The following is a 71,272-nucleotide window of genomic DNA, read 5'->3' as shown; positions in this document are numbered from 1 at the left end:
TCATATACATACATATATATATATATATATATATATATATATATATATATATATATATATATATATATATATATATATATATATATATATATATATATATATATATATATATATATATATATATATATATATATATATATATATATATATTTCATGTAACCACAATGAAAACGTGGATAAGATAAATCTTGATAAAATCACACGGAAAATGGAAACAACGGAGTACCTTAGCTGCCTTTTGGTTCAAGACATCTTCACAGTGAGTGTCCGAGACGCTTTTTTTTGATTTTGCCCCACCCGCCACCCTGCCTGACTGCCTGTTTTAGTTTTATAAAATTCATACAATTACCAGGCCAGAATATAATTTTCATTGCTGGAATTCTTATAATTTGCATCATTTTGGAATATAAACATCATATATTTGCTTTTAAACTTACAATTTTAGATAAAAATTTTTTCTAGGTAACTAGTGGTATCTTTTGGACAAAATATATGACATTATATTCAAATATTCCTGGTCTTACAAGGAATCAGCAATGTCAATTATATTATCTTAACTTTAGTTTGAGGTATTATTTATTAAAATTTAGGTGGTTATCTCACACATCTCCTTGGGACGGTTGGTGGGGGTGGGGGGAGGGGACCGACCTGACCATCTGTTACCCCTGTGAAGAATTATTTTTTTTTTTATTAACTGAAGATATTTGTTTTAGCTCATAAAATTCATACAAATTACTGTCAGAATATAATTTACATTGCTGGAATTTTATAATTTGGTGATCATTTTGGAATATAAACATCATATATTTTGCTTTAAACTTACAATTTTAGATAAAAATTTTCTCTAGGTAACTATGGCATTTTTGGGCAAAAAATATGACATTTATATTCAAATATTCCTGGTCTTACATGAATCCAGCAATGTCAATTATATTATCCTAATCCTTTAATCTGGGGTATTATTTATCACTAAATGTTAAAAACTCTGGAAGGGAGGATTGGTGGGGGGTGGGGGAGGGTTGGGACTGACCGCGGTTGGGAAGAGGGGAGGCAAGGTGGGGGTACTTTGATTGACAGATAGTGTCGGAAGAATTATTATTTTTTTTATTAACTGAAGATATTTGTTTTAGCTCATAAAATTCATACAAATTACCCGGTCAGAATATAATTTACATTGCTGGAATTCTTATAATTTGGTGATCATTTTGAATATAAACATCATATATTTTGCTTTAAACTTACAATTTTTAGATAAAAATTTTTCTCTAGGTAACTATGGTATCTTTTGTCCAAATTATATGACATTTATATTCAAAATATTCCTGGTCTTACAAGGAATCCAGCAATGTCAATTATATTTTCCTAACTTTAGTTTGAGGTTATCCCACACATCTCCTTGGGACGGTTGGTGGGGGGTGGGGGGGGGAGGGAGGGACCGACCGACCATCTGTTTGCCGGCTGTGCAGTGTGAGAGGGAGTTGAGTCCATTATTTGAATGGACATTAACTTGGCGACTGTATTTCTCTATTTCTCTTAAGTATTAATTGTGTGCATGTACCATCATAAAATTAAGATGTTATTTTTACTACAACATAGGTATGTGCCTTCAAAAAGTGGAGTTTGGGTGTCGGGCTGGGTTCTATTGGAATTAATCCCATATGTTCTGTTATTCACTTAACGCGGTTTTCACTTAACGCGGGACCCTCTGGGTTCAATTGACCGTGTTAAGTGGGGTACAACTGTATATATATATATATATATATATATATATATATATATATATATATATATATATATATATATATATATATATATATATATATATATATATATATATATATATATATATATATATATATATCTCAAGCAAATGGAAAAATTTTACTCGACACAGACATTAGTTCCAGTTACCGGTAAATAACAGACGCTTCAGTGACGTCACTAGTGTTTACACTACACCAGCGGGTAACATTTGATGACATTACTTGAAGTGAATTAGCCTTATTTTAAAAAACCAAGGATGGTTGGTAAAGGACTACTGAGTCAGTGGGTAAGTGTCACATTTGGGGTACTGGTCTTATACAGCGAATAGAGCTCAAAAGCTACTTTTTAAATGGAAATTTGGGGGGGGCGGTCTTATGCACCCCGACGCCTTATAGGCCGAGATATACGGTAAATGAGTTCGTGTGCCTTGACTTCTACTCACTCATCAGGGTACGTTCGTGTGCTTTGTCTCACTCAAATTATCAGGGCACGTTCGTGTGCCTTGTCTCACTCATCAGGGCATGTTCGTGTGCCTTGTCTCACTCATATTATCAGGGCATGTTCGTGTGCCTTAACTTGTACTCATTTATCAAGGCACGTTCGTGTGCCTTGTCTCACTCATTTATCAGGGCACGTTCGTGTGCCTTTTCTCACTCAAATTATCAGGGCATGTTCGTGTGCCTTGTCTCACTCATCAAGACACGTTCGTGTGCTTTGTCTCACTCAAATTATCAGGGCACCTTCGTGTGCCTTAACTTGTACTCATTTATCAAGGCACGTTCGTGTGCCTTGTCTCACTCATTTATCAGAGCACGTTCGTGTGCTTCGTTTTATTGCTTTCGTTACAGTTGACCTAGCACTCACTTAGCCAACTCTAACACCCGCACCTGATATCATTACAAATTTTACATTGATATTTGGGTTATTTACAAAGCAATATCACTTCAGTCAACTATGATTGCTAATTGTGTTCTGCACTTACGTCAGACAACAATAATGACATGTGTTTTCGCTCTCATATGCACTAGGCTGGGAGTGATGAAGATCACTCAGACAAGACTATTTTCTGGACTGACAAGGTTTAACTATTATCGATTCGAGAAGTATACTGACGTTGCACTGCACTTCTTGCCACTGGATACTCACACATACACACCCACACGCACACACTCGTCCCTTGAGTGACGCGTGTTGGTGTGCCAAGCTACACTGAGAGTGGCTGAGCTCACTCTGACAACATTATTTTCAATAACAAAAGATTCAAGTATTATCGCCACGATAAATCTACGGGCGTTGCACTGAACTCCGTGGCACTGGGAACACACACGCACACCCCTCCAGTGAGTTGAGTTGGGTTGACCTTGGTTCCCTCTGCTGCCCGCGCGTTGATTCAAGCTAACACCCTGCAATGCGGTAGACCATTCACGTTTGACTATAGCCGCCATCGGGCAGTTAAAGGATTTAATTAGACTCGTCACGTTAAACTCGAACATTATAATTCGGTCAAACCTGTTGAATACAATTCATTTTAGTATTTCAAATAAATCATACATAGGCAATCACATAAATGTTTAATCCAATATATATTTACATAACAATCATAGCTGTGAGTACTTAGTTTGCCATATTTTTATGTCATCACAATGATAAACGATGCAATGGACACAGTCTACCTGTGTACACAATAAGTTCAAGTTAAACTTACGTGTTGAAAGTCTTCAGGAGAAACAGGTTAGGTATTGGTGGTGTGATGGGGATAGCTACAGTGAGGCACTGGCGGTGCCCTGCCGGGCATCACGTGATCAGGCTGGCTATTCAAACTCGCTGCGTCAGGCGCATTATACGCAAACAAGCTCCCCTTACACCACCCAACACCTCAACCTACTCTGGGTCTCTCATCTGCCTCCATTTCAACACTATATACAGTGACCCCTCGTTTAACGAACACCTCGGTTAACGTAATTTCGATTAACGAATTGCCTTCCATAAGGATCTTCAATTCGGTTAACGAAAAAAAATTCGGTTAACGAAGTTCTTACGAACCGACCTCAACATGTTTTTGCTTGCACTGACCGGGCAACCAGCTTTAGTATCAGTCCGCCAATACATTAATCGGTTCTAGGGCTTAAATTCCTTACTATTTTTGTAAATATCAAGAAGTTTATACTATTCAATAATTTTAAAAGTTTAATATTCAATTTTTTAGTCATTTTAACAATTATTGAACATAATTGAAGGTAAAGTGACTAGTTTAATGGGCGGCATCCAGCCTCTTAACACAGCAAACAGGAGTTAGTCTCTCTCTGTTTTCACTGGAGGTAACATCTTGCTTGAGACTCTCTTCAACTAAACGCTTTTTTTCTGTGTTTCCAAGCAAATTATTGGTCATTTTGAAATATATTTTACATATTGACAATATATAATGCAGTGCAGTGTTGATTTAAAGAAAATAATCTTGAATTACACCAAGAGAGCTAAAATTTTATGGGTGAAATGGCGCTATGGGGTGACTTCTCTTCCACCCCAATGCCTTCTCTTCTTCCTTCTCCTCCACCCCCATTCTAAATCCCATCATCATCATCATCGTCCAGGAGCCTTCTACATACACACCTTAAAGTAAGTGAACTTTTCTACCATTTTTGTTGAATTTAGGAAATTTTCGGTGAGCTGGAACCAATTACCCAAAAACCCATTGAAACAATGGTTTCGGTTAACGAACAACCTTCTGGAACGGATTGAGTTCGTTAACGGAGGGGTCACTGTACTGTATACGGGCAGGCACACCCAATAAACATGACATGAGTTACAGCCAAACATAATGTTTGTTTATGTGTCATCATAATTCAGTACCGCTTGCGGTAACAGCCTCCTAACGAACAGTGAGGCAACATCTTTCTACGTAGGATATGTAATGGGATGAGTGCCTTGAGGTTGTTGACTTCTTCCAAGGTGTGAGGGGCCGTTCATTGACTATCACCTCAACCTCACAAGAGAGAGTGTGAAGCCGGTTTTTATCCATAACTTGTGAACTATTACTGCTTGAAAGACCTTTCTGACCATTCTGATTCGTCGATCCCAGACACCACCCATGTGTGAGGTGTAGGGCTGGTTGAAAACCCACTCAATCTCTTTCTTCAATAGTATATGTCAAACCTTGGCATCTGTTTTCCTGTTTCAAGCTACAGCATGGAGATCCTTGTCTGCTCCGACCATATTTGTCCCATTATCAAAGAGGATGCGTTCTGGTCCACCCTTACATACAGATAAACACGTTATCGCGTGAAGGAAAGTATTAGCATCAAGTGCTTTGAGGAGCTCCAGGTAGAGGGTTTTTGTGGTCAGACAAGTGAATAAGCAGTCCCACTGTTTCAGTTTTCTTCCCTGCTTGACAATGAAGGGACCAAAGCAGTCGACTCCAATGTAGGCAAATGGCCCTTTCATCGGGTCCATTCTATCAGTGGGGAGGTCAGCCTCCCTCTGAAATGATTCCCTCCAATTATTCTGTCGACAAACAAAACACTGCTTCAGCACCCTGTTTCCTGTTCTCTGCCTCCACTTTGTACAGTACTTCTGGATAGTGACTGTACTCCCCCTGGAGAGAGCCTCTTGTCTCCGACCCTTTCTGCGAACGTTGTACTGCTTCACTCTCACTACCACTCGGCACCCCCCTAGTGATGGGGCTGTCTCTCTGAAGTATGTTTGTGCTGCTAAGTACTGCCACTCTGAACTGATTCCCCCATTGACCTCTCATCTACCTCAGGCAACACTCGTATCGTGACGTCAATCATTCGTCCAACTTCTGCTGCTCCCTCCATTTCTGCCAAGCGCTCCTGAAGTGCCATGGTCTGGTCTTGAAGCATACTTATATCTTGTATAATACTTTGCCTATAGACGTTATGTCTTCTTTCTTCTCTGTCCCTGTCCGGTATCTGTGCCTCTAATCCTCCTCCTTATACAGTAGGCCTACTGGTGCCTTCCACATCCCTTGGTTCTATTTAAGTTATTGTCAATCCGTGACCAGCAACCATGGGCCAAACTGGGGCTGCTATTCCTCTTTCAGGCTTTGCCAAGGCTCATATTACCCCTCCATCTACCTCTTCCTGCCCGTCCCTGGGCTCAGGTGTCTCCTCTAAGGATGACCTGATCAGCTCCATGTTCTGATTGATATGTTCCGAACGGTATGTTCCAAATGGTATGTTCCGAACGGTATGTTCCAAATGGTATGTTCCGAATGGTATGTTCCTAATGGTATGTTCCAAATGGTATGTTCCGAATGGTATGTTCCTAATGGTATGCTCCAACTGGTATGTTCCGAATGATATGCTCCAACTGGTATGTTCCAACTGGTATGTCCCAAATGGTATGTTCCTAATGGTATGTTCCAAATGGTATGTTCCGAATGATATATTCCGGATGATATGTTCCAAATGGTATGTTCCGAATGATATGTACCGGATGGTATGTTCCGAATGATATGTTCCGGATGGTATGTTCCAAATGGTATGTTCCGAATGGTATGTTCCGAATGATATGTTCCGGATGATATGTTCCAAATGGTATGTTCCGAATGGTATGTTCCGGATGGTATGTTCCAAATGGTATGTTCCGAATGATATGTTCCGGATGATATGTTCCAAATGGTATGTTCCGAATGGTATGTTCCGAATGATATGTTCCAAATGGTATGTTCCAAATGGTATGTTCCAAATGGTATGTTCCGAATGATATGTTCTGGATGATATGTTCCAAATGGTATGTTCTGAATGATATGTTCCAAATGGTATGGTCCGAATGATATGTTCCGGATGGTATGTTCCAAGTGGTATGTTCCGAATGATATGTTCCGAATGATATGTTCCAAATGGGATGTTCCGAATGATATGTTCTGGATGGTATGCTCCAAATTATATGTTCCTAATGGTATGTTCCAACTGGTATGTTCCGAATGATATGTTCCAAATGATATGTACCGAATGATATGTTCCGAATGGTATGTTCCAACTGGTATGTTCCTAATGGTATATTCCAACTGATATGTTCCAAATGATATGTTCCGAATGGTATGTTGCAAATGGTATGATCCAAATGGTATGTTCCTAATGGTATGTTCCAACTAGTATGTTCCGAATGGTATGTTCCAACTGGTATGTTCCTAATGGTATGTTCCAACTGGTATGTTGGTATGTTCCGAATGATATGTTCCAAATGATATGTTCCAAATGATATGTTCAGGAATGGTATGTTCCGAATGGTATGTTCCAAATGGTATGTTCCTAATGGTATGTTCCAACTGGTATGTTCCGAATGATATGTTCCAAATGATATGTTCCAAATGGTATGTTCCGAATGATTTGTTCCGAATGGTATGTTCCTAATGGTATGTTCCAACTGGTATGTTCTGAATGATATGTTCCAAATGATATGTTCCAAATGGTATGTTCTGAATGATATGTTCCAAATGATATGTTCCAAATGGTATGTTCCGAATGATATGTTCCAACTGGTATGTTCATGAATGGTATGTTCCGAATGGTATGTTCCTAATGGTATGTTCCAACTGGTATGTTCCGAACGATATGTTCCAAATGATATGTTCCGAATGGTATGTTCCGAATTATATGTTCCAAATGATATGTTCCAAATGATATGTTCAGGAATGGTATGTTCCAAATGGTATGTTCCGAATGATATGTTCAGGAATGGTATGTTCCAAATGGTATGTTCCGAATGATATGTTCCAAATGATATGTTCCAAATGGTATGTTCCGAATGGTATGTTCCGAATGATATGTTCCAAATGATATGTTCCAAATGGTATGTTCCAAATGGTATGTTCCAAATGGTATGTTCCGATTGATATGTTCCAAATGATATGTTCCAAATGGTATGTTCCGAATGGTATGTTCCGAATGATATGTTTCAAATAATATGTTCAGGAATGGTATGTTCCAAATGGTATGTTCCAAATGGTATGTTCCGAATGATATGTTCCGAAAGATATGTTCAGGAATGGTATGTTCCAAATGATATGTTCCAAATGGTATGTTCCGAATGATATGTTCCGAATGATATGTTCCGAATGATATGTTCAGGAATGGTATGGTCCAAATGGTATGTTCCGAATGGTATGTTCCGAATGATATGTTCCGAATGATATGTTCCGAATGATATGTTGCAAATGATATGTTCCAAATGGTATGTTCCAAATGATATGTTCCGAATGGTATGTTCCGAATGATATGTTCCAAATGATATGTTCCAAATGGTATGTTCGAATGATATGTTCCAAATGGTATGTTCCGAATGATATCCGAATGATATGTTCCGGATGATATGTTCCAAATGGTATGTTCCGGATGGTATGTTCCGAATGATATGTTCCAATGATATGTTCCGGATGGTATGTTCCAATGGTATGTTCCGAATGATATGTTCAATGATATGTTCCGAATGTTCGGATGGTATGTTCCAAATGGTATGTTCCGAATGATATGTTCCAAATGGTATGTTCCGAATGATATCCGAATGATATGTTCCGGATGATATGTTCCAAATGGTATGTTCCGAATGATATGTTCGAATGATATGTTCGAATGATATGTTCCAAATGGTATGTTCCGAATGATATGTTCCAAATGGTATGTTCCAAATGATATCCGAATGATATGTTCCGGATGATATGTTCCAAATGGTATGTTCCGAATGATATGTTCCGAATGATATGTTCCGGATGGTATGTTCCAAATGGTATGTTCCGAATGATATGTTCCGAATGATATGTTCCGAATGATATGTTCCGGATGGTATGTTCCAAATGATATGTTCCGAATGGTATGTTCCGAATGATATGTTCAGAATGGTATGTTCCGAATGATATGTTCCGAATGATATGTTCCAAATGGTATGTTCTGAATGATATGTTCCGGATGATATGTTCCAAATGGTATGTTCTGAATGATATGTTCCGAATGGTATGTTCCGAATGATATGTTCCGGATGGTATGTTCCAAATGGTATGTTCCAAATTATATGTTCCTAATGGTATGTTCCAACTGGTATGTTCCGAATGATGGGTTCCAAATGATATTTTCCAAATGGTATGTTCCAAATGGTATGTTCCAAATGATATGTTCCGAATGATATGTTCCGAATGATATGTTCCGGATGGTATGTTCCAAATGATATGTTCCGAATGGCATGTTCCGAATGATATGTTCAGAATGATATGTTCAGAATGGTATGTTCCGAATGATATGTTCCAAATGGTATGTTCTGAATGGTATGTTCCAACTGGTATGTTCCGAATGATTTGTTCCGAATGGTATGTTGCAACTGGTATGTTCCTAATGGTATGTTCCAACTGGTATGTTCTGAATGATATGTTCCAAATGATATGTTCCAAATGATATATTCAGGAATGGTATGTTCCGAATGGTATGTTCCTAATGGTATGTTCCAACTGGTATGTTCCAAATGATATGTTCCAAATGATATGTTCCAAATGGTATATTCCGAATGGTATGTTCCTAATGGTATGTTCGAACTGGTATGTTCCGAATGATATGTTCCAAATCATATGTTCCAAATCATATGTTCCAAATAATATGTTCCAACTGGTATGTTCAGGAATGGTATGTTCCGAATGGTGTGTTCCTAATGGTATGTTCCAACTGGTATGTTCTGAATGATATATTTAAATGATATGTTCCAAATGGTATGTTCTGAATGATATGTTCCAAATGATATGTTCCAAATGGTATGTTCCGAATGATATGTTCCAACTGGTATGTTCAGGAATGGTATGTTCCTAATGGTATGTTCCAACTGGTATGTTCCGAATGATATGTTCCAAATGATATGTTCCAAATGGTATCTTCCGAATGGTATGTTCCGAATGATATGTTCCAAATGATATGTTCAGGAATGGTATGTTCCAAATGGTATGTTCCGAATAAGTTCAGGAATGGTATGTTCCAAATGGTATGTTCCGAGTGATATGTTCCAAATGATATGTTCCAAATGGTATGTTCCGAATGGTATGTTCCGAATGATATGTTCCAAATGATATGTTCCAAATGGTATGTTCCAAATGGTATGTTCCAAATGGTATGTTCCGATTGATATGTTCCAAATGATATGTTCCAAATGGTATGTTCCGAATGGTATGTTCCGAATGATATGTTCCAAATAATATGTTCAGGAATGGTATGTTCCAAATGGCATGTTCCAAATGGTATGTTCCAAATGGTATGTTCCGAATAATATGTTCCAAATGATATGTTCCGAATGATATGTTCCGAATGATATGTTCCGAATGATATGTTCAGGAATGATATGTTCCAAATGGGATGTTCCGAATGATATATTCCGAATGATATGTTCAGGAATGGTATGTTCTAAATGGTATGTTCCGAATGATATGTTCCGAATGATATGTTCCGAATGACATGTTCCAAATGATATGTTCCAAATGGTATGTTCCAAATGGTATGTTCCAAATGGTATGTTCTGAATGATATGTTCCAAATGATATGTTCCAAATGGTATGTTCCGAATGATATGTTCCAAATGGTATGTTCCGAATGATATGTTCCGAATGGTATATTCTGAATGATATGTTCCGAATGATATGTTCAGGAATGGTATGTTCCAAATGATATGTTCCAAATGGTATGTTCCAAATGGTATGTTCCATATGATATTTTCCAAATGGTATGTTCCGAATGGTATGTTCCGAATGATATGTTCCGAATATGTTCCAAATGATATGTTCAGGAATGGTATGTTCCGAATGATATGTTTCAAATGGTATGTTCCAAATGGTATGTTCCGAACGGTATGTTCCGAATGATATGTTCAGGAATGGTATGTTCCAAATGGTATGTTCCGAATGGTATGTTCCGAATAATATGTTCAGGAATGGTATGTTCCAAATGGTATGTTCCAAATGGTATGTTCCGAATGATATGTTCCAAATGATATGTTCAGGAATGGTATGTTCCAAATGGTGTGTTCTGAATGGTATGTTCCGAATCATTTGTTCCAAATGGTATGTTCCAAATGATATGTTCCGAATGATATGTTCCAAATGATATGTTCAGGAATGGTATGTTCCAAATGGTATGTTCCGAATGATATGTTCCAAATGATATGTTCCAAATGGTATGTTCCGAATGATATGTTCAGGAATGGTATGTTCCGAATGATATGTTCCGAATGATATGTTCCGAATGATATGTTCCAAATGGTATGTTCCGAATGATATGTTCCAAATGGTATGTTCCAAATGATATCCGAATGATATGTTCCGGATGATATGTTCCAAATGGTATGTTCCGAATGATATGTTCCGAATGATATGTTCCGGATGGTATGTTCCAAATGGTATGTTCCGAATGATATGTTCCGAATATGTTCCGGATGGTATGTTCCAAATGATATGTTCCGAATGGTATGTTCCGAATGATATGTTCAGAATGGTATGTTCCGAATGATATGTTCCGAATGATATGTTCCAAATGGTATGTTCTGAATGATATGTTCCGGATGATATGTTCCAAATGGTATGTTCTGTATGATATGTTCCGAATGGTATGTTCCGAATGATATGTTCCGGATGGTATGTTCCAAATGGTATGTTCCAAATTATATGTTCCTAATGGTATGTTCCAACTGGTATGTTCCGAATGATGGGTTCCAAATGATATGTTCCAAATGGTATGTTCCAAATGGTATGTTCCAAATGATATGTTCCGAATGATATGTTCCGAATGATATGTTCCGGATGGTATGTTCCAAATGATATGTTCCGAATGGCATGTTCAGAATGGTATGTTCCGAATGATATGTTCCGAATGATATGTTCCAAATGGTATGTTCTGAATGATATGTTCAGGAATGGTATGTTCCGAATGGTATGTTCCAAATGGTATGTTCCTAATGGTATGTTCCAAATGGTATGTTCCGAATGATATGTTCCAAATGGTATGTTCCGAATGATATGTTCCGAATGGTATATTCCGAATGATATGTTCCGAATGATATGTTCAGGAATGGTATGTTCCAAATGATATGTTCCAAATGGTATGTTCCAAATGGTATGTTCCATATGATATTTTCCAAATGGTATGTTCCGAATGGTATGTTCCGAATGATATGTTCCGAATATGTTCCAAATGATATGTTCAGGAATGGTATGTTCCAAATGATATGTTCCAAATGGTATGTTCCAAATGGTATGTTCCGAATGATATGTTCCAAATGATATGTTTCAAATGGTATGTTCCAAATGGTATGTTCCGAACGTTATGTTCCGAATGATATGTTCAGGAATGGTATGTTCCAAATGGTATGTTCCGAATGGTATGTTCCGAATAATATGTTCAGGAATGGTATGTTCCAAATGGTATGTTCCAAATGGTATGTTCCGAATGATATGTTCCAAATGATATGTTCAGGAATGGTATGTTCCAAATGGTATGTTCTGAATGGTATGTTCCGAATCATATGTTCCAAATGGTATGTTCCAAATGATATGTTCCGAATGATATGTTCCAAATGATATGTTCAGGAATGGTATGTTCCAAATGGTATGTTCCGAATGATATGTTCCAAATGATATGTTCCAAATGGTATGTTCCGAATTATATGTTCAGGAATGGTATGTTCCGAATGATATGTTCCGAATGATGTGTTCCGAATGATATGTTCCAAATGGTATGTTCCAAATGATATGTTCCAAATGGTATGTTCCAAATGGTCTGTTCCGAATGATATGTTCCAAATGATATGTTCCAAATGGTATGTTCCGTATGATATGTTCCAAGTGATATGTTCTAAAATGGTATGTTCCGAATGATATGTTCCAAATGATATGTTCCAAATGGTATGTTCCGAATGATATGTTCAGGAATGGTATGTTCCAAATGATATGTTCCAAATGATATGTTCCGAATGATATGTTCCAAATGGTATGTTCCGAATGGTATGTTCCGAATGATATGTTCCAAATGATATGTTCCAAATGGTATGTTCCGAATGATATGTTCCAAATGATATGTTCCAAATGGTATGTTCCGAATGATATGTTCCGAATGATATGTTCAGGAATGGTATGTTCTAAATGATATGTTCTGGAATGGTATGTTCCAAATGATATGTTCCAAATGATATGTTCCGAATGATGTTCCGAATGATATGTTCCAAATGATATGTTCAGGAATGGTATGTTCCGAATGATATGTTCCAAATGATATGTTCCATATGGTATGTTCCAAATGGTATGTTTTGAATGATATGTTCCGAATGGTATGTTCCGAATGATATGTTCCGAATGATATGTTCCAAATGATATGTTCCAAATGGTATGTTCCGAATGATATGTTCCGAATGATATGTTCCAAATGGTATGTTCCGAATGATATGTTCCGAATGATATGTTCGAAATGATATATTCCAAATGGTATGTTCCGAATGGTATGTTCCGAATGATATGTTCCAAATGATATGTTCAGGAATGGTATGTTCCAAATGGTATGTTCCGAATGATATGTTCCAAATGGTATGTTCCGAATGATGTGTTCCAAATGATATGTTCAGGAATGGTATGTTCCAAATGGTTTGTTCCGAATGGTATGTTCCAAATGATATGTTCCAAATGATATGTTCAGGAATGGTATGTTCCAAATGGTATGTTCCGAATGATATGTTCCAAATGGTATGTTCCGAATGATATGTTCCAAATGATATGTTCCAAATGGTATGTTCCGAATGGTATGTTCCGAATGATATGTTCAGGAATGGCATGTTCCAAATGGTATTTTCCGAATGATATGTTCCAAATGGTATGTTCCGAATGGTATGTTCCAAATGGTATGTTCCAAATGGTATGTTCCGAATGGTATGTTCCAAATGGTATGTTCCAAATGTTATGTTCTGAATGGTATTTTCCAAGTGGTATGTACCAAGTGGTATGTACCAAGTGGTATGTTCCATGTGGTATGTTCCAAGTGGTATGTTCTGACTGGTATAATTCTACTGGTATGTTCTGACTGGTATGTTCCTCCTGATATGTTCTGACAGGTATGTTCCTCCTGGTATGTTCCTACTAGTATGCTCCAAGTGGTATGTTCTGACTGGTATAATTCTACTGGTATGTTCTGACTGGTATGTTCCTCCTGATATGTTCTGACTGGTATGTTTCTACTAGTATGTTCCTACTGGTATGCTCCAAGTGGTATGTACTGACTGGTATGTTCCTACTGGTATTTTCTGACTGGTATGTTCCTACTGGTATGTTCCAAGTGCTATGTTCTGACTGGTATGTTCCTATGGGGTATGTTCGTACTGGTATGTTCCAAGTGGTATGTACTGACTGGTATGTTCCTACTGGTATTTTCCCAGTGGTATGTTCTGACTGGTATGTTCCTACTGGTATGTTTTTATGGGGTATGTTGCTACTAGTATGTTCTTACTGGTATGTTCTAACTGGTATGTTCCTACTGGTATGTTCCAAGTGCTATGTTCTGACTGGTATGTTCCTCTGGGGTATGTTCCTACTGGTATGTTCCAAGTGGTATGTTCTGACTGGTATGATCCTACTGGTATGTTCCAAGTGGTATGTTCCTACTGGTATGTTCCTACTGATATGATCCTACTGGTATGTTCCTACTGGTATGTTCCTACTGGTATGTTCCTACTGATATGTTCCTACTGGTATGTTCATACTGGTATGTTCCTACTGGTATGGTATGTTCTACTGGTATGTTCCTACTGGTATGTTCCTACTGATATGATCCTACTGGTATGTTCCTACTGGTATGTTCCTACTGGTATGTTCCTACTGATATGTTCCTACTGGTATGTTCATACTGGTATGTTCCTACTGGTATGTTGCTACTGGTATGTTCCTACTGGTATGTTCCTACTGATATGTTCCTACTGGTATGTTCATACTGGTATGTTCCTACTGGTATGTTGCTACTGGTATGTTCCGCAACCCTCAATTGTTCTGTGTTGCCTTCTCCTGACTTAATCTGAGTACAGCATCCTATTACTACTGTTAATAGAGGGTCATGCATTCAGCCATTACCTTTCATACCTTCAGCTACTGGTGCTGTTAAGTGTGGTGTACACTCCTTAGTTGCATAATTATCCTATATATCCTCACACACACACAAAACTAGGTGACCAGATGTATTTTTACTTAACATATTGGTTGTGCTGGTCAGCATACATCTGTACCTTTATTCCTGATTAACACTCGTAGACCTTGTTTGAATCTCTTCATCAATGGGTGCTATAAGAGAGGTGTCATGTACTCGGGTAGATTGATCGCGCAGATTTCACCGTGGGCGCCACACCCCCACCCAGTCGCTGTTCCCCTAACCTTAAGAGGCCATTCATAATGTAATACTGAATCAATTAATAAATAAACCTGACGATTGCAGCAACACCTGATCAGCCCCAGCCTGCTTACATACTCAAGTGTATTAGTTCTCAATAGGTTTATAGCAAATCTTATTAGACCACTGTACAGTGTGTGGTCCATTTCATAAGATTTTTTTATTAATCATTATTTTTACGGTATTTCTGGTGACCAGAGCATCTTAGAGTCCGAAAAAAGCGAATTCCGAATTATTAAAGTCCAATTTATCGAGGTTTTACTGTAATTATATAGGTACCTATGGTATACACATTACAAATACTTTTCGGTATGGGGCATGTTCATTAGTAACTGTCCAGTACAGGGATTGTTTACATCCTGCGCACCAGATTAGCTCATGTTTCAGAGGTATTGTCTTTGCATTGTTACTACCCCAACTATCACTGTGCGGACCTAATGTCCACACAGTGATATTTCATGTTTATTGATTTTAGTTATTTCATATTAATTATATTGTCTCATGCATGCATACTGTTGTTATAAATGTGCATAGAGCTATTTATATATGTGTGTTTTTCACACCCCATCGAGCTTTAAGGGATACTGTACATGAATTTATTAAGCCTAAAACATGCATACCGTATATCACATTTTTATTATTTTGCATCCCATTGGTTATAATATATAGATAAAAGATCAAAATTTGTTTTAACTAATTTCTTTATTGCATTAAATATATATCATTTTGCATCCTAATGTTCATATGTAGACTGACTGATATTAAAAGATAATAGAGGTCATAAAATTTGCTTAAAATATTTTATTTGCACAAACATAAAACATCTTTACTTTTCAGCAAGTATATTTGCAAATTTCATCTTCCTTGGATTTCTATGTGTAAATGTGTCAATTACTTGGTGTATGTCCACTGGTATATCTCGGTGCATGTGCAGTAGTGTCAGGCCTGTCAGTCTCTCATTCCCCATTGTTGATCTGAATGGTGTTTTTATTCTTTTTAGTCTACTGAAAGATCTTTCAGCAGAGTATGTTGTTACTGGCAGGGTGCACAGAATAATGAGCAGAGCCCTCACATTGGGGAACATGGGACCTGCTGTCTGGGAGAGGGTGGTGGTCAGTGTAGTTGGAAGGCTGGTGGGGCCTGTTCTTTGGCCTTTTTTTTTTTTCCCACCTGACATGCCAGATGTGTACCTCACTCTTGATACTGCCAGGAGATGGCACGTCCTCCCAGTAGAGGTCATCCAGCTCTTGTATTCTTTTGCTGCCCTCTGCTGGTGTCAGGGTTACCAAGATGGATGGGATGACACTTGAGTCCCTGGAAGGCCTTCTGGTGCAGGGGGGTGAACCTCATCTCCAGCTTTGCCATGAGATGGTCTAAGAGTGGAATGGCAGCCGTTCTCCTGTAGTATTGAGCTGGTCCATCAGCTGACGTGTTGTCTCGGTATCGTTGGCATTTGCAGTCTGGACATGAAAGGTGTGACACCTACAGCCTCACACAGTTGTTCTGCCTGACGAAACCATTTAGCGTAGTGATTATCCATGTTGTTTCGGACGTCTTGTAGTGCTGTGCTTGTAGGCTAGTGGTCACACCTTTCAGGTAGCCCAGTGCATTATTGGTGATCACCAGGGACACAATGAAGTCTGTGCTGGTGATGGCAAGCAGCAGGTCCTGGGCCTCAGTCAGTAAGTCTGTAGAACAGCTGCCAGGACCATCATCACTGGCAACATCCTTGGTATTGTTTCTGTGACCTCGCAGAGAAATGTTCTGATGGCCACAGAAGATAATAGTCTTGATGATGAGGGCTCAGGCATATAATCTTCATTTTCACAATTCAAAATAAAAATGAACAGAGCTGAAATATAGATGAGAAGACTGAAGATAGATTCATCTGCACCAACAGCTTATACTCAACTGGGATTCCGTGATTAAGTTAAGGTGGGAGGGCGTGGCTGCAGTGGTGGAAATTTCCTTGAGGTGAGGTCAGGTGACCCAACCTTCAGGAAGATAAAGGAGTGACTATGAGTGGAAATCCCAAAATGTGAAATTGGGGTTAGCCGAGTCAGGGGTGGGTGTAGGTGGGGAGTGGCTGGGTCCAGCATGGGTTTTCCAAAATGTGGAATAATAACTGGGGGGGGGGGGTTCCGGGCAACCAGGAATCCCCCCTGGGTGCGCCCCTGATTCCCCATAAGTAAAGTTGCACAGAATTCGTGTATATCTCACAGAACTGAAAGAAAGCAAATACTTTCAAGAATAAGTGTTTTTATTTAAGTACTTCCTTATTTCAAACAGCAGCAAATATCAAGAAAATGCCGTTTACCATGGTTTAGTAGTAGAACGGGAATCCTAATGCAATGGCACATGCCTGCATTGCATCCATCTACATACTGCACTCAAGTCAGTTTACATTGTGGTTGATTGGTGGAAGCAATATTCTTTTCCAATGCAAGGTACTGTCCATGTCTATTTGTAAGCAAAATGCACATAATTGTAGTGCTGCACTAGGAATTTATATACAGTGTAGGGTGACCCTCCTTTATCCTGCATTCCATTGACCGGCAACCCCCATTTAAAAGCACGTTTGCTGAAGAAAAAAATTCTGGCAGACCTCACAATTAAAGTACCAGCATGTTGAACCACTTCTTGTTATTCAGTTGGCCACAGACCCATTATAATAAGTAAGAAAGTGACCGAATCTCTCTGTAAACTCAATGCTCACACTGATCCAGATTTCAGTGATTATCATTAGTTTTTCTTGTTGTAATCACCATCAAATTATGAATTTTCATACATTTTTTATACACCAATTCCCCCAGTACCGTCCTTGTTAGGTTCCTTAAAACCACGGTTATAAGTGAAACGACGTTAAGTGAAAACAATTTTACCATAGACAAGTTATATAAATAGGGGTCAAAATTTTCTCACAAACCTCCAAGGTGTCTCTGTTGACCCAGGAGGCTGGCCCACTTGTTCACTCTGCCTTAATCTGGGATAAACACATGTCTCTCGTGCGTGTGCTATTCTGTTCTCTTAACAACTGTGCTCCTCGTGTTTGTGATGGCTCCCAAACACCCTCAACCACCTTTATCCAGCCGTGGGTAGGCGCCCAAACAAGTGAAGAGAGAAAAAGTCATGACCCTACTGGAGAAGATACAGCTGCTGGACAAAGTTAGGAGTGGCCACGGGTGGCCAGGAGTATGGCATCAATGAGTCAACTGTCTGCTACATCAACAAAAAAAGAAAGGGAGAGTCGTAATACCGTTGTTCTAAGTGTCCCCTCTTCTGCCAAGGTTGCTGCTAATTGTGAGGGATACAGCTATGATAAAGAAAGCCCTTAACATCTAGATTGAGGACTTAAACTGCCAGAAATTTATCCATGACAAAGCCAAGGTCCTGTATGACTGATTCCATGCTGAGGAAGGTGGCGAAAGTGAAGGGGAGGTGAGTGGTAAAGGTGGTGCTAGTGCTGGTAGTTCTGCCCAAGAACACAACATCATTGCTCCAACCACTCGATCAGGGGGTCATCGCTGTCTTCAAGGCCTAGTACATGGCCCTCACCTTCAGCTGGAAACGGCAGGCCTTGGACAAAAACACATGGGATAGTGCTGAGTCAGTGTGGGGAATGTGGAAGAAGTTCTCCATCGCAAACTGCATCTTTTTCATCAAGCAGTGCCATGATGACCTCACAGCCCTCTGTTAACTCTTGCTGGAGGGCCTTGTGCCCAGAGGTGGTGAACAGTTTTGCTGGCTTCCCCACAGTCGACCAGGATGTGCAGCACATTGTCCAGCTTGCCCATCAAGTGGGAGGTGAGGGGTTTGACGACCTTCAGGAGGAAGAGGTGCAAGTGGAGCTCCTGGGTCATACTGGGGAAGAGCTCACTGAGGACGAGCTGGCAAAGATTGTCGAGGAGCAGCATCGTGAGGATGAGGAGGAAGAAGGTGAAGTGGAGGAGGTGCCTACCTTAACCGTCACTAGCCTCAACAGGTGCTTACTGGCTAGTAGAGCACTCGTGGACATGTTTTTCGAGACCGATCCCTATATCAAGAGATCAGTCATCTTCAAGAGAGGGATGGAGCAGCTCCTGCTTCCTTCCAGGGAAATACCGTAATGAAGGAACTCAAGCGCCAGGTTGCCCACCAGCCTCCAATCACCATGTTCTGCCTGCCTTTGTCCACTCCAAGCCCTACACCTTCTACACCTGTAAGAGAGCGTCAGCCTCCTGTTCGTGCATCTCCTCCTCCTGACAGTGATTCTGACATGAACGACCCTCCTCCTGCCATCCCCCAGCTCTGACCTCCCTCCGCTCTCCTCTTCCTCCTTTTCTGAAGCAGATGAGGAACACTTAAAACTCCCCTGCCTTCATCTTCATCATCAATATCAACATTATCATATTCATCATTTTCATCATGATATACATCATTGACAGGGGAGAGAGGAAAACGGGCTCTACACAAGCAGCCAGCATGGAATGGTGAGTGTTAATCTATTTTTTAAAACAGAGTTGTCAGCTGTTGTTTGTGGGAATATTAATTCATTCACTCTAGAAATGGTAATACAGTATGTTTCTTTATATGTTATCAAAGGAAAACACATGGTTTATATAATTTGTTTATCACTGAGCCCATACCATTTTCAAATTACTCAAAATATGTATTTCTCCCATACGTGCGCCTGGCAACAGGAGCGGTAAGGGGAGTGAGTGATTGCGTTTGTTATTTAGCGAGTTGTCTGCTGTTGTAAATCTCCTCGCTCCCTGCCATATTTCACTGGATTTACTGTTATTATTAATGTTTACTGATAGAATAGTGCTTAATAGTGATTAACCATGGCATTGTAGCTAGGTTAGACTTGTCATTGTAACTACTAGGCTACTGGGCCAAGCTGTGAGGTGTTATGTTTCTTTTTTCAACTTGTATTTTCGGGTAGATATATGTAACCTTCATTTATTTTTTACTCAGTTACATGCACACACCATCCTACAAACATAGTGAAAAAAAATACTGTATTACACCACAATTACTGACATCCTTCATGTTGGATTGGCTAGGTGGTTACGAAACAAATTCTGAAGGTTTAATCTATGTATCAACCTAGTTGGCACTCAGATGCATTTGTTCTAGAGACAGTAATTTTTAAGAGGAAAAAATTGCCGTAAAGCAACCCAACCAACTCAACTTTAATAACAAAGCATGGAGTTGACTTGAGGGTAGACCCACATTTTTTCTACATTTTCTTGTCTTGTTTCTGATTACAGTCATGCGCCGGTTAACGCCCGACCGAACAACGTCCGATCGCATATACGTCAATGCCCCCTCACCCCCCCAAAAAAAAAGGTGACGCCTGCTGGACCACCACTCCACGACCCCCTGACAGACACACGATGATCCTCCCCATACTGGTCAGATATTATGTGTTAAAGGAATATGCTTCCTTACAGGCTTTTTTAAGCATTTGCCTACAGGTGAAATGTTAACCTACATCTATTGAGGATAAAATCTTTCACCTACAAATTGACAATAACATATTTGCTGTAATCAGACATATCTAGTTGCCTCAACAATTGCAAACCCAGTTGCAATTGGGGTTGCAATTTCAAATTCAGTGGCATTACTAAAAATAGTAAAGTTTCTGGTGCACTCTAAGATTAAGAGAGAAAACGGAGGACTCAGGCGTCCTGATGTGAGAGAAAACGGACTCGTATGACGGGGGACCAAATAAAAAAAGGATAGCTAAATGTTTTGTGGACTACAGTATTAAGCGTACCCTTTTCATCACTTTGTAATAAACCTAGCCATGCCTATGTGTGTTTATGATATTTACCATAACATTATACAGTGAACCCTCGCTTTACGCGGTTTCACTTTACGCGTTTCTACATTTACGCGGTACCCTGCCAGAACCGGAATTCCCAATTTACGCGGTGCATCTACTCATATACGCGGGCGAAGTATAATTTTTTTATTTAGCTCATAAAATTCATACAAATTATCCGGCCAGAATATAATTTACATTGCTGGAATTCTTACAATTTGATGATCATTTTGAATATAAGCATCATAGATTTTGCATTAGACATACAAATTTTAGATCTAATGCAAGTATTTTGTTTACTCAGAGCAAATATGTTATCTTTTGTGCAAAATATATGAAGTGTATATTCAAAATATTCCTGGTCTTGCAAGGAATCCAGCAATGTCAATTATATTACCCTAACTTTAGTCTGAGGTATTATTTATTACTAAAAATGTAAATATACTTTTATAACCCAATCATTTCTCTGGTAGGGAGGGAAGGTGGGGGTGAGGGATAGGGAGGGAGGGAGGGACCCAGGGAGCAGGTGGGAAGAGGGGGGCAGGTGGGGTATTTTGATTGACAGATAGTATTTCGGTAAGTATATTTTGTGTATTTATTGAAGATATTTGTTTTAGCTCATAAAATTCATACAAATTACCGGGCAAGAATATAATTTACATTGCTGAAATTCTTACAATTTGATGATCATTTTGAATATAAACATCATAGATTTTGCATTAGACATACAAATTTTAGATCTACTTTAAGTATTTTGTTTACTCTGAGTAAATATGTTATCTTTTGTGCAAAATATATGACATTTATATCCAAAATATTCCTGGTCTTACAAGGAATCCAGCAATGTCAAATATATTAACCTAACTTTTGTCTGAGGTATTATTTATTACTAAAAAGGTAAATATTCTGGTTTCTCCCAAACATTTCTCTGGTAGGGAGGGTTGGTGGGAGGGAGGGACCGACCGACCATCTGGCGAGGTTGGAAGAGGGGGGGGAGGCAAGGTGGGGTACTTTGATTGACAGATAGTGTCGTGAAGAATATTTTTTTTTTTATTAACTGAAGATATTTGTTTTAGCTCATAAAATTCATACAAATTACCCGGCCAGAATATAATTTACATTGCTGGAATTCTTACAATTTGATGATCATTTTGAATATAAACATCATAGATTTTGCATTAGACATACAAATTTTAGATCTAATGTAAGTATTTTGTTTACTCTGAGTAAATATGTTATCTTTTGTGCAAAATATATGACATTTATATTCAAAATATTCCTGGTCTTACAAGGAATCCAGCAATGTCAATTATATTATCCTAACTTTAGTTTGAGGTATTATTTATTACTATACCTTAAAATCTAGTGGTTTTCCCCCAAACATTTCTCAGAGAGGGATGAGCCAGCGAGTGTGAGAAGAGGGGGAGGGAGTTGAGTCCATTATTTGAATGGACATTAACTTGGCGACTGTATTTCTCTATTTCTCTTAAGTATTAATTGTGTGCATGTACCATCATAAAATTAAGATGTTATTTTTACTAGAACATAGGTATTGTGTCGGAAAAAGTGGAGTTTGGGGGTTTGCAGGTCTCTATTTCATTTAATCCCATATGTTATGTTGTTCACTTTACACGTTTCTCGCTTTACGCGGGCCTCCGTGGGTTCAATTGACCGCATAAAGTGAGGATTCACTGTATATATATTTAGTGGGTCTAAATGGTCGTAAAATGGGAAACTTGGGGTAGGGTCTTGGGTGCCTGAACCAATTAGAATAAATCCCATAGTTTCTGTACTTTCGTTATCGGCGGGGTCCCAATTAGGCGCGATAACCAAGGGATGACTGTACTGTACTGTACTGTATATACTTGTGACACTCGCCAGTTGCTTCTGGTGTTACGGTACAGGGGTACCAAGTGGCAGCACTAGGATCCCGCTTTCTCTATCAAGGAATAAACAATTAAAATTTAAATTGAAAAAAAAAACATTCAAAAAATGGGACCTAGCGAACCGAAATGGACCTAGAGCGGGCACAGTCACGTATGCATCGCGTATTCTTATAGATTGTGTGGCCAGACGTACGTTATCTAGTGAATTTAGTCAATATTGTACAGTAACAATGGACCTAAGTGCAAACCTGTATTGTACATGTACTAAATGATTACGGTACTAAAATTGTTATGTCTATTGCAAATATAGCTTGTTTATACAGGTATTCAAATAAATTACTATCTTACAAGAATCCCTCCAATGTAAGTTATATTCACCCAGGTCGTTAGGATGGCAAATTATGAGAAGAGCTTAGTCACTCTTAAGTAATGATAAATAAACAGGCAGGCAGGCCTTCAGCGCCAACTGTGAAATCTTATCTCAAATAAATAAACAAACAAACGCCAGACATTCTGTCACCTCACCTCCCGCCCCCTCCCTCCCCCCCTTCCCACCACCCTCGTGTGCCAAAATAAAAGATTGGTGATTTCTTTATGTTTATTTTATATAATATCTCAGACTAAAGTTAGGATAATATAATTTGCATTGCTGAAATCCTTGCAAGACAGAGATTAATTTGAATATAAGCGTCATATATTTTGCTCAAGATATAAAAAATGTAGTACATTAGCGTACAATACTGTAGTAAATTTTATAAAAAGTTTTTCAACTATTTTTGGGTAGATTTACTAAATTTCTTCATTTATTTTCATCCATTTACATGCATACACCATACTAAAAGAAACGTAAAATAAATAAATGACCTTATTGCAAAGCTGGAGTGCACATGTACTAATTTGATTACGGTACTAAAATTTTTATGTCTAGTGCGAATTACAACATGTTTATATTCAAATAAATCAGTATCTTACAAGAATCCCAGCTATGTTAATTATATTCTCCTAGGTCATATCACTGGCATTTTAAAATGAGAGAAGCTTAGTAGGACTGTTAAATAAACACACAGAGACCTTCGCCTCAAACTTATCACCGCAACCCCCCCCACCCTCCCAACCCCTCGCTGGGTGGCGTAACTGGCTCCGTCAGTCCCCCCCCGCAGCCAGGCTTTTAGGCTTACAGTTTTTATCTTATATAATATCTCAGACTAAAGTTAGGAGATTATAATTTGCATTGCTGGAATCCTTGCAAGAGAGCCAATAATTTGAATATAAACGTCATATATTTTGCTCAAGAGATAAAAATTGTTGTACATTAGTGTACAGTACTGTAGTACATTTTATAAAAAAGTTTTTCAACTGTATTTTTGGGTAGATTTACATAGATTTCTTCATTTATTTTCATCCATTTACATGCACACACCATACTAACAGAAACGTAATAGAAATAAATGACGTTAGTGCAAAGCTGGAGTGCACATGTACTAATTTGATTACGGTACTAAAATTGCTTTGTCTAGTGCAAATTATAGCATGTTTATATTCAAATTAATCAGTATGTTACAAGAATCCCAGCTATGTTAATTATATTCACCCAGGTCATTTCACTGGCTTTTCATAAGAGAGAAGCTTAGTCACCTAAGAACTGATAAATATACACGCGTTAGACCTAGGCCTGTGCCACCTGTCAAACGTACTACCTCCCCTCCCCCCACGCCCCCTTGCTCGCTCCCACCCTCTCTCCCCCCCATCTGCTTGGAGTGATTGGAATCCTTGTAAAACAGTGAATAATTTTAATATAAACGTTATGTATTTTGCACAAGAGATAAAAATTAATCACCTGTATCACATTACAGTAGTGATTTAAGAGTAAAAGTGTATATGTACTTATATAGTATTCCACATACACGTAGGTATAAATAAAAAGTTTATGTGCTGATCGGACAACGTCCATTTCGGTTAACGTCACGTTTCCAAGAACGTATCTAGGACGTTAACCGGAGCATGACTGTATTTGTGATTGGATTCTCCCATTATTATTTATTTGGATGTGTTTTGTGCATTTGTGTTTGTGTGTGTCTACACACACACACATACCTCACATATACAGTAAAACCTCGATTAACCGACCTCATATGGGAGGGAAGGGGCCAACGGATAATCCAAAAGGTCGGTTAATAGTACAGTCGGCCCTTAACATACGCGGGTTTAGCATACACGGATTTGCAAATACTCGGATTGGCCCACCGGAGGAATATTCTGTACATTGAAGTAATTGAAGTACATTCAAATCGCGTGCCATTCAACTTGCGCGCGGCACCGAACATGGGACACCGCCCGCTCCCACAACCTCACACACACACATAGCGCGTCGTCACCCCACCCCGCCACTCCGCGCTCCGTCACTCAGTCAGTCTCGCTGTAACCACGCTTGTGTTAACATCAGAATTGTAGTTGCTACCCTTGCTACCCGCATTTACCATGGCCCCTAAAGAGCATCAAAGACACCAGCTGGAGCCACCCCTAAGCGACAGAAGTGATGACTCTGCAGGAGAAGGTGGAGTTGCTGAATAAGTTAAGGGAGGGAATGTCGTTCACTGCTGTGGGGCGACTGTACAACGTGAATGAAAGCACGGTACGTACCATGAAGAAAAGGGAAAAGGATATCTGTGATGCTGTAAGTGCCAGTGCTCCACGCAGTGCTAAGCATGTCAGCCAAGTGAGGGAGAAGGCAATGGTGAAGATGGAGAATGCCTTGTTTCTGTGGATAGAGGACCAGCACCGGATAGGTGTAGCAGTGTTATATCCTTATCCGGGAGAAAGCTAAATCTCTACACACACGCTTCACGCCTGCAGCTGAGGAACCCGTGCCCAGTACCAGTGCTGCTACCCCCACACCTGAGACACCTCCGACACCTTTCCAAGCCAGCAAGGGGTGGTTTGACAATTTCAGGCGTCGATTCGGCCTGAAGAATGTGAAGATGACTGGGGAGGGTGCATCAGCAGACACCATGGCTGCAAAAGCTTTCCCAGCAGAGTTGAAAGCAATACTCGAGGAGCAGGGATACAAGCCAGAGCAAGTTGGAATATGGATGAAACAGGTAAGACAATAAATTACTATTGTACCGTACATTTAACCTTAAAAATGCTCAAATACCTGTTGTACTGTACGTACTGTATTGTGTTGTAAGAGAAAACGGGATAAATGTGTCTGATTTTTATACAGTAACTTTTATATTTTTATTCCGTAGTGATTTACCATACAGAGTGCTGCAATATTTTTATATTTTTATACCGATTTTGGTACCATATATGTATAATAGTACAGGGTGTACTATTTTCTTTTCCAACAGGTTTGTTCTGGAAAAAGATGCCACAGCGCACTTTCATCGCCCAAGATGAACGCCGTGCACCAGGATTCAAGGCAGCCAAAGACAGGTGCACCGTGCTATTTTGTGGCAATGCCGCAGGTCACCTCATTCGCCCAGGCTTCATATACAAGTCTAAGAAACCGCGTGCATTCGAACGCCGCGACATGAGCAGGCTGCCTGTTTTCTGGATGCACAATATGAAGGCCTGGACAACGAGCGAACTGTTTCTCAACTGGTTCTACCATTGTTTCCTGCCAGAGGTTGAACGTTACCTGCACCAGAAAGGATTTGAGTTCAAGATCCTGCTAATCCTCGACAATGCTCCCGGTCATCCACAGTCAGTGGAGGTGTTGCATGAAAAGGTACAGGTGTTGTTCCTTCCACCCAACACCACTGCACTTAACCAGCCAATGGACCCGGGAGTTATCAAGACGGTCAAGGCTAACTACAGTAAATGTGTGATGGCCAGACTGCACTCAGCCTTAGACCATGACCAAAACCTGGATGTGATTCAGTACTTGAAGAGCTTCAACATTGCCAACTGCGTATCTGTGGTGGCTGAATCGTTCAAGGATGTGAAGCCTGAGACAGTGAATGCCTACTAGAAATCACTGTGGCCTGAATGTGGGAAAGATTTTACTGGATTTTCTCCTGACGAAGCCATCGCAGAGGCGGTGAGAAAGACCCTGGCACTGTCAAGGAAAGTGGCTGCTGAAGGCTTCCAGGACATGGCAGAGGACGAGATTAGGGAGCTAATTTAAGAGCACGACACTGAGCTGACCGAGGAGGATCTACAGGATTTAGTAGACTCAGGCAAGGAAGAGGAAGCGCAAGGGAAAGAGGATGAGGAAGAGCAACAAGAAATAACGTTGGAGAAGTTGGGGGAGATGACCAGGAATATTGAGGCACTGAAAAACATGGCCTATAGTATGGCCCCTCCATGGTGCGTGCCCTGAAATTCATGCGAGGGATGGATGACGTTTTTGCTCCATACAAAAACATCATGAAAGAAATGAAAAGAAAGAGACGACAACTCCCCATCACCATGTTCTTTGATCGCCGAAGGAGAGGTTTAACACCATCAATCACTGGCGGCAGTGAGGAAGCAGCTGAATCCACCGTCGCCCCCACTTCACCACCCGTTATGGAATTGAGTGACGATGACCCCCGTCTTGTCTCCGAGGATAGGTACGGTACAGTAAAGTGAAATTTTTATCTCTTTTTATATAGCTTTTCTTGCTATGTTTATTGTTTGTAAAAATGCACAGCACAGTACAGTTCAGTACTGTACATAGGAAGTGGAGGTGCAGATATTCACAAAACATTTGTGTTTGTTGTCGGCAGTAGTGACGATGTGGAGACGGAGGGATAGAGCGGGTAGGAATGGTGACGCTGGAGGCGGGAGCAGAGACGGGGACGAGTGGAGATGCCAGCCAGTACATTACGGGTGTACAGTATTAATTGTTTTTATAGCTCATTTTGCATTTTTATATTAAATACCGTACATTACGTTTCAACAAAACTACTATTTATTTCTGAGAATATGGAAATGTAATATTTTTGCTGAAATGCCGTACAGTCCGTATTACAGTGGAAAGTGGGATAAAATTGTGACGAAAGCAATGACTTTCGCCTCCTTTCGTTCAAAAGATGTTACCGTAATCGCTTTTTGAATGGTTTTCAGTTGTGGGATTATGAGAGTAATAATAGGATAGAATATTATTGTAATACAGTACAGTACAACAGTTTTTTAACTGAAAACCATTCGAAAAGCGATTACGGTAAAATCTTTTGAACAACGAAAGAAAGCGAAAGTCATTGTTTTCGTCCTGATTTTATCCCAATTTCCACTGTAATATGTACGTCATTTCAGCAAAAATATTACATTTCCATATTTATTTCTGAGAATATATTCATTCAGTCACAGTTAAGGTAAAATATACTTGTGATGTAATATCTTAATGAAAATACCCGGTATTTAGAAATGCAGTATCGTAGTTTTATTTTGATTCAAATTTAATTAACAAAGATTGGTTTCAAATTTATGTACAGTGATCCCTCGGTTAACGAGCGCCTCGGTTAACGAAATTTCGGTTAACAAATTATCTTCCATAAGTTTCTTCACTTCGGTTAACGAAAAAATTTCGGTTAACGAATGCCTTACGAATTTTTCCCAACATGTTTTCGCCTGCATTTGGCTGCTCACCAGCTGTAGTATTAGTCCGCCAATACAGTAATCGGTTTTAGGGCTTAAATTCCTTACCATTTTAGTAAATATCAAGAAGGTTGTACTATTCAATAATTTTGAAAGTTTTATATTAATTTTTTTAGTCATTTTAACAATTATTGAACACAATTGAAGTACAGGAAGCTAGTTTTTTGTGCGCCTAACAGCCACTCAACACACCAAGCTTGGCGTCAGTTTGTTTACCGGTTCAGAGGCAGGAACATCTTGTTTGAGACTCTTCAACATAAACGCTTTTTTCTGTGTTTCCAGTCAAATTATTGGTCATTTTGAAATATATTTTCAATATTGATAATATATAGCGCAGTGCAGAGTTGATTTAAAGAAAATAATCTTGAATTACACCAAGTGAACTAAAATTTTATGGGTGAAATGGCGGCAAGAGGTGCCTTCTCTTCCACCCCAATGCCTTCTCGTCTCCCTTCTCCTCCACCCCCACTTCTAATTCCCATCATCATCATCATCAACCAGGAGCCTTCTACATGCACACCTCAAAGTAAGTGTACTTTACTGCATTTATTTTTAGTTTGTATGTAATTTCGGTGAGCTGGAACCAATTACCCAAAAACCCATTGAAACAATGGTTTCAGTTAACTAATTTTTCGGTTAACGAGCAACTTTCTGGAACGAATTGTGCTCGTTAACCGAGGGACCACTGAATCTGTAAATAAACTTTAAAAAATGAATACTTTATGTTTTACATCGTCCTGTGCTACCATACCATGCATTTGGCTACTTTGGGCTTGCTATGATGACGCAAGAGATCTGCCCTGGCAACTGTACCGACACTCACAGCTGGTGGTGCGTCGTTTCCATTGTTTACTGGTAGTTACTGGTAAATATTTTTCAACCTAACAAAACTCTTACCCGTTTAGAGGTCGACCCCCAATTTTTTGCCAAAAAATTTGGTCTTAAAAACTCGAACTACACACAGGTATATACAGTAAATAAGGACATGGGGGGCCAGGGGTGTTTTTAGGGGGGCAGCAAAAATACACGGGTTCTTAACAGTCACGGGTATCTCTGTTACCTAACCCCCGCGTATGTTAAGGGCAGACTGTACAGGAAACTAGTTTTTTGCACGCCAAACAGCCACTCAACACACCAAGCTTGGTGTCAGTTTGTTTATCGGTTCAGAGGTAGGAACATCTTGTTTGAGACTCTTCAACATAAACGCATTTTTCTGTGTTTCCAGTCAAATTATTGGTCATTCTGAAGTTTATTTTACATATTGACAATATATAATGCAGTGCAGTGTTGATTTAAAGAAAATAATCTAGAATTACACCAACTGAACTAAAATTTTATGGGTGAAATGGCGGCATGGGGTGACTTCTCTTCCGCCCCAATGCCTTCTCTTCTCCCTTCTCCACCCCCACTTCCTTCTCTTCTCCCTTCTCCTCCTCCACCTCCCACTTCAAATTCACATGAGCATCATCATCCAGGAGCCTTCTACATACACACCTCAAAGTAAGTGTACTTTACTGCATTTTTTTTTACTTTAGGTAATTTTCGGTGAGCTGGAACCAATTAACCAAAAACCCATTGAAACAATGGTTTCGGTTAACGAACAGCCTTCTGGAACGAATTGTGTTCGTTAACCGAGGGACCACTGTACAGGGAGAACTCAAGTAAATAAGAACATTTCAAAGGGCTGACATAAGATTCAGAGAAAGATGAGAGACATTACAGTCACTATAAAAAAAATGACTACTGCATGATAAATGTGGAATGCATATACCTGCCATTCTAACATTCAGATCCTCCTCATCCTCATCATCATCTGAATCAAGTGGTTCATCCTCATCTTCACCTAGTCCAGATTCCCCAGCCTTCACTCGCTGAAGGATTTCCATCATTTTTTGGCGCGATTCTTCTGATACTGTTCCACTGCCAAGCTGTTGGAATATGTGAAATACTCACAGAGGATAGTAAAACATGCATGAATATTATCAGAATGTAAAACATAAACAAAAGAAGCTGGTGATGAAGAGATTGGTGGATACAGTACCTGGTATATAAACAGTGAGTGGTTAAATCATAGGAGAAAACGGTGCAGAAACTAAATACCTACAGCAAAAAATATACTTACATGCTCACATAAAAAAGTGTGCATGAACTGAAATTTATATTAACATTCAACAGAGGTAGAAGGTAACAGCTTTCTTACCTCCGCTTTCACCATCTCTTCAAAAAAGCCTTCAGAGCACTGCACATGACTCTGGTGTTTGTAGCACTTTGAAGAACAGTATGGAACATTGCAGCGAGGACAGGTGTACTGGGATTTGTTGTGGCAGCTGTCATGTAAAAATATGAATATTATACAAACTTAGGACCTGACTTTAAATACTTGGGTTAATATTTAGAAATCGCCAAAACATACAAATATATTGAGCCATAGGAAGAAAGAAAAATAAACAAAACAATTTATTTTATTTTGTTTGTCAGAAATTTATATTTTTCGAGTACAGCATGACCTAACAATTCACGGATTTTTTATTCAAGTACCTCGATTATTTGTTAAAGACACCCTGGATGTACCCAAGAATGTCTAAGGGTAGTTTTAAAGTTGCTGCCATTTTTGCGGCTGGGACAGCAAGCCATTCGTTCTAGAGACAGAAATTTCTTTTACCTGTATTGAATATGTGTGTGTGTGTGTAGACACACACACAAAACACATACACATAAATAATAATGGGAAAATCCTCTTACAAATACACTAAACAGAAACAAGAACACAAAATGTATTAAAAATATGAGTCTACCCTCAAGTCAACTCCATGCTTTGAAGTTACAACACAGCACGGAGTTGACTTGAGGGAAGACTCACATTTTTAATACATTTTGTTGTCTTGATACTGATTATTTGTGTGAGGATTTTCCCATTACAGTAAAGCATCCGATAACAATGGTTCGACCAACAACTTTTCATATTTAAAACCCAAGTTAATTTAAGACTCAATTCAATTTACGTCCTTATTTCATTCGTATTTACGACCAAAATACAGTGGTCCCTCGGTTAACGAAAGGTTCGATTAACAAAATTTTGGTTAACGAATTAGCTACCATAAGGGTTTACAGTTCGATTAACGAAATCCTTACGGCAAACACGTTTTGTTGTGCGCATCAGTTGATCAGCTGTTCAGCTAGTCCACCAATACAGGACAGTGGTCCCTCGGTTAATGAGCACAATCCGTTCCAGAAGGTTGCTCGTTAACCGAAACCATTGTTTCAATGGGTTTTTGGGTAATTGGTTCTAGCTCACCGAAAATTGCCTAAATTCAACAAAAAAGGTAGAAAAATACACTTACGTTGAGGTGTGTATGTAGAAGGCTCCTGGATGATGATGATGGGAATTAGAATGGGGGTGGAGGAGAAGGGAGACGAGAAGGCTTTGGGGTGGAAGAGAAGTCACCCCATGGCACCATTTCACCCATAAAATTTTAGTTCTCTTGGTGTAATTCAAGATTATTTTCTTTAAATCAACACTGCACTGCATTATATATTGTCAATATGTAAAATAAATTTCAAAATGACCAATAATTTGCTTGGAAACACAGAAAAAAAGTGTTTAGTTGAAGAGAGTCTCAAGCAAGATGTTACCTCCACTGAAAACAGAGAGAGACTAACGCCTGTCTGGTGTGTTAACAGGATGGATGGCACGCCAGAAACTAGTTTCTTTACCTTCAATTATGTTCAATAATTGTTAAAATGACTAATAACTTAATATTAAACTTTTAAAATTATTGAACAGTATAAACTTCTTGATATTTACTAAAATAGTAAGGAATTTAAGCCCTAAAACCAATTACTGTATTGGCGGACTAATACAGTTAACCCTCACTTTACGCGGTTAATGTAACCCGGAGGGTACCGCGGAAAGTGAGGAACGCGTAAAGTGAATAACATAATATATGGGATTAATTGAAATGGAGTCCGGGCCGATCCCCAAACTCCACTTTTTGACGACACACAACTATGTTGTAGTAAAAATTTTATCTTAACTTTATGATGGTATGAAAAAACAAGTAATATAGAAGAGGTTAGGTTAGGAAAGATAAAGGTTAACATAGGAAAAATAAAGGTAAGGTTAGAAAACTAAAAATTAGGTGTAACACTTACGGTAGTAGAAGAGATGGGTCGGCATACGGGGATGGAGGCTGGTTCCGAGGCAGAGGGCAGATTACTGGCCCTCAGGTGAATCACCATTACTAGGTGAATCACCATCACTGTCACTTACAGTTGTCAGGGCTTCCCTGACAAATCCCTCAAAGTCAACTTCACTGTCACTATCACTGGCTTGGGCTGGCTGTGGTGGGTTGCGGGTGAAGAAATCTGTTATGCTTTGCTGACGGCTGGCGTTGATGTTGTCGTGATACACCTTGATGTACGGCTCCATAGCCTGCACCAGCCGGTTATGGAAGACTTCATAGCGGTCATCGTCATTGTCGCGGGAAAGGAAGGACTTCATCTTCTCTGCACACTCCATGGCACCCTTAATATCACTATGACTTAAATTGTGTTCTTCGGAGACTGACGCACCTTCTTCCTCCTCTTCACTGACGTGTTCTTCTTCCAACATCTCGTCGGCAGTCACTTCAGGATCTCTGATCACCTCCAGGATGTCGTCGTTGGTGGTCTCGGAGAAGCCTGGAACTGTAACAGTCTGCGCAGCTTCTCTGGCAAGGTCCACTGCTACTGCAACATTCTGAACCTCACCAGTCACAGATTGACTCCTCCTCTCACCTGGTATTCCATGCAACACATGTCTCCATGCGTGACGAATTGTAGCAATAGACAGCTGATCCCATGACTCCACCAAGAAGTCCACAGCTTTCTTGATGTTAAATACTCTCCAGAATTGTTTGAAGAGTATTTTTTGCTGTTCTAACTGTTGATCCTCATCTTCTTCGCTCTTGCTATCGGTGGTGGTGTCACTCAGGTTACGCAACTCTTCCCTGGTGTTGGTGTAGTCGTTCAGGAGCTGGAATTTTGTTGTTGAGAATGCAGCTTTTACATTGCAAATCAACTCCTGGTCCATGGGCTGGATTAAAGACGTAGTGTTGGGAGGAAGGAAGACCACTTTTACGTTGGGGTGACGATCTAACAGTAGGGGCGAGTGTCCTGGTGCGTTGTCCAGCAGCAACAAAATATTAAATGGGACATTCTGTCGCTCACAGAATTTCTTTACATCGGGAACAAAACAGTCATCAAACCAGGAGAGGGACAGTGTAGAGAACATCCATGCCTTACGTGCGGTCAGCCAGTGGACATTTAGCTTGGTCAGGTCCATGCTCTTGTAGGCGTGCGGCTTGCGGGCTGTGTGGATCACCGATAACTTGAGCTTACAGGTACCGGAGGCATTGGTGGTAAACAGGACGGTGATGCGTTCCTTCTGCATTTTCCGGCCCCGAATCCTGCTGGCATTCTTCACAACGAAGGACTTGGAAGGTAGCTTTTTCCAGAAAAGACCAGATTCGTCCATGTTAAACACCTGGTCGTCACTGTACTGTCCTTCCTCCATAATCTCACGTAAAAACGGAGGAAATTCCCGAGCCGCAGCACGATCAGCACTCGCTTCTTCACCACCAATGTTTATATTGGTGATCTTGTTCCGGATCTTAAACCTCTGTAACCACCCAGAGGAAGCATTAAAGGGTTTGGGCTCTGAAGTTCCCATCTTTCGTGCCACTGCCATGTACAGTTCACGTGCGTAGTCCTTAACAGAGCGCGTGTCGACCGCCATGTTCCGTCGCGCCTGACGCACCAAGTACCTCACAAGTAATTTTTCTGTCTTGAGAAGCACCTGGTTGTGAAAATACTTGATCATAGAAGCACCTGTAGACTTTGTGATCTTCATGTGCTCCTTTATCTTGGCTGAATCCTTCTTTATAGTCCGGATCGTAGATTCGTTCACGCCATGCTGGCGCGCCAAATCAACCTGCCTTGTTCCTTTCTCCAACTCTTGGATGATGCTATACTTCACCTCGTAGCTTAAGGAACGTCGTGTCTTCTTTGGTTTAGTGCCGCTGGGTCCAGGTAAGGAAAGGTTTCTCTCTGGGGGTGGTGGTCCGGCGGAAGCCATTTTACGGAACAATGGATGTGCGTTTACACGGAGTGGCCTTGAGGGATGAAACTGGCGCGGCTAGGTCAAGGATCGTCTTTCCTCCCTCCCTCCCTCCCCCGGGTGGACACGTCATAATACTTTAAGCCAATTACAGCTAGCAGCAGAGAGGGGTAGGGATGCATGGCCAATCACAGGTCTGATACGTCATATGACGTCAGTGATAACGCAACAAAGACACACACTGCGCAACCTTACCGCGCCGCTTGCCCAAGCGGAGGGAGGAGGAGGGAGAAGCAGGCAGGCAGGCGGGCGGGTGGCGGGTGGGGCGAATCTAAAAATAGCGTCGCGCCGGACACTCTCCGCGTAATGGGGTTCACGTACCGCGTAATGTGAGCACGTGAGGTTCTGGCAAGGCACCGCGTTAACGTGGAAACGCGGAATGCGGGACCGCCTAAAGTGAGGGTTAACTGTACTACAGCTGGTGGACCGCCAAATGCAAGCAAAAACATGTTGAAGTCGGCTCGTAAAACACTCGTTAATCGAGGGATTACTCGTTAATCAAAGTTAAGAATCTTATGGAAGGTAAATCGTTAACCGAAATCTCGTTAACCGAGGCGCTCGTTAACCGAGGGATCACTGTAATTGGTTCTATGTTTACATCCGTTTCCAGTGAAGTAAATATCAAGAAAGTAGGTCTCTTGAATATTTCTGCATTTTTTTATATTAAAATGATTGGTCATTCTGAAATTTAGTTAACATATTGATAATATAGACAGTACAGGGAACAGTTTTTGTGCACCCATCAGCTGATTGAATCACCCAACAACCCTTCTCAGTTTAACTTTGTTTACAGTGGAGTGAACATCGATTTTGTTGGCCTCTTGAATATTTTTGCATTTTTACATTAAATTTATTGGTCATTCTGAAATTTAGTTAACATATTGATAATATACAGTGCAGAAATTATTATGAAACATGAAGAAGGCATTAGAACCAATACACACTGTAAAGAATATGGCATGTCATCAGCGGCTGCCTCTACAATCAGCTGTTTGATATGTAAACAAAGCTGACGGTAATACGACATACACACTTCAAAGTTAAAATACAGTATTCTATTGTTTTTTATTTATTATTGTACAGTATACTATACAGTACAGTACAGTACAGTATTGTATTTAGTTTATATTTAATGTTTTGTTAATTCTATTACCGGTATACAGTACTTTGTATGAACTTTTTCTGTGAGTTGGAACCAATAACCCAATATCCCATTGAAATAATAGATTCGGTTAACAAAATTTTCGGTTAACGAACGACTCTGTGGAACGAATTGTGTTCGTTAACCGAGGGACCGCTGTATAATAAAAATAAAATAAAATTACATTTTCATATAAATAATAACTAAATCCTGATATGTATAATAAAAAAATAAAAATTAATGTAAAAAAAATTAAGAGCGCCTTGCGCAAAGAAGCTGCCTTGCTAATGAGCGGTAAACAACAGTCGGAGCTTGGCAAGCCTTTTGTTTCCACACATCTGGAACAGGAACAGGAGAAAAACATTCTCAGGTTTCTTACATCATTTTTGCATCCTTTTTCAGCATGAGCAAGAGAGCAAGTGATGGTAGTGTTATTTCAAAAGCTAATAGAAAGTGTATAAGCTTAGCCGAGAAACTACAGTAGATGTGTTAAAACAATATGAAGAAGGTGAGAGGTCTGTGGATATTATATGGAGCAAGCAATGAACATATTTTCTGTAGTGAAACCATTAACAGAACAAAGCATTAAAATTTAAATAAATGCAAATGACCTCTACATAAAGATGTATAATGAGAAAAGAAAGCAGCTGTACAAGGTTCTTTCGATAACTTTATTATTCGAAGGCCTAAACCATCAACTTCAGTTACACCATCAAATTCAACATCAACTTTAGGTTCAGTAACAGTTTCAGCAACAGCTTCAGCCACAGTTGAACCTGATGACTTCATCATCTGAGTATATTCATTGGCTGTCCTTATGTTTTAGACTTTACCACCATTGGTGAGAAGAATTTTTGTTCTACATTCATAGATATTATTTAAAACATATATGAACAGTAAATAAGTGTTGTTTTCATATTCATATGTAGAGAAATGACAATATGTTTTCACATGTACACACTAACTGTTCATACGTTGGCATTCCCAATCGTCTCGCTTTATTTCTTTACCATTAGTGGTTAGCTGCTTCCAATGTTCCATTTATTAACATTAAATAACATTACTTAAAACATAAATACAGGTTTTCATTTTTTTTAATTAAGTTCACTACAGCTACAACCAGGGTCTTATTTTCTTCAGTTTCTTATGTAGAGCTATCGTCTTCAGTTTCTTATGTAGAGCTATCGTCTTCAGTTTCTTATGTAGAGCTATCGTCTTCAGTTTCTTATATAGAACCATCGTCACTCACGAAAACACTGCCATCTTGTCTCCTCGTGTGTGTTTTAATATTCTACATATTATTAATGAATTGCATTGTTCATTTCACATATACAGTATAAACATTAATTCAATCAAATACAATGCAGTAATAAACAATAATGAATCTTTTGTACATATTCTTAAGATAAATGACTGTTCCCTTGAGTGCGCACGTATACAATGGCATTCCACTATCAGTCTCACTTTTTTCTTTAATATCAGTGGTTACTTCTACTGTACATTAAATAATATTAATTAAAACATAAATATTTTTTACATTAATTTTACTACAACAATAACCAGGGTCTTATTTTCTTCAGTTTCAGGTGTATAACTGACATTATGGGTGTAAACACTGACAACAATGCTGTCTCTTATCCTCTTGTGTGGTTTAATATTCTACGCATTATTCATGAATTGTATTGTTCATTTCGCATATATAAAGATTATTTCAATCAAATACATATTCACTATTCAGTAATAAACAATAATGAATCTTTTGCACGTTTCTTAAAAAGATAAATGACGCGGTATCCTTAAATGCGCATGTATATGTTGGTGTTCCCAAGCCACCTCTTCTTTTTTTCTTTGCCATTCGTGATTAGCTATTTCTATTATTCCATTTATTAACATTAAAAACATTTCTTAAAACATATATATTCATTTTTTACATTAATTTTACTACAGCTACAACCAGGGTCTTATTTCTTCATTTTCTCGTGTAGAACTATTGTACCGCACTCCTGGCTCTAAACACAAATGAAAATAATGGCTTCCCATCTCCTCTTGTGTTACCATATTATTATTCATTTATATTGTATAAGGTGCATTCAGAAATATTATTTAAAGAATTTAGTTTGCAATTTTCATTAATTGTATTGTTTTGGGGGGAAAGGAGGGTAAAAAGCCACATAAAAGATATGAAAATGTCACACTTGGGAACGCATTTCATTACTATTGCTTCATTATAATGGTAATTAATGATTTGCGATAAGAAGATTCACCTTACACTGCAATATTGGAGGACACACTAACGTCGTTATTCGAGGCTTTTATTATTTATTTGTACAGTGGTCCCTTGGTTAACGAACGGTTCGATTAACGAAATTTCAGTTAATGAATTACCTCCCATAAAGATCTTCAATTCGGTTAACAAACAAAACTTCGATTAACAAAATCCTTACGAACAACACTTTTGTTGCGAGCATCAGCTGAACAGCTGATGGGCTAGTCTGCCAATTCAGTAATCTGTTCTATGCTTACATTCATTTCCAGTGGAGTAAATATCAAGAAAGTTGTGCTCTTTAATATTTTTGCATTTTTTATAATAAAATTATTAGTCATATATTGATAATATATGCAGTACAGGAACTAGTTTTTTGTGCGCCCATCAGCCGCTTGACTCAGCCACCAGGCGTCAGTCTGGCTTTCTTGACAATGGTGTGAACATTTACAGTATTTTGTTCGTGTCTTGGATATTTTTGCATTTTTACATTGAAATTATTGGCCATTCTGAAATTTAGTTAACATATTGATAATATATAGCACAGTGCAGTGTTGATTTAAATAAAATAATCTTGAATTACACCTAGTGAACTTAAAATTTTATTGGTGAAATGACGGCATCAAGCATGGGTCCCCTGAAAGGTGATTTCTCCTCCATGGCTATTGATGGCCATTTTGGGATCAAATTTTCTCGGGTTGAAAATCGAGACAATTTTCGGAAAAGGTCTTGAATAAAGATGAAAGTTAAAGTTTTTTTTGGGGGGTGCACTACCTGGCCTGACTCAATATCAGGTGGAGGTAGGGGGGATTAGTGGTCTCCTATTGAACTTCTGATGGAATGTCAGGTCACGCTTGGCTGGGGGATTAGTGGGTCTCATGACCCGAAGATGTCTTGAATAAACACGAAACCTAAAGTATTTTTAGGGAGATTGTGATAAGTATAAGTATAAATGAGCAAAGTTGTATCAATTCAACACTACATTACATAACATTTTAAAATATGGAGTGAGAAAGTGGAAAGAATGTGGGTGGAAAACAGTGGCTGGCAAGCGATAAGCTCCTCAACAGCTGATCATTTAATTTGCCTCCATGCAGTTACACAAGACAATCACTGGATGCTTATTGTCTTAATTCCCATGTGTGTGTGTGTGTGTGTGTGTGTGTGTGTGTGTGTGTGTGTGTGTGTCTGTGTGTGGTTGCATCTGTGTGTGGTTGTGTGTGTCTGTGTGTGGTTGCATCTGTGTGTGGTTGTGTGTGTCTGTGTGTGATTGTGTCTGTGTGTGGGTTGTGTGTGTCTGTGTGTGGTTGTGTGTGTCTGTGTGTGTCTGTGTGTGGTTGTGTGTGTGTGTGTGTGTCTGTGTGAACATAAGAACATAAGAACGGAGGAAACTGCAGCGGGCCTATTGACCATACTGGGCAGTCCCGTTTATACCCAACCCCTATTGCTCATATAAGCATCCAACCTATGTTTGAAGCTATCCAGCGTAGTCGAGTTAATGATGATATTTGGTAACTTGTTCCATTCATCCACTACTCTGTTTCCAAACCAGTGTCTACCTATTTCACCCCTAAATCTAAATTTGTCTAATTTAAAACCATTGTTACGAGTTCGCTCCTGGTTGGATAGTTTGAGTACCTTTGTAATGTCCCCTTTGTTTAGCCCTGCCTTCCACTTATACACCTCTATCAGGTCGCCCCTCGCTCTACGTCTCTAGAGGAAGTGCAAATTTAGATGCTTTAACCTGTCTCTGTATTCAAGGTTCCTAATGCCCAGGATTAGTCTTGTCATTCTCCTCTGGATTCTTTCCAAGGATTCTATATCCATTCTGTAATATGGTGACCAGAACTGAACTGCGTAATCCAGGTGAGGTCTCACAAGCGCTAGATATAATTCTAACATGACCTCGCTAGTCTTGTAACTAACAGTCCTTTGTATGAGTCCAAGTACTTTATTAGCCTTGCTACGAGCAAAAACACATTGTTTACTTGGCTTAAGATTCCTACTTATCATTACTCCTAAATCTCTCTCGCAGTCGGATTCCACAATGGCATCGTTGTTCATCTGGTAACTGGTTTCCCTGTTTACATCTCCTATACTGAGTACTTTACATTTGTCCACATTGAATTTCATCTGTCATTTTTCCGATCATTCGAAAAATTTGTTTAGATCTTCCTGTAGTTTTGCAGTCCTCGTCAGATTTAATTACACGTCCTATTTTAGTGTCATCAGCAAATTTACTTATGTTGCTGTCTATGCCGATATCTATGTCGTTTATGTATATAATAAATAATAATGGTCCAAGTATTGAGCCTTGGGGAACTCCACTAGTGACGTTGCTCCAATGGGACTTAGTGCCGTTTTTGCTCATTCGCTGTTTCCTGTCCAGTAACCACGCCCTAATCCATTTAAGGATATTACCTTTGATGCCATGCCCTTCTACCTTTCTAATTAGTCTTTCGTGGGGGACTCTGTCGAAGGCTTTGCTAAAGTCGAGATATACCATCATAATTGTGCCCCTCATCCACCGATTCGAAAACTGATGAAAAGAATGTTAATAGAATAGTTAAACATGAACGCCTACTTGTGAAGCCATGTTGGGAATCATTGATCAACTTGTGCTTCTCCAGGTGGTTTCGAATAGAGTTTGAAATAACTGATTCTAGTAATTTACCTACTATTGATGTTAGACTGATTGGGCGGTAGTTAAAGGATGGTGATCTATCCCCCTTCTTGAAAATCGGTATTACATTCGCTATCCTCCAGGATTCTGGTACTACACCTGTTTTTTAATGACATGTTAGACAACTTTCCTAAGGGCATACTAAGCTCTTCCTTACATTCCTTTAATACTCTGGCAAATATCTCATCGGGACCAGGTGACTTATTAGGCTTCAGTTTGTCTATTTGCTTATTAACATCGTTACTAGTCACTACTATCTCGCTAAATTTGTTTTCTTCACTATCTCTGAATAGAGTCGGTGCCTCAGGTATCATGTTTAAATTTTCGGTGGTGAAAACTGTTGAAAAATATTTATTCAGATTATTGCTCATTTCTCTGTCGTTATCAGTTAGCTCGCTGGTATCTGAAAGTAATGCTCCAATCTTATCTCGTGTTTTAGTTTGATACATTTGGTAGAATCCATTGGGGTTTGTTTTCGCCTCCCCTGCTATCTTCAGTTCATAATTCCTCTTCGCTTTTCTAATCTCGGTCTTAACCCTACCGGCCAATACCTTATAATACTCCTGGAGGTAAATTTCACCACGATTTATCCTTCTACCTATAGCCTTCCTTGGCCAATGATGTTCCTTACATAATTATTTATCCATTTAGGGTCATTGGTGTCTGATCTGAGTTTTTTGTATGGAATGTTCTGCCTTTGTGCATTAAGTAACTCATTATTTAAATTGTCGTGGAACTCGGCAATCTCAGATCTCGTTATCAGGTCGGTGCCATCTGTCAGGTTCACACCCAAGCGCGACACCCCCTCTCTCAGCTGCCTCTTTAAACTATCAAAGTCTGCCCTTCTGAAATCTGGGACTTTAATGGAATTCCCTTTACGTCTGACCTGAAAAACTAACTGGAATCTAATTTCTTTGTGATCGCTATTTGCAAGTTTGTTCCCTACCTCGACATTGCTAATGAGGTTTTCTCTCTTCGACAGAACTAAATCGTGTACAGTGAACCCTCGCTTTACGCGGTTTCACTTTACGCGTTTCTACATTTACGCGGTACCCTGCCAGAACCGGAATTCCCACTTTACGCGGTGCATCTACTCATATACGCAGGTGAAGTATAATTTTTTTATTGAGCTCATAAAATTCATACAAATTATCCGGCCAGAATATAATTTACATTGCTGGAATTCTTACAATTTGATGATCATTTTGAATATAAGCATCATAGATTTTGCATTAGACATACAAATTATAGATCTAATGCAAGTATTTTGTTTACTCTGAGCAAATATGTTATCTTTTGTGCAAAATATATGAAGTGTATATTCAAAATATTCCTGGTCTTGCAAGGAATCCAGCAATGTCAATTATATTATCCTAACTTTAGTCTGAAGTATTATTTATTACTAAAAATGTAAATATACTGTTATAACCCAATCATTTCTCTGGTAGGGAGGGAAGGTGGGGGTGAGGGGTAGGGAGGGAGGGAGGGACCCAGGAAGCAGGTGGGAAGAGGGGGGGAGGTGGGGTATTTTGATTGACAGATAGTATTTCGGTAAGTATATTTTGTATATTTATTGAAGATATTTGTTCTAGCTCATAAAATTCATACAAATTACCGGGCCAGAATATAATGTACATTGCTGGAATTATCACAATTTGATGATCATTTTGAATATAAACATCATAGATTTTGCATTAGACATACAAATTTTAGATATACTTTAAGTATTTTGTTTATTCTGAGTAAATATGTTATCTTTTGTGCAAAATATATGACATTTATATTCAAAATATTCCTGGTCTTACAAGGAATCGAGCAATGTCAATTATATTATCCTAACTTTAATCTGAGGTATTATTTATTACTAAAAAGGTAAATATTCTGGTTTCTCCCACACATTTCTCTGGTAGGGAGGGACTGACCGACCATCTGGCGAGGTTGGAGGACGGGGGAGGCAAGGTGGGGTACTTTGATTGACAGATAGTGTCGTGAAGAATATTTTTTTTTTTATTAACTGAAGATATTTGTTTTAGCTCATAAAATTCATACAGATTACCCGGCCAGAATATAATTTACATTGCTGGAATTCTTACAATTTGATGATCATTTTGAATATAAACATCATAGATTTTGCATTAGACATACAAATTTTTTGATCTACTTTAAGTATTTTGTTTATTCTGAGTAAATATGTTATCTTTTGTGCAAAATATATGACATTTATATTCAAAATATTCCTGGTCTTACAAGGAATCGAGCAATGTCAATTATATTATCCTAACTTTAATCTGAGGTATTATTTATTACTAAAAAGGTAAATATTCTGGTTTCTCCCACACATTTCTCTGGTAGGGAGGGTTGGTGGGGGGTGGGGGGGAGGGAGGGACTGACCGACCATCTGGCGAGGTTGGAGGACGGGGGAGGCAAGGTGGGGTACTTTGATTGACAGATAGTGTCGTGAAGAATATTTTTTTTTTTATTAACTGAAGATATTTGTTTTAGCTCATAAAATTCATACAGATTACCCGGCCAGAATATAATTTACATTGCTGGAATTCTTACAATTTGATGATCATTTTGAATATAAACATCATAGATTTTGCATTAGACATACAAATTTTTTGATCTACTTTAAGTATTTTGTTTACTCTGAGTAAATATGTTATCTTTTGTGCAAAATATATGACATTTATATTCAAAATATTCCTGGTCTTACAAGGAATCCAGCAATGTACAGTCGGCCCTTAACATACGCGGGTTTATAATACACGGATTTGCAAATACGCGGATTGGCCAGCCGGAGGAATATTCTGTACATTGAAGTAATTGAAGTACATTCAAATCGCGCGCGGCACCGAACACGGGACACCGCCCGCTCCTGCAACCTCACACACACACGCATAGCTCTCCCTCACTCAGTCAGTCTCGCTGTAACCACGCTTGTGTTGACATCAGCATTGTAGTTGCAAAAATATTACATTTCCGTGAATGTATTATATCAAGCACAGTATGAATAGAATATCACGAATATAAGAGTATTTTAACCGAAAACTACAAAAAAAACGAGTAACATATCTGGAAATTCGGAAGGCTAGGTAAAGTCTTTTGTTTTCATGTACAGTAGTTCATCCTAATTTACATTGAAATGCATTACGTTTCAGCAAAACTACTATTTATTTCTGAGAATATGGAAATGTAATATTTTGCTGAAATGATGTACGTATTACAGTGGAAAGTGACGAAAGCAATGACTCGCTTTCTTTCGTTCAAAAGATGTTACCGTAATCGCTTTTCGAATGGTTTTCAGTTAAAAACTGTTGTATTACAATAATATTCTATCCTAATTCACTTGTGATGCAACAGTTTTTTTAACTGAAAACCATTCGAAAAGCGATTACGGTAACATCTTTTGAACGAAAGAAAGCGAAAGTCATTGTTTTCGTCACTTTCCACTGTAATACGTACGTCATTTCAGCCAAAATATTACATTTCCGTGAATGTAGTATATCAAGCAAATATGAATATAATATCATTGTAATATAACAGTATTTTAACCGAAAACTATTAAAAAAACGAGTAACATCTCTTGAACATTGGAAGGTTAGGTAAAGTCTTTTGTTTTCGTCATGTATTTTATCCTATTTTACATTGAAATACATCACGTTTCAGCAAAACTACTATTTATTTCTGAGAATATATTCATTCAGGCACAGTTTAGGTAAAATATACATGTGCTGTAACATTTTTGTAATTGAAAACGATTCGAAAAACACGTACCCTCTTGCCCTGTTCAAGGAGAAGACTGGGAGGAGCTGTTTGGTGCTTAAGACGATGACAAGGAAAATGATTTTGATGGATTTTAATGAAAATATTCAGAAAGACCCAGGCACTGTCAAGGAAAGTGGCTGCTGAAGGCTTCCGGGACATGGCAGAGGACGAGATTTGGGAGCTAATTGAAGAGCACGACACTGAGCTGACCGAGGAGGATCTACAGGAGTTAGTAGACTCATGCAAGGAAGAGGAAGCGAAAGGGAAAGAGGATGAGGAAGAGCACCAAGAAATAACGTTAGAGGAGTTGGGGGAGATGACCAGGAATATTGAGGCACTGAAAAACCTGGCCTATGGTGCGTGCCCTGAAATTCATGCGAGGGATGGATGACGTTTTCGCTCCATACAAAAACATCATGGAAAAAATGAAAGAAAGAGACGACAACTCCCCATCACCATGTTCTTTGATCACCGAAGGAGAGATTTAAAACCATCAATCACTGGCGGCAGTGAGGAAGCAGCTGAATCCACAGTCGCCCCCACTTCACCACCTGTTATGGAATTGAGTGACGATGAGCCCGATGACCCCCGCCCTGTCGCCGAGGAGAGGTACGGTACAGTAAAGTGAAATTCTTATCTCTTTTTTTTAATAGCTTTTCTTGCCATGTTTATTGTTTGTAAAAATGCACAGCACAGTACAGTTCAGTTCAGTACAAGTACTGTACATACGAAGTGGAGGTGCAGTTATTCACAAAACATTTGTGTTTGTTGTCGGCAGTAGTGACGGTGCGGAGGTGGAGGAGGCGGAGGAGGTGGAGGAGGCGGAGGAGGGAGCGGAGGGAGCGAGTTGGGAGGAGTGGTGAGGTGAGGTGACCTTGGATGCAGGAGCAGGGACGAGAGGAGATGCCAGCCAGTATATTTCGGGTGTATTAATTGTTTTTATAGCTATTTTTGCATTTTAATATTAAATACTGTACAATACGTTTCAACAAAACTACCATTTATTTCTGAGAACATAGAAATGTAATATTTTTGTTGAAATGATGTACGTATTACAGTGGAAAGTCGGATAAAATTGTGACGCAAGCAATGAGTCTCTCTCTTTCTTTTGTTCAAAAGATGTTGCCGTAATCGCTTTTCGAATGGTTTTCAGTTGTGGGATTATAAAGCTAATGATAGGATAGAATATTATTGTAATACAGTACGAGTACAGTACAACAGTTTTTTAACTGAAAACCATTCGAAAAGCGATTACGGTAAAATCTTTTGAACAACGAAAGAAAGCGAAAGTCATTGTTTTCATAATTTTATCCCACTTTCCACTGTACAGTAATATGTACGTCATTTCAGCCAAAATATTACATTTTCATATTTATAATGAGAATATATTCATTCAGTCACAGTTAAGGTAAAATATACTTGTGATGTAATATTTTAATGAAAATACGGTATCGTAGTTTTCTTTTGTATCAAATTTAATTAACAAAGATTGATGTTTCAAATGTAATGAACAAAAATTTATGTACAGTACCTATAAATAAACTTTAACAAATGAATACTTTGTTTTACATCGTCCTGTGTATACCATACCATGCATTTGGCTACTTTGGGCTAGCTATGATGACGCAAGAGATCTGCCCTGGCGTTGGTGCGTCGTTTCCATTGTTTACTGGTAGTTACTAGTAAATATTTTTCAACCTAACGAAACTATTACCTTTTTAGAGGTCGACCCCCAATTTTTTGCAAAATAATTTGGTCTTAAAAACTCGAACTACACACAGGTATATACGGTAAATAAGGGCATGGGGGCCAGGTTTTTTTTTTTGGCATATACGCGGATTTTTAACATCCACAGCTATCTCTGTTACGTAACCCCCGCATATGTTAAGGGCCGACTGTACTTTAATTACTTTAATGTACAGAATATTCCTCCGGCGGAGCAATCCGCGTATTTGCAAATCCGTGTATGCTAAACCCGCGTATGTTAAGGGCCAACTGGCGGATGGCAGGAGAGGGCGGGAGGTTTGGATCCAAAAATGGTGCGGCTCGCCAGCCGCTCTCCGCGTAAAGGGGTACACGCACCGCGGAATGTGAGCATTCCTGTTTCAGCAGGGTACCGCGTAATCGTGGAAACGCGGAATGTGGGACCACGTAAAGCGAGGGTTGACTGTATAGTAAACAGGCTCAAATAGGTGATACCATCTTACAGTTAACCGAGGGAACAACACAGGGGGACCCTGTTGCAATGGCAATGTACGCAATAGGCCTATTAGTGATCCAACACGAAATAAAATTTGAAACAACTGAGGTCAAACAAGTGGCCTACACTGATGACCTTACAGGAGCAGGAAAAGTGGAGGACATCAAAAAGTGGTGGGACTTGGTAACATCACGAGGTCCACAAATAGGGTACCACCCAAACGCCAGCAAGTCCTTCCTCATTGTGAAGCCAGAACATTATGAACGGACAATGGAGGTGCTTGGCGGAAGTGAGGTCAAAATAACAAAGGATGGCCAAAGACATCTAGGCACAGTAATTGGCACTACGGACTTCAAGACCGAGTACGTAGCGGGAAAGGTGAAAGAGTGGGTTAGGGAAATCCAAATCTCTGTCCGAGATTGCTAACACAGAGCCACATGCGGCTTTTGCGGCATTCACCCATGGAGTCAAGCATCGCTGGAACGACCTGATGCACACTATCCCTGATATCGGACCCCTCCTCCACCCTCTGGAAGAAGCTATCAGTGTTAATTTCATTCCCAAATTAGTGAAACACCCCCTCTTAACCCCAGCAGAAAGATCACTCCTTGCACTTCCATCAAGGGTGGGAGGAATGGGACTAACCAATCCAGAGGAGATTGCTGCCACCGAACATCAGAATTCAGTTAAGCTCACGGCAGCCCTCACGGACAACGTAATAGCCCAGAACACAACAGGGGAGGTGGATACCAGTGAAGTAAACAAGATTCGTAGGTTCATTACGACAGAGCGACAGCACGGACAAAATGATAAGCTGCAGCAACTGTTACTGCAGGTACCAGGGAATTTTAAAAAAAAAGTAGCTACAGCGCAAGAGGTGGGCGCCTCGAACCAGTTAACTACATTACCAATAAGGGCAAATAGTTTCAGTCTACATAAACAAGAATTTACAGATGCCATTGCTCTAAGGTACGGTCGGCCAGTAGAAGGGTTACCCTCCCAATGAGTGTGTGGCTCTACATATGATGTCGATCACGCCATGGTGTGCAAGAAAGGGGGCTTCATTTGCATGAGGCATGACAAAGTAAGGGATCTCACAGCAAATTTGTTGAAGGAAATCTGCCGTGATGTCATGGTAGAACCGACCCTTCTTCCATTGGACGGTGAGATCTTCCAACATAGGACTTCAAACACATCCAACGAAGCCCGTGCTGACGTCAGTGCGAGAGGATTCTGGATGCGGGGACAGCGCGCCTTCTTCGACATCAGGATTTTTTATCCCATGGCCGCAAGTCACCGTAACTTAGCTCTTGGTGCTGCACACAGGAGGAACGAGAATGATAAGATAAGGGAATACGGGGAGAGAATTCAGAGCGTTGATCAAGGCAGACTGAAACCATTTGCCCTTATCGGTAACGTAGTTAACCAGTTTGAGGCGCCCATCTCCTGCGCTATAGCTACTTTTTTTTCTTCAAATTCTCTGGTATTTGCAGCAATAGTTGCTGCAGCTTGTCACTTTGGCCGTGCTGTCGTTCTGTCGTAATAGACCTTCGGATCTTGTTTACTTCACTGGTATCCACCTCCCCTGTTGCGTTCTGAGCTATTATGTGGTTCGTAAGGGCTGCCGTGAGCTTAACTGAGTTTTGATGCTCAGCGGCAGCAATCTCCTCTGGATTGGTTAGTCCCATTCCTCCCAGTCTCAGTGGTAATGCAAGGAGTGATCTTTTTGCTGGGGTTAGGTGTGGGTGTTTCACTAATTTGGGAATGAAATTGACGCTGATAGCTTCTTCCAGGGGGTGGAGGAGGGGTCCGATATCAGGGACAGTGCGCATCAGGTAGATCCAACGATGCTTGACTCCATGGGTGAATACTGCAAAAGCTGCATGTGGCTCTGTGTTGGCAATCTCAGACAGAGCTTGGATTTCCCTAACCCACTCATTCACCTTTCCCACTACATACTTGGTCTTGAAGTCCATCGTGCCGATTACTGAGCCTAGGTGTCTTTGACCATCCTTTGTTATTTTGACCTCACTTCTGCCAAACACCTCCGAAAGCTGGGAATGCTGTACAGATGCTATAGCTACTTCACACCTGAGTAGTTGCTTCAAGTTTATAAGTGATTCATTCGTCCTAACTTGCAGTACTGCTCCCATATCTGGGGTGGTTCTTCTTCTGTCCAACTGTTAGATCGGGTGGAATCAAAAGCATTTCGTCTTATTAACTCTTCTCCTTTAGTTAATAATCTTTCTTCCCTTTCTCTTCGCCACAATGATGCTTAACTGTTTCTCATTTACAGGTACTTTAACGGACAATATTCGGTGGATTTGGCATCCTGTGTACCGCTGGCAAGGCCGTGGGCTCATTACACTCGTCTTGCCCACAGTGTCCGCAGTTTCTCTGTGGATGTCGGTCACACTTGAATATCCCGTTATAGTACATCCTTCTTTCCTCACACAGCCAAACTGTGGAATGCTCTGCCTTCTTCTGTTTCCATACTCATACAATCTGTCTCACTTTAAAAAGCCAGTTTTCCAGCATCTTCGTGGAGCAGATTAATATAATCTCTTTCTTTACTATTTTTAATTTCTTTTTACTCTTATTTTTACGCCCCCTCGGCCCCGTTGTGGGTCGATGACCTGTGCCTGGGTGGGCTATTCCATTTTCGGAGAGTAGCCCACCCAGGCACAGGTAAGGTTAGGCAGGTTTGTTTGGCTAAGTTGGTGAGGTCTGTTTTTCATTCCCACTGAAGTCAGGTTACATTTATTTTAGAATAAAGAATAAAGACAAAAGCTAAGGTGCTCCATTGTTTCCCTCTTCCCTGTGTGATTTTATCACACAGTGTTCACTAAAATAAAACAGTGAAATTGCAGCGTTTTTAAAATCGTTTTCTATGAATTTCGGCCGCGGGTTAATCATCAATAATTACCAGTTTTTAGTGTGATTCATTTGAATCTAACATCTATTTCTGTCGGAAATCACTCGTTTGAGTTATGACCCCCCTAACCTAACCTATTCTATCCTAACCTGCCCTAACCAAACCTAACCCAATTGAGAATTAACCAATAATCTGCCTACCATTTACTCTGATGAAGGTTCGGGCTGAGGTTGAAGATCGTGTTTGTCTTCAGAGGCAGGGATAGGAAGTAGCTGTCGCACTCAGTTGCCTTCCCAAATAATTGCTTTACAAAATCAATATTTCGACGAGTAATTTACAACAGATGTTTAAAGAAGAATGTTGCTTAGAATTTCATAAGGTAAGTGATAAGGCCATTCGTATTGTTGTGCGTGACTTAGGTGTTAATACGGAAAAATACCCATATTTCTAATGGAAAAATCAAAACCTAGCTACTATCATAGATTGGTTAACTTTTACAAGTGGAAATCCATGGATTTTTTTTTTAGCAACACATTGTTCAACAAAAAAAAAAAAAAAGCATCAAAACTAACCTAACCTAACAATGTAACATAAGGTAACCTAACCTGTTGTGTTAGGTTCATTGGTTATCTACTTGTAAAATATACCCATAAATTGACCAACAATTTTCAAAATGTCACAATATCATTGTTTTCTAGTGGACATTGCAGTAGTTTTAGGAAATGTGTTAAAAAGTGGTTTTGGTAAAAAAAAATTTTGTCATCCTTGTATTTAGATAGCCAGGTAGTATTATCGGTGAATTTATAGTAAAGCACCGGTCTTTCTCTCGCTGTTATTAATATGTATTTCGTAATGTTTAGACATTTCCAAGACATTTTTCTATGATGTTTCCGCCGGAAATTAAAGATAACCGAGATAATAATTTTCCAATATTATTATATTTGGTCAGTCACAAGTTGTTTACGTCTAGCGAAGAAGCTCTGACCCCCTCACCCAGTGCTCTGTTTCCTCTGTGTTGGCTTTTTAAGGGTCTACAGCGCATGTGCAGGGGTGGTGTGAGAGTTCCTGATTGGCTATAGCGAAAGGAGACTTCTTATGGGCCAAGAGTTTCTTGTCTTGGGCAATGGTGCATGAGTCAGGAGTTGAGATTTGAATTTTCTGTACAGGGGTACCAGATATGGCTGAACAGGTTGAAGAGCTGTGCCAACATTGTGATAAGAGATTATTTTACGTCAATTGCCTAGTTTCATCAGAAAAATAGTGAGGCCATTTCAGTTTTTTGAAAACACGGTGTATTACCGAACGTTACTTGTCCAAAGTGTAATAATCACATTTGGCCTGATTCTTCTTCAGATTAAGGTAAGATGTGGGGGCATGAACAAAGGAGGGTCCAGGGGGCAGAGCCCCCCTTGGTTAGGTTAGGTTAGATCATATTTTTTTTTTTACACAGAAAAAGGGGGTAGGTTAAGTTAGGTTATATTTCCTTCATTACACCTCCATTAGAAATGTTTTTTCCTATGGTTTTTGATGAGTTTTGAGTGATTTTTGCCTTGTTCTCCATTGGAAATCACCTGTTTCTTGGCAATTTTTTTAAACATTAGTAACCCGAAAGCGCCCTACGAGCCGTAATCCATTTTTTAAACCAAATTTTGTCGGGTTACCATTTGGTAGTCCAACAATATTATTGGGAAGTTCGGGATAAGTCCTCGGGTGTGGGTAGGCACCCGAAAGACTTATCCCGATTGTTCAAAGTACTGTAGTTATATATGAATAGAAAACGTCTCTGAAATATATTATATGTAAATTAATATGAGATAATAAAGAAAACAAATATTTAAATGTCATAATAACCGGTTCCAATGGAAATGTATATACAGTGACCCCTCGTTTAACGAACGCCTCGGTTAACGAAATTTCGGTTAACGAACTGCCTTCCATAAGGATCTTCAATTCGGTTAACGAACAAAAATTCGGTTAACGAATTTCTTACGAACCGACCTCAACATGTTTTCGCTTGCACTGGCCGGGCAACCAGCTTTAGTATCAGTCCGCCAATACATTAATCGGTTCTAGGGCTTAAAAGCCTAACTATTTTAGTAAATATCAAGAAGTTTATACTATTCAATAATTTTAAAAGTTTAATATTCAATTTTTTAGTCATTTTAACAATTATTGAACATAATTGAAGTTAAAGTGACTAGTTTAAAGCGCAGCATCCAGCCTCTTAACACAGCAAACAGGCGTTAGTCTCTCTGTTTTCACTGGAGGTAACATCTTGCTTGAGACTCTCTTCAACTAAACGCTTTTTTCTGTGTTTCCAAGCAAATTATTGGTCATTTTGAAATATATTTTACATATTGACAATATATAATGCAGTACAATGTTGATTTAAAGAAAATAATCTTGAAATACACCAAGAGAACTAAAATTTTATGGGTGAAATGGTGCCATGGGGTGACTTCTCTTCCACCCCAATGCCTTCTCTTCTTCCTTCTCCTCCACCCCCATTGTAATTCCCATCATCATCATCATCCAGGAGCCTTCTACATACACACCTCAAAGTAAGTGAACTTTTCTACCATTTTTGTTGAATTTAGGAAATTTTCAGTGAGCTGGAACCAATTACCCAAAAACCCATTGAAACAATGGTTTCGGTTAACGAACTTTTCGGTTAACGAACGACCTTCTGGAACGGATTGAGTTCGTTAACCGAGGGGTCACTGTATTTTCAAGAGACCGCCGTGTACCCCCGTGATGTTTTACCTTCAACTCCGAAGATTTTTCATCTCTCCATCGCTTTTCTCCAATTTTATCAAGCATTGCATTCCTATAATCATCCTCTTATAGCTTCAAGTATGTTAAAAATTGCACTTTTCTTTGTGATAGATAGATGTAATGCCATTTCCAATTCGCCAAAATATTATATAGGGAAGATATAAGATGAGCCAAATGTACTTGGTAGATTCCTGGGGTAACAGTTTACAACAAGTGTCATCTGTGACCCACGCTGATAATTACCATGGGAAAATTTCTCCTGCTATATTTCACTGTTTGGGTTGTTGTTCCGGTTGTGTTTAGGTACTACCAATATTTGTAAGTTTTGATTAGGTTACATAAAATATTTTTTTAGATGAAATGTTCGAACTCAGGGTTAGAAAAAAGTACCAAAATTGATTAATGATGTTTTCAATGACGTAATTTAAATCGTGTCAGTCCTATCTTATATCACTGGAACAACAATAAACAAAAGTTAAATATACTATGGACAGATTTCTTAAAAAAATTATTTGTAATAGCTATGCAACTCGCTTGTAAACTACAGTTTTACCCCGCCTAACGCGGTTTCACTTAACGCGTTTTCGCATATACGCGGTGCCTTGCCAAAGCTGAACTTTCACTTAACGCGGATTTTTTCCACATATACGCGGTGAGTGTCCGAGACGCTATTTTTAGATTTGCCCCACCCGCCACCCTGCCTGACTGCCTGTTTTAGCTCATAAAATTCATACAAATTACCAGGCCAGAATATAATTTACATTGCTGGAATTCTTATAATTTGGTGATCATTTTGAATATAAACATCATATATTTTGCTTTAAACTTACAATTTTTAGATAAAAATTTTTCTCTAGGTAACTATGGTATCTTTTGTGCAAAATATATGACATTTATATTCAAAATATTCCTGGTCTTACAAGGAATCCAGCAATGTCAATTATATTATCCTAACTTTAGTTTGAGGTATTATTTATTAAAATTTAGTGGTTATCCCACACATCTCCTTGGGACGGTTGGTGGGGGGTGGGGGGGAGGGAGGGACCAACCGACCATCTGTTACCCTGTGAAGAATTATTATTTTTTTTTATTAACTGAAGATATTTGTTTTAGCTCATAAAATTCATACAAATTACCCGGTCAGAATATAATTTACATTGCTGGAATTCTTATAATTTGGTGATCATTTTGAATATAAACATCATAGATTTTGCTTTAAACTTACAATTTTTAGATAAAAATTTTTCTCTAGGTAACTATGGTATCTTTTGTGCAAAATATATGACATTTATATTCAAAATATTCCTGGTCTTACAAGGAATCCAGCAATGTCAATTATATTATCCTAACTTTAATCTGAGGTATTATTTAATACTAAATGTTAAAAACTCTGGAAGGGAGGATTGGTGGGGGGTGGGGGGGAGGGTTGGGACTGACCGCGCGGTTGGAAGAGGGGGGGAGGCAAGGTGGGGTACTTTGATTGACAGATAGTGTCGTGAAGATTATTTTTTTTTTATTAACTGAAGATATTTGTTTTAGCTCATAAAATTCATACAAATTACCCGGTCAGAATATAATTTACATTGCTGGAATTCTTATAATTTGGTGATCATTTTGAATATAAACATCATATATTTTGCTTTAAACTTACAATTTTTAGATAAAATTTTTTCTCTAGGTAACTATGTTATCTTTTGTCCAAAATATATGACATTTATATTCAAAATATTCCTGGTCTTACAAGGAATCCAGCAATGTCAATTATATTTTCCTAACTTTAGTTTGAGGTTATCCCACACATCTCCTTGGGACGGTTGGTGGGGGGTGGGGGGGGAGGGAGGGACCGACCGACCATCTGTTAGCCGGCTGTGTAGTGTGAGAGGGGGAGGGAGTTGAGTCCATTATTTGAATGGACATTAACTTGGCGACTGTATTTCTCTATTTCTCTTAAGTATTAATTGTGTGCATGTACCATCATAAAATTAAGATGTTATTTTTACTACAACATAGGTATGTGCCTTCAAAAAGTGGAGTTTGGGGGTCGGGCCGGTTTCTATTGGAATTAATCCCATATGTTCTGTTGTTCACTTAACGCGGATTTCACTTAACGCGGGACCCTCTGGGTTCAATTGACCGCGTTAAGTGGGGTACAACTGTACAGTCAACCCTCACTTTACGCGGTTAATTCAACCCACAGGGTACCGCGGAAATGAAGCGTAAAGTGAACAACATAACATATGGGATTAATTGAAATAGAGACTGGGCCGACCCCCAAACTCCAACTATGTTGTAGTAAAAATATTATCTTAACTTTATGATGGTATGCACACACAATTAATAATTAAGAGAAATATCAATAATATTTGGTTTTTAACACTTACATTAGTAGAAAAGATGGCTGGGCACACGGGGATGGGCAGTTGGTTCCGAGGCAGAGGGCAGATTATTGGCCCTCACCTGTATCACTTGTATCAATTGTATCACTATCCACCACAGAGGCTTGCAGGGCCTCTTTGTCAAACCCCTCAAAGTCCATATAAGTCCATATCCTCACTATAATTATCACTATCACTGACTTGGGCCGGCTGTGGTGGGTGGCGGGTGAAGAACTCGGTAATGCTTTGATGACTGGGCGACCTTGTGCGCACCATGCTCGTCCACTTACACAACATGGCGGATGGCGGGAGAGGGCGGGAGGTTTGGATCCAAAAATGGCGCGGCTCGCCAGCCGCTCTCCGAGTAAAGGGGTACACGCACCGCGGAATGTGAGCATTCCTGCTTCGGCAGGGTACCGCGTAAACGTGGAAACGCGGAATGTGGGACCGCGTAAAGCGAGGGTTGACTGTATTATCAAAAGTAATTTATCTTATATACAGTAGTTACCGCAATATATAGATAATAGATATTAGATTTTGTTTTATTTTTTTCAGGCTGGCATTATAGCATTCTGATATTGTTATTAGAGACCACCAGAATCCTTTTGCTTATCTTTCGGAGGAGGAGTTCATCAAGAGGTATAGGCTGTCCAAGGAATGCATCTATGAATTTCTTGAACGAGTTGAGCCACATATGCCAAGAGTTCAAGAAGGACGAGGCAAGAAATTCTGGTGTTACTATAGTGTGCGGTCTACAATATAATTGTGTTAAGTTAGCTCATGTTAGATTAGGTTAGTTCAGGTTAGGTTAGGTCAGGTTAGGTTAGGTCAGGTTAAGTCAGGTCAGGTTAGGTTAGGTAAAGTTAGGTTATGTTAAATAAAGTTTGGTTAGGTTAGACTAAATATTTCTTTGTAGACACAAACTCTAAATCTTGGATTATGGTATTTGTTTATAAGTGTATTTGGTATTTGTTCAATGTAATGCAGTGATGCAAAAAAGGAATGGGGGGGTGGGGGGGGGGGCATCACCAATGTACAGTACTCAGCACCCATGAAAACCCCTAAACCCACCTCCCATGTACAATAATACCACCAGGCCATAATTACAGTGCAGTAATATCTTCATTACCCAGAATTCATTAATACGTACTCAGAATTGAAACTGGCTCAGAGTTTTTCCGGGAAAATTTTCATCATTCCGTGTCTGTGAACGAGTTTTTAAGGTTCAAAATCAGTTTATTTTTTTTTTTAATTTCGAAAACTCTATTAAATTTTATTCCAGGTCTTGGAGCATATTTTGAGGTTAAATATCAGGTACATTTTCTGGGAATTCTTATGAAAACTTCCTGAAACTCTCCGAGTATTTTCCCGGGTCTCCGAGGAAGAAAGAATGTTTAAACTCGGAAACTTTTACATGTAACCGGAAAAATTCTAGGGATGTGGGATTTTTCATAGTTTGAGAGTCTTCTTGTTATCTGGAATTTTCTCATCAATGGATGAGCTCTGCACCAATAATTCTGGTTAACGGGGATATCACCTGTACGTTGCACTTTACGGAGAGTGATCCTCTGAAGAACTTAAAATGTAACAGCAATATATATCATCATAGGAGACCTGTTGTTTACTATAATCAAGATTTGCAATGTTAGACAAAACAGAAGATAAAAAAATATATATATCCTACAGGATGCAGTACAGTATTCCACACACCTGGAGCTCCTAACTGCATTGAGATACTTTAGCAGTGGCAGCTTCCAAATTAGTATGGCAGAATGATGAAGATTTCTGTGTCATCAGTTTGCAATTTTGTCAGAAGCTATTTTGACCCTTACGGCAAAAGATTACATTCACTTTCCAGAATCAGGAAACATACAAAACCTTGCAGATGAATTTCACACCATTGCAGGGATGTCTGGTGTATTTGGCTGCATTGATGGGTCTCTTATCCTTATTAGAAGCCCTGGAGGGAACACAGGTGAACTAAATCGATGTAGAAAGGGGTGTAATTGATACATGGTTTTGATTTGTATACTGTAGTTTGTTTGAAAGTAGAGCAAGTGTAAGGGCAAATGGAAGCATTATTGGTTTGGTACAAAAATTGTGTTAGACAATAATTTTATTATCAAGGTTGTTTTCCAATAAATTTTTTGGCCTCAAATATCACATTTTATTTCCTTCAAACATTATCCCAGTACAACTTGAAACAGTATTACAATTCAAACAAAATTAAAAAGGGATTACACTGACACGACTAAAAAAAATATATCACTGTACAGTACAGTCGGCCGTTAACATACGCGGGTTTAGCACGTTTAGCATACACGGATTTGCAAATACAGTAGTACCCCGATTTACGCGGTCAATTGAACCCACAGGGTACCGCGGAAAGTGAAAACCGCGGAAACTGAAAACCGCGTAAAGTGAACAACAGAACATATGGGATTAATTCCAATAGAGACTGGCCCGACCCCCAAACTCCACTTTTTCCGACACAATACCTATGTTGTAGTAAAAATGACATCTAAATTTTATGATGGTATGCTCACACAATTAATATTAAGAGAAATACAGTTGCCAGGTTAATGTCCATTCAAATAATGGACTCAAATCCCCCCTCTCCCCTCTTCCCAGCTCACTGGCCCCTACCTCTCTGATTAATGTTTGGGTGAAAACCCTAGATTTTAACGTTTAGTAATAAATAATACCTCAGACTAAAGTTAGGATAATATAATTGACATTTCTGGATTCCTTGCAGGTCAGGGAATATTTTGAATGTAAACTTCATATATTTTGCACAAAAGATAAAATATTTGCTTTGTGTAAACCAAATTATTACATTAGATCTAAAATTTGTATGTCTAATGCAAAATCCATGATATTTATATTCAAAATGATCATCATATTGTAAGAATTCCAGCAATGTAAATTATATTCTGGCCGGGTAATTTGTATGAATTTTATGAGCTAAAACATATATCTTCAGTAAATAAACAAAGAAATATTCTTCAAGGACACTATCTGTCAATCAAAATACTCGCCCTAGCTGGGTTGGTCCCTCCCTTCCTCCCCCCCACCTTCCCTCCCTACCAGAGAAGCTTTGGGAGAAAATAGTATATTTACATTTTTAGTAATAAATAATAACTCAGACTAGTTAGGATAATATAATTGACATTTCTGGATTCCTTGCAGATTAGGGAATATTTTGAATGTAAACTTCATATATTTTGCACAAAAGATAAAATATTTGCTTTGTGTAAACCAAATTATTACATAAGATCTAAAATTTGTATGTCTAATGCAAAATCCATGATGTTTATATTCAAAATGATCATCATATTGTAAGAATTCCAGCAATGTAAATTATATTCTGGCCAGGTAATTTGTATGAATTTTATGAGCTAAATAAAAAAAATAAAAAATTATACTTCACAGCGTATATGAGTAGATGCACCGCGGAAAGTGAAAGTCCGGTTCTGGCAAGGTACCACGTAAATGAGAAATTGCAGAAAGTGAAACCATGTAAAGCGGGGTAATACTGTACGCGGATTGCCCTGCCTGAGGAATATTCTGTACATTGAAGTAATTGAAGTACATTCAAATCGCGCGCGGCACCGAACACGGGACATTGCCCGCTCCCGCAACCTCACACACCCACACGCATAGCTCTCCCTCACTCAGTCAGTCTCGCTGTAACCACGCTTGTGTTGACATCAGCATTGTAGTTACAAAAATATTACATTTCTGTGAATGTATTATATCAAGCACAGTATGAATAGAATATCACTAATATAAGAGCATTTTAATCGAAAACAACTAAAAAAACGAGTAACATATCTCGAACATCGGAAGGTTAGGTAAAGTCTTTTGTTTTCATGTAGTTTATCCTAATTTACATTGAAATGCATTAAGTTTCAGCAAAACTACTATTTATTTCTGAGAATATGGAAATGTAATATTTTGCTGAAATGACGTACGTATTACAGTGGAAAGTGACGAAAGCAATGACTCGCTTTCTTTCGTTCAAAAGATGTTACCGTAATCGCTTTTCGAATGGTTTTCAGCTAAAAAACTGTTGTATTACAATAATATTCTATCCTAATTCACTTGTGATGCAACAGTTTTTTAACTGAAAACCATTCGAAAAGCGATTACGGTAACATCTTTTGAACAAAAGAAAGCGATAGTCATTGTTTTCGTCACGATTTTATCCCACTTTCCACTATAATACGTACGTCATTTCAGCCAAAATATTACATTTCCGTGAATGTAGTATGTCAAGCACAGTATGAATAGAATATCATTGTAATATAACAGTATTTTTACCGAAAACTATTAAAAAAACGAGTAACATCTCAAGAACATCGGAAGGTTAGGTTAAGTCTTTTGTTATCGTCATGTATTTTATCCTATTTTACATTGAAATATATCACATTTCAGCAAAACTACTATTTAGTTCTGAGAATATATTCATTCAGGCACAGTTTAGGTAAAATATACATGTGCTGTAACATTTTTTTAATTGAAAACGATTCGAAAAACACGTACCCTCTAGCCCTGTTCAAGGAGAAGACTGGAAGGAACTGTTTGGTGCTTAAGACGATGACAAGGAAAATGATTTTGATTGATTTTAATGAAAATATTCAGAAAGACCCTGGCACTGTCAAGGAAAGTGGCTGCTGAAGTCTTCCAGGACATGGCAGAGGATGAGATTAGGGAGCTAATTGAAGAGCACGACACTGAGCTGACCGAGGAGGATCTACAGGAGTTAGTAGACTAGGGCAAGGAAGAGGAAGCGAAAGGAAAAGAAGAAGAGGAAGAGCACCAAGAAATAACGTTGGAGAAGTTGGGGGAGATGACCAGGAATATTGAGGCACTGAAAAACCTGGCTTATAGTATGGACCCCTCCATGGTGCGTGCCCTGAAATTCATGCGAGGGATGGATGACGTTTTTGCTCCTTACAAAAACATCATGGAAGAAATGAAAGAAAGAGACGACAACTCCCCATCATGTTCTTTGATCACCGAAGGAGAAATTTAACACCATCAATCACTGGCGGCAGTGAGGAAGCAGCTGAATCCACCGTCGCCCCCACTTCACCACCCGTTATGGAATTGAGTGACGATGAGCCCAATGACCCCCGTCCTGTCGCCGAGGATAGGTACAGTACAGTAAAGTGAAATTTTTATCTCTTTTTTTAATAGCCTTTCTTGCCATGTTTATTGTTTGTAAAAATGCACAGCACAGTACAGTTCAGTACTGTACATAGGAAGTGGAGGTGCAGTTATTCACAAAACATTTGTGTTTGTTGTCGGCAGTAGTGACGGTGAGGAGGTGGTGGAGGCGGAGGAGGGAGCGGAGGGAGCGAGTTGGGAGGAGTGGTGACCTTGGACGCGGGAGCAGGGACGAGTGGAGATGACCGCCAGTACATTACGGGTGTATTAATTGTTTTTATATCTATATTTGCATTTTAATATTAAATACTGTACATTACTTTTCAACAAAACTACCATTTATTTCTGAGAACATGGAAATGTAATATTTTTGCTGAAATGATGTACGTATTACAGTGGAAAGTGGGATAAAATTGTGACGAAAGCAATGACTCTCTCTCTTTCTTTCGTTCAAAAGATGTTACCGTAATCGCTTTTTGAATGGTTTTCAGTTGTGGGATTATAAGGCTAATGATAGGATAGAATATTATTGTAATACAGTACGAGTACAACAGTTCTTTAACTGAAAACCATTCGAAAAGCGATTACGGTAAAATCTTTTGAATAACGAAAGAAAGCGAAAGCCATTGTGTTTGTCATGATTTTATCCCATTTTCCACTGTAATATGTACGTCATTCCAGCAAAAATATTATATTTCCATATTTATTTCTGAGAATACGTATATTCATTCAGTCACAGTTAAGGTAAAATATACTTGTGATGTAATATTTTAATGAAAATACGGTATCATAGTTTTCTTTTGTTTCAAATTTAATTAACAAAGATTGATGTTTCAAATGTAATGAACAAAAATTTATGTCCAGTATCTATAAATAAACTTTAATAAATGAATACTTTATGTTTTACATCGTCCTGTGCTACCATACCATGGATTTGGCTACTTTGGGCTTGCTATGATGACGCAAGAGATCTGCCCTGGCAACTGTACCGACACTCACAGCTGGTGGTGCATTGGTGCATCGTTTCCATTGTTTACTGGTAGTTACTTGTAAATATTTTTCAACCTAACGAAACTATTACCCGTTTAGAGGTCGACCCCCAATTTTTTGCCAAATAATTTGGTCTTAAAAACTTGAACTACACACAGGTATATACGGTAAATAAGGACATGGGGGGACCAGTTTTTTTTGGTTTTTTTTTTTTGGGGGGGGGCACATATACGCGGATTTTTAACATCCACGCGTATCTCTGTTACGTAACCCCCGCGTATGTTAAGGGCCGACTGTACAGTACAGCATACAGGTATGTAAAATTATACAGTATCATTCAAACAGTTTAGTATTTTGCTTGAAATAATAAATGTACACATGTTTAAAGGCTTCAAAGTACTATACTGTACTAAAATACAGGTTGTACCTCTCTAGCCCGGCATTCTGTGGTCCGGAAATTCCCGTGGTCCGGAACGAGTTTAGTTTGTCCAATAGGTAGATAGGCAGCATTTTTTTTTTTTACTTATCTGAATTATTATTATTATTATTATTACAGGAGTATTAAATTTTTGCCCCTCAGGCCCCAATGTGGGTCAGTGACCTATGCCCGGGTGGGCTAATCCCCATAAAAAAAAACAACAAAGCCGCAGGAAATTAGGGTTTATTTACATCCGGTAGTTCGGCTGGTCTCTCTCTCACTCTCTGCTTGTCTATACAGAGTAAAACATTTAACCCTTCAATATATATGAGCAGTAAATAAGTGTTGCTTTCATATTCTTATGTAGAGTAATGACAATATGTTTTCACATGTGTGCACTTACATACGCGCAGTCTCACTTTTTTTTTACCATTAATGGTTAGCTACTTATATTGTTCCATTTATTAACATTAAATAACGTTACAAGTACTTCAAACAACCATATTAATATTTTTTACATTAATTTTACTACAGCTACAATCAGGGTCTTATTTTCTTCAGTTTTATATGTAGAACCAATCAGTCACTGGTTTTCTAAGCTTTAACATAAACAATGCCGGCAGCCGTCTCGTCTCATCGTGTGTTTTCATATTCCACGTATTATTAATAGATTGTATTGCTAATTTTGCACACACAAACATTAATTCAATAAAAACAAATTCAGAAACATTAATTAAAATATATATGAACAGTAAATGAGTGTTGCTTTCATATTCTTATGTAAAGTAATGACGATATGTTTTCACGTGTGCGCACTTACATACGCGATCTCTCTTTTTTCTTTACCATTATCGTTAGCTACTTCTATTGTTCCATTTATTAACATCAAATAACATTACTTAAAACAACCATATTAATTTTACTACAGCTACAACCAAGATCTTATTTTCTTCAGTTTTATATGTAGAACCAGTCAGTCACTGGTTTTGTAATCAACGAAAACAATGCTGTGTCATTTCCTCGTGTGTTCTAATATTCTACGTATTATTAATGAATTGTATTGCTCATTTTGCACACATAAACATTAATTCAATAAAAAAAGACATTCAGTAATAAACAATAATGAATCTTTTGTACATAAGAGAAATGACGCTGTTTACACGATTATGCACGTTGGCGGGCCGTTCAAACCCGTCGAAATTCAAGTTTCCGCCATCAAAATTTTTCTTTATTTTTTTTGTGTGTGTTCCAATAAAATACGTTGAATTAAAAACTCGTGAAATTTGAGAAGCTACTATACGACATTTAACCCTTCAATATGTCTTCAAAGAGACCATGATGCAGAGAAAGTGGTGCTAGTGCTTCCAAGCATAAGCACAAGTCACTAGCTATCCAGGAAAAGTGTGAATTTCCATGGTCCGGCACCGGTCAGGTCCCGAGGTTGCCGGACTAGAGAGGTACAACCTGTAGTTTGCAAGTGTCAGAGAAATCCATAAAAAATTTTAGTTCCTATAAATAAGAACAAGCATTAAAACCAAAATTATCACAGTACCTGTACAGTCCTGTATATAAATTAATAGTAATCATACTTAGTTTGAAATTGCAAATACAGTAATAGCAATTATCATTCTTGAATGATTTTAGAAGTACTGTACTGTATCTGTATTGAAATTGCAATTAAAGTACAAAAGAAATGTGAAATAAAAGAATGATTAAAATTCCCAAATAAGTATGAGTACAGCTCCTTCCCGAGTTACAACCTACTCGACTTACGACCTGCTTCAGTCGTACCAAAATTTTGTCAAATTACGTACAGTATTTTCGAGTCCCAATGTCAGTACACAGGGAAAATTTTCGTTTGTAATTCACTTTAAAATGGCTGGCAAGCTTAAAAGTGAGAGTTTTGTGGTGCTGAGAAGAAAAAGAGACACCCATTTTAGATTTTCTATGAACAGTATTATTTAATCATTTTTGACTTATGACCATTTCGACTTACGACCTGGATTTGGGTCCCTAACCCAGTCGCAAGGGAGGAGCTGTATATATTATACAGTATCACAGTACCTGTATATTGTATATGGAATTCTAGTAAAAAATATGTTGAATCTATTTTGGTTTCACAAGAAGTAAAGGTACAAAAAATCATAACAAATGTTTGATCATACAAAATATGAGTTCACATCTCCATTAAGTGCAAAAAAAAAACAGTAAACAGAAAAAAAAAGACATTTACATTTTTCCAATAAGTATGAGTGTACAATACACAGTATCACAGTACTGTATATTGTATCAGACATTATATAACAAATTAAGTTGAAAGAATCTATTTGTTTTCCCAAAAGAACAAAAACACATAAATGTTGGAACATAAAAAATATTTCATAATCTCCATTAAGTGCCAAAGAAAAAATAGTAAACAGAGAGAGACAGAAAAAAAATCACAGTTTATACATTATCAATTATGACACTGATGGCAAAGTCTCCATAATTAAACTTAATTGCCCACAGCCAGAGGTGGAATTATGGCTGCACTCTTGACATGTGCCACTGGTCAACAAGTCTAATGCTTTCTCTAAATACATTACACACAGATTGAGCTGATAATGTATTGTACATACTAGTGAAGGCCAATATAGCACCATTCAGTTCTTGTGTACTGTCCTTAATAATGGCAATGAAGCATTCATTCCTGTTCTTCACCTGCTTCCTTTTCTTTCCCCTGTGACTGGATGTTGATGTTGCTGTTGGTGGCACGGGTGATCCTGATGTTGGATCAGTTGATCCAAGTGTTCCTGTTGGTGTAAACGCTGGCATAATTGGTGGTGATGTCTGCCTTCTCCCTTGAAGACTAACTTTTGTCTCCACAACTCATGTTTCTGCTTCAATTTTGGCACTCGGGTCGACCTGGTTTGTTTATATTTATCTTGGATAAAGCGTACCAAACCTCTCGAGTTGCGGCGTTCGCATTACTAAATAGTAACCCGATGTTCGGGATTGATATTCGAGTTTGACGAATCCATTTGACGAGTTAGTAAACAGTAACCCGATATTCGGGATTGCTCTTCGGGCTTGCTGCCCCGAGTGTCTAAAAAAATGGCCGTCAGTGATTTACCTAACAAAAAACTCAAATTTCCCAACATCTTCCCTTGTTGGGGGAGAGGGGGGGGTGTATTAAAAAACAAGTGATTTCCGGCAGAAATGAATATCTAATTCGTTTGAAACTCATCAAAATCCACAGGAAAAATATTTTTTTAATTTTCAGAGAGAGAACAGTGCTATTCAGTAAATTTACCGTACGTATTATCATTTTGGTCATGCTGTACATATTAGAATTTTACGCTTAGGTCAGGTCAGGTTAGGTTAGGTTACAAAGGGTTAGGTTGAAATTATGTTTTTCTGATGATTTTTTTGTTTCGAATGATCCTGACTAATTCTAAATGGGTACATGACTGAAAAAATAGTTTTACCGATATCCAAAACTACCTAACATGTACTGTAGTGTATAAGGTAATTTTTCGTTATCCACCCATCACCATTTTTCAAATAAAAAATTTATTTTTTTGCTAGTTTTCTTGCTGTTTTGATGATTCTGACATTTACCTTTGGGGCAACTCAAATTTTTTTTTTTAGTTAGGTTAGGTTAGGTTGGGTTGGTTGGTTGGTTGGTTCCATTGGTATGAGAATAGGTTAGGCTAGGTTAGTGTTGGTTGGTTCCTTTGGTATGAGAATAGGTTATTTTTGGGGTGTTTTACTCACATCTGACCTCCATTTTTGTGCAAATTAGCGGTTTCTGTTAAAATGAAAAAGTTAATTTTGGGGGCAAAAAAATTAATTTGCATAAAAAATGAAGGTCATATTTGAGTAATACACCAAAAATAACCTATTCTCATACTAAAGGAACCAACCAACCTAACCTAACCCAACAAAATAAAAAGGTTAATATATAGGACTAACCCGACAGGGCTGCTTAACGCCACTGCGGCCGCATCATCTCACGTTCAGAAAATGCCTAAAATTTCACCATATAGTAAATTCTTTCTGTTAATATACGGGGGAAGTTAGGTAAGGTTAAGTAGGTTTGTTTGATTTGGTTGGTTTCGTCTGTTCTTCATACCCACAAATGTTAAATAGCGTTTATTTTAAAAATATCATTTTTTTAACATATTTCCACAAACTACAACAGTATCTACTATAATATAACAATGAAAATCCAGTATTTTTTATAATTGTTTTCAATCAATTTCGCTAGCGGGTTGGTCTTATAAAATTACCGAAAAAAGGGGATATACCCTAAAGACAAATGTCAGAATCATCGAAAACAGCAAGAAAACTAGAGAAGAAATATATTTTTTCATGTGAAAAAAGGTAATCGGTGGATAACAAAAAATAACCTAAATATATGTGTCACTTATTAAGTCAAAGTATATTTTTGTGGCATGGTCATGTTCTACTTACAAGTTGCATGTTCTGTGAGAATCTGAGATTGAGGCCATCGTCGTTCACGCCGCCCAACAAATGTTGACTATAACAGCTGCTGCTGGTACGTTCACAACACCCTATACAACACGATTTTATTGTGTTTATTGCCATTCTTTGTTGGATATATAGATATAAACTATGTATCGTATATTTGTAATATTTATAACAATTAGTACTGCAAATTATTATTTTGACGCAGTAATAAAAAAATAATTATCTTGCGAATGTCACCTATAGTGTTGTCATTCAGATTTAACTGTTACCTAGTTCAGGTTAAGACCAGGCTGTTGGGTATGGGTTGTTGGGTTCACACTCAGGAGGGGATGGAGAAAGGAAACTCACAATTTGCTCTCTGTATACATATTGTATTGGATGTACAGTGCAGCTTGGTGCTGGGAAGTGGCAGCGTGGTTACAAGGGTGATGTAGAGAGCTTGTTGGTGAGGATGCTCAGAGGAGGACCAGCTTGTGGGTCGCCATGCTCGCCGGCGGGAGCGAGGGTCACCAGGCAGGAGGAGGAGGAGGTGTTGCTTGCTGGTTGGTGTAGGTAGAAAAGAGAGAGGTCACCACGAGGTCATGTCTTATATAGCAGAGGTAGGCTTGGCTTAATAGTTGACCTCCGTCATGTAAGGCAGCGCTGGTTGACCGGGGTCGGCTACTCAGTGACAAAAGCGTTTGTACGGGAGGAATCCACTACAATACTCCCCCTTCCCTCCAGGCGGTGTAGGAGACGTGTTGTCTGCAGGGTTGCATGGCACATGTGAGGCAAAACGGGCGGTGCATGCCACATGTGAGCCATAACGGCGAGGGCGTGGATGAGCCAGCCGCTAGAGGAGACAACTGTCTAGATACACAATATCTGTGGGAATAGAGAGGGAGAAAAAGGGTGTGTGGAGGCAATGAATGTTATTCTTCCCTCACAGCAGGTACAGAGTCATCAGATGCGCCTGCTGGGGTGTGTGGGCCTGGGTCAGGATCAGGGGCTGTTTCAGCAGGAGCGGATGAGGGCTCGTGATAGCAGCTGGGTCCACTACAGCAGCATGGGGTACCTGAGGGAGAAAAGAGGGGTGTCTGGGTCCCCGTCAGGAGTAGGGGCCGCGTCAGGAGGAGCGGCAGGGGGTACTGCTGGGCTGGGGCGGCGTCTGAGGCAGGAAGGGTGTGTTGGGGTCGGTAGGACGTGGTGCTTGGGGCAGGAAGAGGAGCGGCTGTCTGCTTAGAGTCGCAGAGCTGCTCTAGGGTGTCTAACCTGCGGTGTAGAGACAGTAGCTGTAGAGCCGATGAGAGTTGCCTCTGTGTGGATAAGCCAGTCTTCCACGTTGCTTGAAGACTACGAGAGTGATCGGTTTCTCGTCCATCCTGTGTGAGTGCAAATCTCCGGGGGTCGCCATTTGTGGGGTTTCGTGATATTGGGTTCGCACTCAGGAGGGGACAGAGAAAGGAAACTCTCAATGTGCTCTCTGTATACATATTGTATTGGATGTATAGTGCAGCTTGGTGCTGGGAAGTGGCAGCGTGGTTGCAAGCATGATGTAGAGAGAGCTGGTTGGTGAGGATGCTCAGAGGAGGACCAGCTTGTGGGTCGCTATGCTCGCCGGTGGGAGCGAGGGCCGCCAGGCAGGAGGAGGAGGAGGTGTTGCTTGCTGGTTGGTGTAGGTAGAAAGAGAGAGTTAGTTGGTGAGGGTGCTCAGAGGAGGACAGCTTGTGGGTCGCCATGCTCGCCGGTGGGAGCGAGGGCCGCCAGGCAGGAGGAGGAGGAGGTGTTACTTGAGGACTGGCTGTAGGTAGAAAGAGACAGGTCACCACGAGGTCAGGTCTTATATAGCGGAGGTAGGCATGGCTTAATAGTTGACCTCCGTCATGTAAGGCGGCACGGGTTGACCTAGACCACGAGGCATACACTGGGGAATTCGCGGGGTCGGCTACTCAGCGACAAACAGCGTTTGTAGGGGAGGTATCCACTACAGTACTCCACCCTTCCCTCCAGGCGGTGTAGGAGACTTGTTCTCTGCAGGGTTGCATGGCACATGTGAGCCATAACGGCGAGGGCGTGGATGAGCCGGCCGCTAGAGGAGACAACTGTCTAGATACACAACATCTGTGGGAGTAGAGAGGGAGAAGGAGGGTTGTGGAAGCGGTGAATGTTGTGCTTCCCTCGCGACAGGTACAGAGTCCTCAGATGCGCCTGCTGGGGTGTGTGGGCCTGGGTCAAGAGCAGGGGCTGCATCAGCAGGAGCGGATGAGGGCTCGTGACAGCAGCTGGGTCCACAACAGCAGCAGGGTGCAGGACAGTAGCAGGGGGTACCTGAGGGAGAAAAGAGGGGTGTGTGGGTCCGCACTCAGGCGCATGGGCCGCGTCAGGAGCAGGGGCTGCATCAGGAGGAGCGGCAGGGGGTACTGCTGGGCCGGGGGCGGCGTCTGAGGCAGGACGGGTGTGCTGGGGTCGGTAGGACGTGGTGCTTGGGGCAGGAAGAGGACCGGCTGTCTGCTTAGAGTCGCAGAGCTGCTCTAGGTTGTCTAACCTGCTGTGTAGAGACAGTAGCTGTAGAGCCGATGAGAGCTTCCTCTGTGTGAATAAGCCAGTCTTCCATGTTGCTTGAAGACTGGGAGAGTGATCGGTTTCTCCTCCATCCTGTGTGAGTGCGAATCTCCGGGGGTCACCATTTGTGGGGTACGGGTTGTTGGGTTCACACTCAGGATGGGATGGAGAAACGAAATTCACAATTTGCTCTCTGTATACATATTGTATTGGATGTACAGTGCAGCTTGGTGCTGGGAAGTGGCAGCGTGGTTTCAAGCGTGATGTAGAGAGAGCTGATTGATGAGGATGCTCAGAGGAGGACCAGCTTGTGGGTCGCCATGCTCGCCGGTGGGAGCGAGGGCCGCCAGGCAGGAGGAGGAGGAGGTGTTGCTTGCTGGTTGGTGTAGGTAGAAAAGAGAGAGGTCGGTACATACGGTACGGAGTCTTTAGTTATGAGGTGAAAGAAGATTATTAGGGATTGAAGGAAAAGTGGTGAAACTGAAATACAGTAGGAGTAGAAAGAATCTGGGTTCAACCAGATCGCTTCATCTTTCCTATTGGTGTTTTATCTTTGTTCTGCTCCCTTGGGTCGTCAGACCTTTGTATTAATATTGGTTTATTTATATAATGCTGCTTATTATTATTTTTATTATTGTTGGAGTTAGTGATTTCGCCCAGGTCCTTGTGTAACTGGGAGGGTAGTCACATTTTATTTTTTTATTATTTTTTTTTTTCTGAGGTGTTAGTTAAGTGTTAGTTGTGTTAGTCTCAAGGTACACTGTATGGAGAGGCCTGCCAGGTTCTTAGTGGAGCTGGTAGGTCACTCTCATCTTTTATTCTCTCTATTAATGTTTTATGTGTATATGTTTATATTGGGGCAGGAGGTGGTTCAATTACTTCTTCCTGGCTGATGTAGCTGGGAGGGTAATCACATTATTATTATTATTATTTTTTCCGATGGAGTTAGTGAGCCCGCCCAGGTCCTTGTGTAGCTGGGAGGGTAGTCACATTTTTTTTTTTTTGCTAAGATGTTAGTTAGTTAAATGTTAGTTGTGTTAGTCTAAAGGTACACTGTATGGAGAGGCCTGCCAGGTTCTTAGTGGAGCTGGTAGGTCACTCTCATCTTTTATTTTCTATTAATGTTTTATGTGTATATGTGTATATTGGGGCAGGAGGTGGTTCAATTACTTCTTCCTGGCTGAGGTAGCTGGGAGGGTAATCACATTTATTATTATTATTTTTTTTTTCCCGATGGAGTTAGTGAGCCCGCCCAGGTCCTTGTGTAGCTGGGAGGGTAGTTACATTTTTTTTTTTTTTGCTAAGATGTTAGTTCAATGTTAAATGTTAAATGTTAGTTATGTTAGTCTAAAGGTACACTGTATGGAGAGGCCTGCCAGGTTCTTAGTGGAGCTGGTAGGTCACGCTTATCTTTTATTCTCTCTATTAATGTTTTATGTGTATATTGGGGCAGGAGATGGTTCAATTACTTTCTTCCTGGCTGATTTAAACCAACTGTGTTCTTGGAATTCTTCGTTGTCAATATTATTTATCCAGTTTTGATATGTTTCTGTGTTAAGTTCAGTCACTTTTTTCCAAATATTTGCAGCTTTGTTGTGTATTTCTACATTGATTGCTAAGAGGTTTGCTCTCTTGTGTAGCTGTTCATCGTTGATGTGGTCTGTGTATTTTATGTTATATATAAATCTGAAGGCTGTATTTTGTACTGTTTGTAACCTTTTAATGCTCGTTTTACTGAGGGTGTTCAATGGGATGGGTGGGTAGTCCATAATTGATTTGACATGGGCAATATAAATCTTTCTTTTGTTATTAATGCTAAGGTTCTTAAAGCGTTTTATTTTTGATAATCTTATTCTTGCCTGTCGTTCTTTATCTTTTAAATATGTTATATATCCTCTTTTTGTTAGTTTTAGTCCAAGCATCCTGCCTTCAGTGTCGTATGGGTATTAGGGTGTGTCATAGGAGGGAAGATCAGCTAAAACTAATGGCCCATCACTTTTTTGGTAGATTTTAGTGTATATAAGCAGAAAATAATTTCAGTTTCAATATTTTGCAACCTTTTGCTAGGTAAATTTTAGCGTGAAATTTATCGAAAATCTAACGTACAGCTGCATTAGTGCATTACAATTAAATAGTGAACATTGCTTTCTGACTTCATTCTTTAACAACCCAACTAACAATATTTTTTTCTGTTTCAGATTCTGATGCATTTATAAGTTGATAATATTTGCGATGGCTGCTTACGTCAGGACGAGGAACCAAAAATCCAGCCATCTCAGTCACTATCTTACTTTTACTTTTATCCTCTTCGCCACTGATCGGCTTGTTAGCCGCTTGGGCGATCGGTCACGTCTCTTTTCCTTTATATTCTTCACCAAAAGGTCGGCTCGCTAGCCGCCCGGGCGATCGGTCACGTCTCTGTCACGCACTGTTGGCAAATACTGGGCATGCACCGGCTCCTGAATGTACCTGAACCCGCTCCAGTGTTGGTCAAGTCTTCTCTTGAAAGAGCTCACACTCGGTGCCGTCACAACACTCTCTGGTAGATTGTTCCAAGAGTTTACAACCCTCACTCCGAAAAAGTTTGCCCTCACGGTTTTCTGGACTTGCGGCTTCTTCAATCTTGAGCTGTGACCCCTTGTGGGGCGAGCGTCCGCCAGCTCCAAGTAAGGACACTCAACTGAGTAGTGCCCCCTGAGATGCTTATAAACCTCAACTAGGTCCCCCCTTGCCCGTCTGTAGTATAAGCTAGGCAAGTTCAGGCGCTCCAATCTCTCAGGGTAGCTGAGATGTGCCAAGTTTGCACCAGTTTGGTGGCCCTCCTTTGAACATTTTCAACCAACTGACAGTCCCTAGCATACGGTGTTTTAATCAGGCAAATCAGTGAAAAGAACCAAAGAACTTACACAAACAAAGACATTGCCAGTGATATGACCAAAGCTGTCTTGGCACAGTACACTCTGGCTAACGCTCAGTCTAAGCCTCCAGTCATAACA

General features: G+C 39.4%; 2 protein-coding genes across 2 annotated transcripts; one reads left to right on the top strand and one right to left on the bottom strand.

Annotated features, from left to right (window-relative positions):
* Positions 1-25,503: 25,503 nt before the first annotated feature.
* Positions 25,504-26,835, top strand: LOC121879205 (tigger transposable element-derived protein 1-like). The gene is made up of 3 exons (XM_042385802.1): positions 25,504-25,578; positions 25,813-25,960; positions 26,213-26,835. The coding sequence occupies exons 1-3, from the start codon at positions 25,504-25,506 to the stop codon at positions 26,833-26,835; spliced, it is 846 nt and encodes a 281-aa protein (XP_042241736.1).
* A 3,271-nt stretch (positions 26,836-30,106) lies between these two features.
* On the bottom strand, positions 30,107-65,803 carry LOC121879207 (zinc finger HIT domain-containing protein 2-like). The gene is made up of 3 exons (XM_042385803.1): positions 65,718-65,803; positions 30,646-30,772; positions 30,107-30,373 (listed from the first exon to the last, which is right to left on the bottom strand). Exons 1-3 carry the CDS (start codon positions 65,753-65,755, stop codon positions 30,122-30,124), a joined length of 417 nt encoding a protein of 138 aa, XP_042241737.1. The 5' UTR covers positions 65,756-65,803; the 3' UTR covers positions 30,107-30,121.
* Positions 65,804-71,272: the final 5,469 nt, after the last annotated feature.

Source organism: Homarus americanus, unplaced genomic scaffold, assembly GCF_018991925.1.
Source record: "Homarus americanus isolate GMGI-L3 unplaced genomic scaffold, GMGI_Hamer_2.0 scaffold30895, whole genome shotgun sequence".
Classification (NCBI taxonomy): domain Eukaryota; kingdom Metazoa; phylum Arthropoda; class Malacostraca; order Decapoda; family Nephropidae; genus Homarus; species Homarus americanus.
The sequence above is the reverse complement of the archived record's forward strand: the minus strand, read 5'-3'. Positions and strand labels throughout refer to the sequence as shown.

Excerpts from the sequence above, each read along its gene's own strand:
- LOC121879207 (XM_042385803.1), bottom strand. The coding sequence starts at position 65,755 with ATGGCCTCAATCTCAGATTCTCACAGAACATGCAACTT. Across the intron at positions 30,773-65,717 it reads TCTCACAGAACATGCAACTT|CTGCCACAACAAATCCCAGT; the intron begins GTAAGTAGAACA and ends TTTACATGACAG. Across the intron at positions 30,374-30,645 it reads AAGAGATGGTGAAAGCGGAG|CTTGGCAGTGGAACAGTATC; the intron begins GTAAGAAAGCTG and ends ATATTCCAACAG.
- LOC121879205 (XM_042385802.1), top strand. The coding sequence starts at position 25,504 with ATGAAGAAAAGGGAAAAGGATATCTGTGATGCTGTAAGTGCCAGTGCT. Across the intron at positions 25,579-25,812 it reads GTGCTAAGCATGTCAGCCAA|GCGTCGATTCGGCCTGAAGA; the intron begins GTGAGGGAGAAG and ends TGACAATTTCAG. Across the intron at positions 25,961-26,212 it reads TTGGAATATGGATGAAACAG|GTTTGTTCTGGAAAAAGATG; the intron begins GTAAGACAATAA and ends CTTTTCCAACAG.